The sequence below is a fragment of the Vicia villosa genome, linkage group LG7, assembly GCF_029867415.1.
Source record: "Vicia villosa cultivar HV-30 ecotype Madison, WI linkage group LG7, Vvil1.0, whole genome shotgun sequence".
Classification (NCBI taxonomy): Eukaryota; Viridiplantae; Streptophyta; class Magnoliopsida; order Fabales; family Fabaceae; genus Vicia; species Vicia villosa.
In genome coordinates, this window is record NC_081186.1 from 102,370,964 (window position 1) to 102,443,052 (window position 72,089).

The 72,089-nt window shown below is 35.8% G+C and overlaps 4 protein-coding genes and 1 pseudogene across 6 annotated transcripts; 3 read left to right on the plus strand and 2 right to left on the minus strand.

The window, feature by feature from the left end:
* Window positions 1-10,188: 10,188 nt before the first annotated feature.
* Window positions 10,189-16,655, minus strand: LOC131616250 (probable phospholipid-transporting ATPase 4). 2 transcript variants are annotated; one of them, XM_058887525.1, is made up of 11 exons: window positions 16,381-16,655; window positions 13,920-15,869; window positions 13,682-13,792; window positions 13,124-13,400; window positions 12,949-13,037; window positions 12,733-12,817; window positions 12,429-12,659; window positions 12,008-12,133; window positions 11,599-11,697; window positions 11,229-11,420; window positions 10,189-11,141 (listed from the first exon to the last, which is right to left on the minus strand). In XM_058887525.1, the coding sequence occupies exons 2-11, from the start codon at window positions 15,734-15,736 to the stop codon at window positions 10,473-10,475; spliced, it is 3,696 nt and encodes a 1,231-aa protein (XP_058743508.1). In that variant the 5' UTR covers window positions 15,737-15,869; window positions 16,381-16,655; the 3' UTR covers window positions 10,189-10,472. The 2 variants fall into 2 exon arrangements, with proteins under 2 accessions (XP_058743508.1, XP_058743509.1); XM_058887526.1 differs by having other exon boundaries at window positions 12,429-12,638; window positions 16,381-16,654.
* A 4,211-nt stretch (window positions 16,656-20,866) lies between these two features.
* Window positions 20,867-28,533, plus strand: LOC131616251 (TMV resistance protein N-like). 2 transcript variants are annotated; one of them, XM_058887527.1, is made up of 7 exons: window positions 20,867-22,010; window positions 22,337-23,420; window positions 23,500-23,802; window positions 24,006-25,596; window positions 25,763-25,980; window positions 27,195-27,281; window positions 27,396-28,533. In XM_058887527.1, the coding sequence occupies exons 1-7, from the start codon at window positions 21,535-21,537 to the stop codon at window positions 28,389-28,391; spliced, it is 4,755 nt and encodes a 1,584-aa protein (XP_058743510.1). In that variant the 5' UTR covers window positions 20,867-21,534; the 3' UTR covers window positions 28,392-28,533. The 2 variants fall into 2 exon arrangements, with proteins under 2 accessions (XP_058743510.1, XP_058743511.1); XM_058887528.1 differs by lacking the exon at window positions 27,195-27,281.
* A 4,956-nt stretch (window positions 28,534-33,489) lies between these two features.
* Window positions 33,490-46,900, plus strand: LOC131616252 (TMV resistance protein N-like; annotated as a pseudogene).
* Window positions 46,901-48,057: 1,157 nt separating this feature from the next.
* Window positions 48,058-54,620, plus strand: LOC131616253 (disease resistance protein RPV1-like). The gene is made up of 4 exons (XM_058887529.1): window positions 48,058-48,691; window positions 49,809-50,874; window positions 50,982-51,287; window positions 51,621-54,620. The coding sequence occupies exons 1-4, from the start codon at window positions 48,219-48,221 to the stop codon at window positions 53,073-53,075; spliced, it is 3,300 nt and encodes a 1,099-aa protein (XP_058743512.1). The 5' UTR covers window positions 48,058-48,218; the 3' UTR covers window positions 53,076-54,620.
* Window positions 54,344-56,906, minus strand: LOC131616254 (coatomer subunit zeta-2-like). The gene is made up of 6 exons (XM_058887530.1): window positions 56,781-56,906; window positions 56,096-56,255; window positions 55,121-55,268; window positions 54,966-55,043; window positions 54,798-54,882; window positions 54,344-54,651 (listed from the first exon to the last, which is right to left on the minus strand). The coding sequence occupies exons 1-6, from the start codon at window positions 56,790-56,792 to the stop codon at window positions 54,592-54,594; spliced, it is 543 nt and encodes a 180-aa protein (XP_058743513.1). The 5' UTR covers window positions 56,793-56,906; the 3' UTR covers window positions 54,344-54,591.
* Window positions 56,907-72,089: the final 15,183 nt, after the last annotated feature.

Genomic DNA, 72,089 nt, shown 5'->3' on the forward strand with positions numbered 1-72,089 from the left:
CTGCAGAGATTTTCTTCTTCCAACTCATCTGCAGGTATCTTCTCTTCAAGAACGCTTCTGTTCTTGATGAGACAGTGGTGGCTGCTCTCACCAACTTCCAACCGGAGACCACGAACACCGGGAGCTTCAGACATAATCCTTCTCTGAGTGTCTGTAGCCTTATCCAGAAAATCCTGACGAAAGGTATTCCAGAGGTTGTTTGTAGCATACTCATCCAGATGATTAAGGTGAGCAGCACCTAGAATCTCCAACCAGCCATTTACATCAGCATGTAAAAACTCCAGATATGTTTGAGTGGTAGGGGTTGGAGGGTTGACAGTGAACCTTGAGTCGGGAAGAACAACACTATAGGGATTAGGTGTTCTGGTGGGAAAAGGGTATGAGAGGGATGAAGAAATATCTGATGGAAGGGTTAAAGGAGAGGAGATATCAGATGGTGAAGAAGGTGGTTCTGAGAGGATGAATGAGGAGGAAGAGGTGGTGGAGGTCTTTGAAGAGAAGGTTGATTGAGGGGAACCGTCAAGGGGTTGATACACTTTGAGAGGGTCATAGGAGATCCTAACTCTTTTAGGTTTGGTTTCTGGTTCAGCAGATGCCTTTCTCTTTTGTTTCCTATCATTGTCTTGATTCCCAGAGCTTGACGATGGATTCATGATGAATTTTCAGATATTGGAGACTGCTAGGGTTTATGATATGAAAAGAGAGAGAGATGAAAAAGAAACCGAATGCAGAGAGAGAGAAATATGAGAGGGAAAAGAAACGTTTGAAGAGTATAAAAGAGAAAACTGAAGGAGAGTAAATGATGAAAAGCATTTAATGTTACGTGACATGAGGAGAGATAATAATGACAAAAGACGTGATTTGCACAGTTACCTAAGTAGACGTCCCCTCAACTGCACGCACGCTTGTCCAGGAATAGTGAACACGTGTTTACCATCTGGATAGCCAGTTACAGCTGTTTTGCTTTTATAGAGATTCTGAAACAACTTAGACACTGAAACGTTAGTAATAACTGAATCACAATTTCTAATTGATTTCTATCAGAACTTCTTAAAAAAAATTCCATATCACAGGATACTCATACGTAAGAATTTCTCATCTCCTCATTCTGAGCTTGTTTCTGAAGACTCAATTTGTGCCAATTATATTGAATCCATCTGGTCTAGGAACAAGATCCCAAACATCATTCCTTGTAAACTGATTCAGTTCTTCTTGCATAGCAATTATCCAGTCTGGATCTTCTAGAGCATGATCAACAGAAGTTGGCTCGATCAAAGATACAAGACCTAATTGACAGTCTGCATTGTTCTTAAGGAATGCTCTTGTTCTGATTGGATCATCCTTCTTTCCAAGAATGACATCTTCTGAATGACCAGAGATGAGTCTGGATGATCTTCTGACAGATGGTTCTTCAGATATGCTTAGATTGTCCAGAGAAGCTGATACTTGATCTTCAGATTCCTTGCTTCTGAGAAGCTCTGCTTCTGATGCGTTGCTTCTTGGCTCAACAACTTCTGATATGTCAATATCACAATCTGCAAAATTATCAAACTGCTTTGGTTTTTCAGAACCAAGCTTATCATCAAACCTGATATTGATTGATTCTTCTACAACCAATGTTTCAGTATTGTATACTCTGTAGCCTTTTGAGCGTTCAGAATATCCAAGAAGAAAACATTTTTGAGCTTTGGAATCAAACTTACCAAGATGATCTTTAGTGTTCAGAATAAAGCATACACATCCAAAAGGATGGAAATATGAAATGTTGGGCTTTCTATTCTTCCACAATTCATAGGGAGTCTTATTTAGAATAGGTCTGATAGAGATTCTATTCTGAATATAGCATGCAGTGTTTATTGCTTCTGCCCAGAAATGCTTAGCCATATTGGTTTCATTGATCATGGTTCTGGCCATTTCTTGCAGAGTCCTATTCTTTCGTTCTACAACCCCATTTTGCTGTGGAGTTCTAGGACAAGAGAAATCATGGGCAATACCATTTTCTTTGAAGAATTCTTCAAAGGATTTGTTCTCAAATTCACCACCATGATCACTTCTGACCTTTATGATTTTACACCCTTTTTCAGATTGAATCTGAATGCAGAAATCAAAGAACACTGAATGAGTCTCATCCTTGTGTTTCAAGAATTTTACCCATGTCCAGCGGCTATAATCATCTACGATGACTAATCCATATTTCTTTCCTCTGACAGATGCTGTTTTGACTGGTCCAAACAGATCAATGTGCAAGAGTTCTAATGGCCTTGAGGTAGAAACAACATTCTTGGACTTGAATGCAGGTTTGGAGAACTTGCCCTTCTGACATGCTTCACAAAGAGCATCTGATTTGAATTTCAGATTAGGGAGTCCTCTGACCAGATTCAGTTTGTTAATCTGAGAAATCTTTCTCAAACTAGCATGACCTAATCTTCTGTGCCAGACCCACTGCTCTTCAGAAACAGACATAAGACAAGTCACCTTCTGACTCATAAGATCTTGCAGATCTGTCTTATAAATGTTGTTCTTCCTCTTGCCTGTAAATAGGATTGAGCCATCCTTCTGATTTACAGCCTTGCAGGACTCTTGATTGAAGATTATATCATAACCATTGTCACTTAATTGACTGATAGATAAGAGGTTATGTGTTAATCCTTCTACAAGAAGAACATTAGAGATGGAAGGAGAGTTACCAGACTTTATAGTTCCAGAGCCAATTATCTTGCCCTTCTGATCTCCTCCGAACTTGACTTCTCCTCCAGACTTAAGCACCAGGTCTTGGAACATAGACCTTCTTCCTGTCATGTGTCGCGAGCATCCAGAGTCCAGGTACCATGACATGTTGTGCTTTGTCCTTCTTGCAGCCAAGGATATCTGCAATAGGAATAATCTTATCCTTAGGTACCCACATTTTCTTGGGTCCTTTCTTGTTAGATTTTCTCAAGTTCTGATTGAACTTGGGTTTTACATTATAAGCAATAGGAGGAACAGCATGATAATTTTTAATATGAGTTTCATGATATTTCCTAGGTTGTGTCACATGCTTCTTGGTGTGTGTTATGTGAAAACTTTGTGCATGTGAAGTGTGCCTAATATCATGAGAGTGGCCATACTTGAACTGATCATACAATGGCATGTATGTGAGTTTCATTTCATCAACAGGTTCAAGTTTGTATGGGGTTTCACCCTCATAACCAATGCCGACTCTTTTGTTTCCAGACACAGCATATATCATAGAAGCTAGCTGACTTCTGCCAATACTTCTAGATAGGAACTTCCTGAAACTTAAATCATATTCTTTCAGAATATGGTTTAGACTAGGAGTGGATTTTTCTGAATCAGAAGGAGATCCAACATTATTGGATAATTTTAAAAGTTTTTCTTTTAATTCAGAATTCTCCAACTCAAGCTTCTTTGTTTCAAATTCAAATTGCTTTTTCAGCTTTTTGTATTTGAGACTAATCTGAGACTTGAGTTCCAGAAGTTCAGTTAGACCGGAAACTAACTCATCTCTAGTAAGTTCAGAAAATACCTCTTCAGAATCTGATTCTGATGTAGATTCTGATCCGTCATCTTCTGTCGCCATCAACGCACAGTTGGCCTGCTCATCTTCTGAATCATCTTCTGACTCATCCCAGGTTGCCATAAGACCTTTCTTCTTATGAAACTTCTTCTTGGGACTTTCCTTCTGAAGATTTGGACATTCATTCTTGTAGTGTCCAGGCTCATTGCATTCATAGCACATGACCTTCTTCTTGTCAAATCTTCTTTCATCAGAAGATTCTCCACGTTCAAATTTCCTTGAACTTCTGAAGCCTCTGAACTTCCTTTGCTTGGTCTTCCAGAGTTGATTTAGCCTTCTGGAGATCATGGACAGTTCATCTTCTTCTTCAGATTCTGATTCTTCAGGATCTTCTTCTTTGGCCTGAAAAGCGTTAGTGCATTTCTTGATATTTGATTTTAATGCAATAGACTTACCTTTCTTTTGAGGTTCATTTGCGTCCAGCTCTATTTCATGACTTCTCAAGGCGCTGATAAGCTCTTCCACAGAAACTTCATTCAGATTCTTTGCAATCTTGAATGCAGTCACCATAGGACCCCATCTTCTGGGTAAGCTTCTGATGATCTTCTTTACATGATCAGCCTTGGTGTATCCTTTGTCAAGAACTCTCAATCCAGCAGTCAGAGTTTGAAATCTCGAAAACATCTTTTCAATGTCTTCATCATCCTCCATCTTGAAGGCTTCATACTTCTGGATTAAGGCTAGAGCTTTAGTCTCCTTGACTTGAGCATTTCCTTCATGAGTCATTTTCAAGGACTCATATATGTCATAGGCTGTTTCCCTGTTAGATATCTTCTCATACTCAGCATGAGAAATAGCATTCAGCAAAACAGTTCTGCACTTATGATGATTCCTGAAAAGCTTTTTCTGATCATCATCCATTTCTTGCCTTGTCAGCTTTACGCCTCTGGCATTTACAGGATGTTTGTAACCATCCATCAGAAGATCCCATAGATCACCATCTAGACCCAGAAAGTAACTTTCCAGTTTATCTTTCCAGTATTCAAAGTTTTCACCATCAAATACCGGCGGTCTAGTATAACCATTGTTACCGTTGTATTGCTCAGCAGAGCCAGATGTAGATGTAGTCTTTTCACTTTCATCAACCATCTTTTACTGAAGCGTTTTTCTCTTCCTGAATCTTTTCTAAACACGGTTAAGTGCTTGCACCTTAGAACCGGCGCTCTGATGCCAATTGAAGGATAGAAAAACACTTAGAAGGGGGGGGGATTGAATAAGTGTGACTTTAAATCTTGGACGATAAAAATAAATTGCACAATTATTTTTATCCTGGTTCGCTGTTAACGAAGCTACTCCAGTCCACCCCCGCAGAGATGATTTACCTCAACTGAGGATTTAATCCACTAATCGCACGGATTACAATGGTTTTCCACTTAGTCCACGACTAAGTCTTCCAGAGTCTACAGATCACAACTTGATCACTCCAGGAACACTGCTTAGATACCCTCTAAGACTTTTCTAGAGTCTACTGATCAACACGATCACTCTAGGCTTAGTTCACTCCTAAGACTTCCCTAGAGTATTCTGATCAACCTGATCACTCTAGTTACAAACTGCTCAGCCAACTGCCAAGACTTCCTAGAGTATACTGATCACACGATCACTCTAGTTCCTTACAACTTAATGTAATCTATTCAAGAGTTTACAAATGCTTCTTAAAAGCGATAATCACAACTGTGATATTTCTCTTAATCGTTTAAGCTTAATCTCACTAAAATATTACAACAGCAATGTAGTGAGTTGATGAAGATGAAGATTCTGAGATTTGATTTGAACAGCGTTTCAGCAAGTTTGATATAAGTTGTTTTGGTGCAGAATCGTTAACCTTGCTTCTCATCAGAACTTCATATTTATAGGCGTTGAGAAGATGACCGTTGAATGCATTTAATGCTTTGCGTGTTCCGTACAGCATCGCATTTAATGTTATACGCTTTTGTCAACTACCTCGAGCCTTGTTCACGCTGTGTCTACTGACGTAGCCTTTAGTAGCTTTTAACGTTCCTTTTGTCAGTCAGCGTAGTCTGCCACGTGTACTTCCTTCTGATCTGATGTTTGTGAATACGACGTTTGAATATCATCAGAGTCAAACAGCTTGGTGCATAGCATCTTCTGATCTTCTGACCTTGAAGTGCTTCTGAGCGTGATACCATCTTCTGATCTTCAGTGCTTCTGATCTCATGTTCTTCTGATGCTTCCATAGACCCATGTTCTGATTCTGCTTCGACCATCTTCTGATGTCTTGCCAAACCATGTTCTGATGTTGCATGCTGAACCATTTGAGACACAACTTCTGAGCGCTGAATTATGCGTACTCTTTATATATTTCCTGAAAGGGAAATTGCATTGGATTAGAGTACCATATTATCTTAAGCAAAATTCATATTATTGTTATCATCAAAACTAAGATAATTGATAAGAACAAATCTTGTTCTAACACTGGAGCCCCTAGATATTGCCTCGCAGTTCATTCATAATTCTAGGGATGCTTACAATGTGGCAAAGACATGGACGGGAAGACCGAGAGCGAGAGGTCGTGGAAAGTCGTGCTTCCGAAGCCTTACCAGAGAATATGTTCGTCATATCTAGGAGGCCGTTTTCCGATGTACGAGTTCACATTCCGGGAGGCGGGAATTCGACTGTCGTTTACCGACATGCTGATGGGGTCTTTAAAAGGTTGCAGTTAGCACCCTCTCAACTCCACCCCAACGCGCTTGCCTTTCTTCGGGCCTTCGAGCTTGTTTTCCAGCATCTCGATATCGGTGTTACCTTGCACTTATTTTATGGGTTTTTCATCTTCAACGACAAAGTGCTAATGAGAAACACAGTTGGATGTCCTTTAAACAGCCATGGTGATACAATGAAACTTTCATGAATTCGAACATCAGCGCTCTTAAATAGTTATTCCTTTAACGTAAAGGTGAGCCTTTTCCTTTTTACCTTAAGCTTTCACTATAATTGTTTCTTGCAACCGTTGTGAAATACTTTTCACTTAATAAAAACATAATAGACAATTTGTTTCATTTATAACACACAAGGGTGCCCTAGCAAACAAGACAACGGCGATAGCAAAATATTTATCCTCTTCGGCTTATGGTACATTATCATTATGTGTTTGTTATTTATTTCTTATTCTCTCTCGTTGTGATAATCGTACTGCTTTATGAAAGTTCTTCACTAGGGTTTCTTTTTTAATATAATAACATAATGACATTATGAAGTGTATTGGGTTGTTCTACGCTATGTTCATTTCTTATTCAAATTTTGTGACAATAACTTTATGCAGCTACAAACCCATTATTGGATTGTTTTAGGTTTTGGTGTTTTTAAAGGAAGTAAATGGCAATAGACACCAAGAGATAAGACATGTCAAGAGAACAAGGTATTGAGAATGTTTATGTTCTTTATGAATCTATATTGTGTATGTTTTAGATTTTATGTATGAAGCATTTCCTTTATTTTCATTTTGTTGCAATTGTGTTTTGATTTTATTTAAATTTAGTAGCATATGATGAAAGTTGATAGATTAGTGTGTATGAGAAAGGAGTTCTTGAATTCCATAAAATCATAGATTAATCATATAAGAAACCTTAATCATATAAGAAAGTCATAGGTTAGATGTAACCTTAAGCTGACAAATAAGAAACTATAGAATAAAACTTTCATTAAATAAACTTACAAAAATGTCATTTTTTATTAATCATATCTAAATCCTTTGGCTGAGAGAAAGTTAGGCCAAATATAATATGCTTCATCATCATCATCATAATCGATGGTGAGTGACTTTTTCACTCTTCTTCTTCTTGATCTCCTCTTCTTGAGAGCTCTCCTGGGTCTCAAAGGTTCGGTAGCATGGCCATTTTCAACGACTTGGACCTCTACAGCCACATCAGCTTTTGTTCTCTTAGCATTTTTGAAAGTTTCATCGGAGTACTCATTTTGATTCTTCATCTTCTCTGACTTCTTTGGATGAAGTTCTTTTTGTGTTTTGGCTCAAAGAGGTTTTTCGCTTAGTTCTTCTGATTCTTCCTCTTCTATGATCTTTGAAAGTCTAAAAACCAAAAGATTTCACACATGTCAAGTTTCTAAGGGTCGAAATAGGCTAGGCTTTAGAAGGCTTGAGTCTGACCCACGATAAACTTACAAGGCCTGAGTCTGGTGTATGGCCTACTATAGACTCTTTTTTTTAGCCTGACCTGATCTTTTTAAAAGTGTGGTCTGGCCTGAAAGCCTATTTAAAAGCCTTTTTCTCATTAAGATTTTCAATTAAATCATATTACTTAAGAAGCCTTATAGGTCGGCCTATCTATGAATATTTAGGCCGACCTATTTAGCATTTTTCTAATATATATGCATATATAGACCAATCTATTTAGCCTTTTTTCTAATATATATGCATATATATATATATATATATATATATATATATATATATATGCCAACCTATTTAGACTATTTTTAAAATATGTGCAAATATAGGTCAACCTATTGAATAGCCTAAGCCTGACCTATTTAATTAAATAGGCTTTTAAAAAAGCCTAAGCCTGACCTTTTTATCAAGTAGGTCTGTCCTGGCCTTAAATAGGTAGGCTATAGGCCTATGTGGACCGGGATGACCTATTCCCATCCCTAAAAGTTTCATTCTAATTATTGCTTATTTAATTCTCAATGTTTTCTTCTTTTGAAAGTTGGAATGATCTTCTCGATGACTAGCTACCTCGAGCTGTTGAATAATTACATCTCTTTGTTTTTTCAAATTTCTTTTTCCCTTCCTTGATATTCCTTCCACTCCTTCTTATGCATAATTTGGTGTAATGATGTGTGCATTGAAGATTGTTTGGTTCCTAATAGAATTGTGTCATTGATGTAATACAGGTTTTGATATTCTATTCACAAATGGGTGTAATACAAGTTGCTTTTAATTCTCTGATATGCTTAAAACATATACAAGTTAAAATATGGGGAAAATTTTAAAAGAAGAGAATATATTTTTTAAAAACAACAGATATTTTGACAATTGTTATAAAAACTAACCGTGGTTATATATTGAATGATGACCAGAATAATATAAATTAAAAAATGTCATTGCCGAGAATGGAAACTAGGACCTTTAGGATTTTCACAACTGTTGAGTTAACTAACCGTTGTGATATCGCGCACGCTCTCTAGTATACTACAACGGTCCCGGAACCGTGATTGTATGTAACACATTTACAACAACACTCTACATAACAACGTCAGGATCGGCGTGTTTATATATATGTTCCAACCGTTGTTAAATGCCTTTTTCATAGTAGTGAGTCATAGCATGAAGTTATGAGACAAAGTGATTGAACGAAGATTAAGAAAAGAGACTCTAGTCATTAATAATCAATTTAGTTTTATGTCTGGTAAGTCAATCATGGAATCGATCTTTCTACTACAACGAATGATGAAGTAAAGTAGTATCATAAAGACAAATAAGAACCAAACTTGGTTTTTATTAACTTGGAGAAGACATATAATAGAGTGCCTGGAGAGATTTTGTGGAAAACCCTAGAGAGAAAAAAGGATTAGGATTTCATATATTCAAGCTATCCAAGATAAGTATCAAGGGGTATTGAGTAGTGTGTAGACACAAGGTGGAGAGACAGACGATTTCCCCATTGCAATAGGTATGCATCAAGGTTCAACCTTAATACTTACCTTTTTACCTTAATATTGGATATACTCACGGAGCCCATCCAAGAGTTAGCACTGAGATGCATGTTTTTTTGTAGATGATATAGTCCTACTTGAAGATTCAAAGGAGGATTTAAATGAGAGGTTGGAGACTTGGAGACGGTATTTCGAAACACATGATTTTCGCCTAAGCAAACGTAAGACAAAGTATATGGAATGTAAGTTCAACAAAAGAAAAAACGTTTTTAACCTATAAGTGAAAGTTGGAGACCATATCATCCTTCAAATCACACAATTTAAATATCTTAAGCCTGTAAAACAAAAAGATGGAGAAATAGAAGGGGGAATAAACCATCGAATTCAAGTTGGGTGGCTGAAATGGAGAAGAGCTTCAGGTGTTATATGTGACGTAAAAGTACCACTCAAACTAAAGGAAAATTTTACCAAACTACGGTGAGACCAGAGATGTTTTATGAAACATAATGTTTGGGAGTTAATAATCAGCACGAGATTAAAGTAAGTGTGACAGAGATGAAAATATTAGAGTGTGTTGTATAATGCTTATAGTAGAGAAGATGTTGGAAAATAGACTTATATGGTTTGTCCATGTAGAGAAAAGACCTGTAAATTCGGTGGTAAGGAGACTAGATTAGATGAAAAGAAGTCAAACAACTAAAAGAAGAGGAAGACCTAGAAAGACTATAAAAGAAGTTTTGAAGAAAAATATCGAGATTAACTATTTAAATAAAACATTACGTCAAAATAGGAGTCATGTAACCAACCATACTTATAGGGATAAAACTTACTTAATGTGTATTATAGATTTTTTCACCTACTGCTACCAAATATTTCGTCTCTCAATATAGTCTCTTAGTGGGATAAAATTTACTTAATGTGTATTATAGATTTTTTCACCTACTGCTACCAAATATTTCGTCTCTCAATACAGTCTCTGAATCCCCTAAAAACAAGCCACATATATTATTTTTTCAATGTCATTTGAACCATACATAATTTTGGCATGAGAAACATTGACACTCTTCTCTGTAAATATGATACATACAACAGCTTACATGCTTTTCTGTAGTGAATGAGACTTTAATTCACCACTTTAATTTACCCCGTTTTTAATATAACAATATAAGCCGACAAAGAATTTGAAAAGGGGCAAAATTGTAAACAAAAAAATATCCCTTCAAAGCTTTAAAAAAAAAAAAACTCAAAACTGTGTTAATTGTTATGTACGTAATGGGGACATAGCAGTCAAGAAAGATTGTTTTTTCTGCAACTTTCCCTTCAATTGCCTGATCTTTGCTTCCACTCTTGCTGTGAACCCAATCTTGGTTTCTTGTCTGGCTTTGGAACTCTCCCTCGTCCACATGTGTTGATCCTCAATGTCTTTCTTGTAGTGTTTGATTTCTTGGATAATGTGGTGATCCATGGGGTTAAAACATCTTTGGTAAGATATGTGGACAAGATAAGGAAGAATACATGTAACTGTAACTAAAAGTGTTGTTGACCAATAAATTGGCGCAGGTCCAAGAGCTTCAGCCAGTAACTGGTGAGCACTCTTAGAATAGTCAGGAGAAAGTGTGCCGTATATTGCAAGGAAAATGTACCAAGTGGTTATGCTACCCCATACAAACAGATGTTGAATCCATGTAAAATGACTCATTGTGAGAGCAATTTGGCAGTTGACGGCCCAAACGATGCCAGTGAACATTGTGGTTCCAACAGCACCCATGTCGGCAGTCTGGCCATCAATACGGAATGCGCGATCGTAGAATATGCTGACAGTGAGGAAGAAGATGATGAGGGAGGAATATACACCGTTGGCCATCCATCCCAATATTCTATACCAATCAAAGAACAAATTTTTTGGTCCTTGTTGGTACAATGCTGGAAACTGCAAAGCACAACAGCTTAGTAAGTTAGTAGGTTGAAATTTTTTGTACGGGATGAAATATGTTGAAGACATTGCAAGAGATCAAACCTGTAAACAAACTTCTGATGAAACATCTTGTTCAAAAACACCAAGTGAAATGACAGGTAATGATGTCAGAACAACATTGAACAATATCATGTACCAGTCTTCATAAACGGATTGGCCAGAGAAGCCGGTAAATGCCTCAAAAAAGAATATGGTGAGGCCAAATGCTATATTCTTGTAGAAGAAATAACATATCTGCAAGGCATAACATATTGATTCAGAAGAGAAACCAAGGAATCGATTCATAATAGACAAATACAACATGCTAATAAAATTAAGTGCTTCTCTATCTGTGCAAAGGATACACAGCACACAAGGCATTGAAGGCAAGACATCCAACTTTTGAGAATGATAATCAAAATTAATTAATTACCATCTGTGCAATTCTCTTGTAACACCAGTGTCCATGGACAACTATAAGCCGCTCCAAAAATCGAAATTGTGCAATCGAGAAGTCACTAGCCATCACTGCCTGAAAGGAAATTGCATGCTTGAGACCCCAACTTAAAAAGACAATTGAGGAGTGTGTCACAATGATTGAACATCAAAAAATTCACAAATCATTTTCCACATACAATAAAATTTAGCAATTCAATCTAATCAGAATTCAGATACAACTATATAATATTCGGACTATAATGACAAAAAGAATTAAGCAAAAAGAATTCAGTTACATGTAAGCATTTCCAACTTGCAAAATTAAAGACTAGAATCAACAGGTCATATGCAGTGATAGTTGTGAGACGGTAATTCTTAAAGAGACAGTCATGTATGCCACTGACCTGCATACCTTCAACCCCACTGATTCCAACACCAATATCTGCTTCTTGTATCATGCCAACATCATTGGCACCATCTCCGATTGCGAGTGTGGTCTTCCCAGTTCCTTCTTTTACCAACCTTGTGACCTGGCATCAGAAGATTAAGAAATCAGGACATTCTATAATGCACATAACTTTATATCTCAGAGTTGACATAGTGACCGTTAGATAAAATGCAATCAACATAAGTGTGACAATGACTTCACACAGCTGAACTAACAGATCTATCGGAATTTAAACAGACCTAAGTTTTCCTATATAACATTGATCCATGTGAGCAATCATGCATACATATAACTCCAATAATCAACTAGTCATATGCAGTATCAAACACTAGAAGTTAGTCTGAGAATCACAACAGAAAACAGAAAAAAGATCCTACCATTGCCTTTTGCTTGGGAGACACCCGACAACAGATAACAGATGCACAATCAACTGCCAGTCCCAAAAACTGGTGCTTCACGTCATCTTCTAAAGCATATGTCAGTGTTTTTCCATCAATAATTAAAGCAAATGCTGCATGAGGATCCTTCTCCAGCTTTATCATTTGTGTAGCATTGGTGATTTGATTCAATATGTTGTCCTTGATGGCCTGCGGTGTTAAGCAAAAGAACTAGGCCCAACATCAGATAAAACACGAGCCCGTAAAGAAAACTCTGCTATGCTTTCTCAGTGAAAAAGGGTACCTGTTTGACATCATTGGGTGCTGAGTCTGGATTTGTAGTTATACAGATCTGCTTCATGCCCTGTCGAAGCAAACTGCAGGAAAATCTGTACCACAGAACAAACAACTTCATCATACTTTGTTATGGGAGGCACATTTCTGTAAATTAATTCAACCGTAGCTTCTTCAAATATAGATGAAATAGTGTACGAGGTTAGATAATTTGTGGTTGACAGACCCAATGTTAATTGCAGTTTCCATCTTATCTCCCGTCAATACCCAAAGCTTGAGACCAGCTTGAGCAAGTTTATCAATGCACTCAGGAACCTAAGGAGAATAAAAAGTTGAATTTGGTTGAAGATTTGAAGTAGGGAAAACAATATTTAATATATATGAAGAATGGCAAATCCTACCCCTTTCTGCAATTTGTCTTCTATGGCAGTAGCCCCAACAAGAATCAAGTCTTTTTCCATAACCTCTGATACCTGCTCAAGCATTGCCTCTCTATCAGCCCCAACAGCTGATTTAGCTTTCTGAAACTCATTGTTCCAATCCGAGTACTCTTTCTCTTCAAGCCTTCTATAGGCCAGAGCCAGTGTTCGCAAACCTGCTTCTCCATAATCATTTAAATGTTTGGTAGTAGCCTCCAAATACATTTTTCCATTCTTGGACAAACGATCAAATATGATACTGCATAACCAAGCAAGAAAGGAACGGAAGCCAAGGTTAAAGAGAGATGTTGAAGGGCTCTTTATGAGAGTAACACATGTATTTTCTGCAAGATTCTTCTATGGAAGCAGAAGGTTGTTGTTATTAAATTTTCTATTTGCTTTAGGTTGAGAAACATGAACGAAATTTCAATTTCAATTACTCTAATGTATTATGAGAAGATCCTATTGATAATCGACACTATACATTCAGCTACCAGAAGTGAATAATACAGGCAAGAATAATAGAATTTGTAAGCTAACCTGTCAGCCCCCTTGCATAGAAGAAAAAGTTGGCCCTCCTCATCACGGACAATCACTGACATACGCTTTCTTTTACTTGTGAAATCTAGTAGATTCAAGAGTTTGTACTCCCTGAAATGAAATTACATATGAATAGGCATGAATAAAGACAAAAACATTTTTTTTTGGAATCCTGGGGGTGGGAGTGCAAACAAAGCAGAAGAAATAGATAAACATAAGAGTTTTCATGAATTCTTACCTTTCAATCACTTCTCCTGAAGTAGATATTCTTTCATGTGTGAAAATACTTGACTGAGTCCTCCTAAAAAACTCAAAGCCAAATTCTCTTGCTGCTACGAGAAAAGCCCCTTCATCTGGAGACTCGGCTTCATATGTAAAACCACCTGTCTCCTCATTCAGCTCAGGAATGGCTGTATGGCAAACAGCAAGTATTCGGAAAAATAATAAAATGTCATCGGGATTGGGCTCTTGCAACCAATTACCATTCATGAGACGATCGTCTTCAAAACCAAATCCCTTTATGGTTTGCCTTTCATCCTCGTCACCTTTGGAAGTAACAACAGTCTCTAGTTCAATTTCGTCGGCTTTTCCAAGATTCTCCCATGAGACATGCCGTTTCTTATTAGGCATCGGGAAATTGGAGAGATCTGAATCCTCCTCAAGATCAGAAGCTATCTGCTTTGCTGCAGCAAGCTCAACTTCACTAGAACATGCACCATATGGAGCACCAGCAATAGAGCATTTCAAAAAGTCCATCTGATTGCACGTCAACGTTCCAGTTTTATCGGAGAGAATTGTATCCACCTGACCCAACTCTTCATTCAAATTTGAAGTCCGTGCGTCAGCTGGAGTTCCGGTTTCTTCATCATACATTTGAATGTCCTGGTTAATGAAGGTTGCCTGTAAAACCTTCACAACCTCAATTGAAACATAAAGTGAGATGGGTATCAAATATCCATAGAGAATCAGAGCAGTAATCAAATGACTCAACCCAGCCACCCCAACTTGCCGGGGATCATACTGAGATTCAATATTGTCAGGGCGTAAGTACCACCACTTTGTGATTTGGAATTCAGTCTTGACAATAAATCCTATGGTACTAATGACAGATATAAAGATAAGGACAGTGAAGAGAGTGTATATGATATAATCCATCTTCTTTTCTACTGTGCTCCTTTTTGAAGGGGATCTTGTGGAATTCTGCATGACTTTACTGTCATGACCAGTGAAAATGACCACTCCATAGATGTATTCTGTGTTCCTGAGCTTAGAATCTCGGAGGAGAATTTGACTAGGATCGAGAGGATAAACCTGGCGTTCATACTCTAAGTTTCCAACAAAAGTGTAAAGGTTGGGGTTTGGGTCTTCACATCTTATTGTTCCAGAGAAATCCTTAAAAGTCGCATCAGTATCCAGGGCCAAGGTAGACTCCAAAGATCTTTTTACCTTCAAGTTGGTCTCACCATCTAAATTCATTGTCTCCACATAGCATATCCCATCCTCATAACTTGATGACAAGAGAAGCATATCAGCTGGAAAAAACTTATCCTTTTCTACTTTTACTACATCCCCAACCATAATATTCTGCCATGACCTGTGTCCAAAAACACCATCGCCTTTATGGTGATTAACTTTCCGGCGGTTAACTTTAACATCCTGAACGAACCTCCGCGAATCTTCCAATGCTTCCTTTGCCATACTAAGCCCAACAACAAATGCCAAAGGGGCAATCATACTCAGTGCACTAAAAGGTGAAATAGAAGAGGTTGAGAGGCACGCAGCCAAAAGAAAGTAAATATTAGCAACTCTACGAAACTGTTCAAAAAGTGCCTTAGGAAAAAATGTAAGCACATTATATTTGGTCGTGGAAATATCATTCTTGCAGTAATAAAAAGGTCTCTTCTCATGGAGGTAAGGCTGGTTGCAGTGCACCGTTCGCGAGAACCCAGGACCTTGAAGTGGATGAGGACCCTCTTCAGTGGTAGGAGGCCGAAGACAACCAAATGTGTAAAAATGGCTCCGTCGAAGCCTCGCCCTTATCCTCCCTTTTGCCATTTAGCCGCAATTCAGCTCAAAGTAGAATTCTATTCAACACATAACCACCAAGAACAAAACCCAAAAATAATCTAGCTAACAACTAGAGGGAACCATCAAACTGCCCCTCGTCCCCGATTTGTTCTTCTAAAACCTAACAACACATACAAATTAAGAAAATCATTAGCTTCATCACATAACCACCACCATGATAATTTGATTCATACTACTAAATCAGCAAATAACTTAAACTCAAGAAATTCAATTCATCCATGAATGCTGAACAAAATCAAACTGTAATAAATAAAAAGGAGGAACCTCTCTATTCAAACTTACATTCAAATTTCAAATTCCTAAAACACCCTAACATCATAAAATTTCAAAAACAACCAGAAACATAAAATCAGAATCACAATCATAATCATAATCATAATCAGAATTGTAATCATATTCGAATCGAGAAGCTATAACAGCTCGTGCAAATGCACAATGCCTTTTAATTCTATTTTTGTTCATTCAAAATCCCTAAAAAAAAAACAGATTAACAATGATCCGTCTAAATGCGTACAAATTAACAATGCAAAGGAAAATTCATCGTAACCAAATCCACCAAATTGAAAAGCATTAAAGATGAAAAAACAGAGGGAAAGGAAACAAAATCGCACCAAACGGGAGGGACACCGTTGAGGTTGAGGAATGAACGTAACAATGCAGAACAAAAACAGGAAGAAGAAGAAGATGAAGATGAAGAATTGAAGATGAAGAAGAGAACGAACAGTGTAACGTTACGCGTGTTTGAGAGGTTGTAGATCAAAGAAAGAGACAAAATGCAAACACAGAAAGAGAAAGAGAGAGAAATAAAATTAGTTAATTAATTAATTAGATAACGAAATGAAAAAAGAAATTAAAAAAAAAATGTTAGTGTTAGCTTTGTGTTGTGAGCAAAATCGCAGTTATTTTCGCTTCTGTTTAATGTTAGCTTTTTTTGGTTTAAGTTTGTAGTAATTTATAATTTGTGGTAATGACATGGAAAAGGAAGAGTATGGAGCCCACGTTGTCCTACGTGGCGGTTTGGGAAGTGAGAGACAGGTAGGATGGGATAGTGTTGTTGGGGGAGGATTCAAATTGACAGGTAATTTTGTTTTATTTGATTTGTTTCTTCATTCATGGCGGGACCTATGATTGACATTTAGGTCAAAATTGAGAATGAATAATCTTGATTAAAATTCTCTTTATTTTTCTAAATTCTAATATTATATTAACCATCAAATAAATAAGAGAGAGAAAAATAGAATATTAAGTTCAATAAGTTAAAATACTATAATTAAGAAAAATAAAGAATTTTAATGGATAAAATATATTTCTGTAAAAAATTATTTTGAAATCCTGATAGAAATTTTGGTATAAATTCATGTGATTAAAATGTATAAAGTATTCATTGTTCATAAGACTCGAGACAAAAGGTTAAGTAACAAAGTAAAGGTAGCAGGCGTGAAAAACATATAGTCTTGTATCTTTCTTGAAGTAGGTAATCTCACCTTCAAAAACATTATCAATTGCTCAAATTAATCAACTAATTTAAGTTTAAATCGTTCTCATTATAAGAAAAACACGTCATTTTCATGTATTCAAATACATTCTAACTCTCACATCACTTCTCATTCTCTCATTAACTTAAACATTGAAGTGCTCAGTCATGAAGGGAGAATTGACAACTACACTCTCCCAAAGGTTCACTGTCTTCGAAGGAGGGAGAGGTATGACGAAGATGCTTCAACATGCATTCTATCTATTTGCATTTAAGGGATTTAGTATCTCTAATGATGACCATCTGCGTATTAATAGAAATAATGCACTCTTAAGAATAAGTCTTGTTGTCAAACATCACCAGGGAGGGCGACTTGAAGTTATCTAGGAATTGCGTGTCATAGATCACTAGTGACAAGGGTTAGGGACCTATTGGATCCTCCTGATCGTTTATTGTATGCTACATTTGTTGCTACTGTAGGTCCTGCATGTTACCCTGCAACGTCTCATTCAAATGACATAATCCATTCATAGTAGTCAACATTTTTGCTACGACGACTTGATCATTGTTGTGATGATGATTGTTGCTATTTGCGACAATCCTTATCATCATGAGACAAAGTCGACCTGTTGTTGGAATGGAAGTGTGTGACCAGAGTTAGTTTTATCGGACCCCAAAGTGAGCGCCTAATGTACACGCTGGGTACACTAATTGATAACCCTATTGATGCTAAGTTAGTAAGAGTCATACATAAACTTATTAGTGAAAGTTGTGGATGATATCTCTTCTTGGGTTCTTATCCTTTTATAGCGATCTTGACCCCTCTTTTTGGAAGGCCCAATTAATACCATTTAATGTGATTGACTAGGTCTTTAATGCTGATTAAGAACCAACTTTTATGGAAGGGATCCTCGTATACGATACCAATAATTAGTCATAATTATGTATCTTAGTTACTTCGGAGAAAGATTGGCCCATATAAGCACCAAGTTGGTACCTCTTATCTGACCCATTAATATGCCAATACCGTTTTGTGCAACCCGACGGGCTTGTGCCTCGTACTTCTCTCCTCTTATTCGGGAGGGCTTGTGTTACATCCACATCTACATAGTTTGACCCTATAATAAAAGGGTCGGATCTAACTCATAGTAAATGTTTAGGATATAGGAAACTCGAAATCTACATAATCCTCCAAGCATGAGTCTTTTAGGGGTGAGATGTAGGCAAAGGTCATGGTTTTATCTCTGTAAGACCCGAGATGTACACAGTCTTTTGAGATACACGTGTGAGTTGTAAGTCTCGTATTATTTAGAAAAGTGAAGGTTGGACACTTTATAAGTGAAATGACCCATATATCCAATGACTTAAGGTTTTGGGTGAATATGTGTTGTCTCTCTCCCTTGTTTGGGTGGGTCTTTGACCCAATGTGAATGTTTTCCCTCACGGTGACCCATCAGTGATATCGAAGTTGATGGTTCTAGTAAGGGACCAACCCATTGTATCAAAAGTCTTCATGATATTGTGGTGGTCAAGCGACGTGTCTCGTTGAAGTGCCTCTGATATGGTAATGATGTCAACGACAATACAAATTTCTATAGGTGAAATAAATTATGCTTGAAGAGGAGTACAATGGATGAACTCACACTTGATGGGAAGATTGTTGAGATACAAATGTGAGTTGTAAGTCCCACATTACTTGAACAATTGAAGGTTGAACAATTTATAAGTGAGAGCACCCATATACTCTATACCTTAAGGTTTTGGGTGAATATATGATGTCTCTCTTACTTGTTTAGGTGATTCATTAACCCAATATAAATGCTTTCACTCATGATGACCCATCATAATCCGTCAAGCATGAGGTTCGTAGGGTGAGATACTTTATGCAAAGCTCTATGACACATCTCTAGGAATCCCATGATGCATACCTTATTTGTAATAGATTTAGAAAACTTTTTGATCTTTTGTAGATAAAAATGTGCTTTGGATGAAGTGTTTAAGTTAGGATGAGAGGTTGATGGGGCAAGTTGAACATACTATTCATTTAGGAGGAGGAACATGTGTTGGAGTGCTATTCTCTTTTAGCTAATACTTTTTATAGGTTGATATTGCTAATGCGCGAGTATACGTTTAAAGGGACCTTCACTATTCTAAGAGCATCTCCAACCGTGAACCTATTTTTGGGTTCCTTGTGGGACCTATTAAGCCACGTCAGTTTGAAGCAACTCAACTAATTTTTATCTCTAATGGTGCAACTCTGAAGAACCCATATTGGGTCCCACAATTTTACTTTATTTATTAATATTTTATTCATTGCCATGCTCTAAAGCATAATTCAATTTTACTTTATTTACTTGAAGAACCGTTGCTTGTTTATACACTGATGGCCAGGTGGAGCTCCAAAGCAAAGAAAAAGTGGACCCCAAATCATTGCCATGCTGACAAACTCTCATGAGGAACCACCGCTGGAGGTGGTCTAACTACAGTGAATCATATAACTGTTTAAGGAATTAATTAATTAACTAAATTCACTCATCGTTTATGCTTTCACTTCAGTTCAGTCTTCAACAACAGTGCATCATTTCTATTTCTCAAATCGTTACTCCAATGCCGAAGTTCGCAAATTGTTCAAAGCATCCATTTCCGTTACCAGCAATGCTTTCTCCAAACGGAACCCTAAATCTCCCGCCACCGCCTTGTTCTTCCTTTCTTCCCTTTAAATTCGATCTTCGTTTTTTGGATTCTAAGGTACCAATTTTTTTTTCCGTTGTTAGGGATTCAATTACATTTTCCCAATCGGTACCGGTACTGATTTTGCTTCGATTTAACCATGCGGTGAAGCAGGAGTAGAATGATCGCTTCTAGTGTTACCGAGCTTCACAGTGACAACAAAGGATTGTTGAAATTTTCTTTACTTCAATCAATGGTACATTTTTCTATACTTTTTTCCCGCGTGAATTGTTGAAATTCTCTTTTACTTACATTGAAGTTTAATTTGATGCTTGATTGTTTTGACTAAATGTTGAAGTTTGTAAAAATTGTTCAAAATTCATTGCATGTTGATTTATAATACTAAACCCTAGTAATATAATATTATAATATAACTCTTAATGATATTCAACTCTTTAACAAAAGATTCATCTTCACCCCATGGCGATCGATAGGCTCTTGATACCATATTATGAAGAATAAGATAAAAAAAAATGAAGATCAATTTCGTATGAGAAGTAAGCTTGAGAACTTGATACAAAGGAAAATTCCTTAGAATTTATGCCGAATTAGAATGAAAAAGATACTAAACGATTACATGAGATGCTCTATATATATATATATATATATATATATATATATATATATATATATATATATATATATATATATATATATATATATATATATATATATATATATAGAGCATGTAAGACATTACTAATTAAATAACCAACTTATAGCAAACTCCAACTAATCGATCAATCTAACCAACTTGTAGCAAACTTTAGCTAACTAACTAATTACCAAATAACTAACTTTAATTATTAACTAATTTTTATATTCTATTGTTGTTCTTACTTCCGAGACAGAAGTGGCGTGCGAACGACGAATAGGGTGTCGTATGAAGCGGCGACACTGTTGCAAAGGGAAGAAGCTTGCGGCCAGTCCTACCGGAAAGCATATTAATGTGAAATATATTTTAAAAATAACTATTTATTTTTGGAATTTTCATTTACAGCCCGTTTGGTCAAAGTGAGATGTTTTGGTGAGGGGACAAACACAGATATTTTCCACTTGTCTTCCTTTTTTTTTAATCTTGGATATCTTCAATTTCTTTGACTAAACTCCTATTAGTTTTATATTTAATGTATTTAATGTAACTATTATTATTTAACCCACCCCAACAACCCCAACTTGTCACGTTTATTGGTAAAAGATGCATGCTAGTTGACTAAGGGGCAATATACAAATCAGTCTCTTTTGTGGACCTTTCGTAGCACTTTTCTAGAGACTAAAAAAACTTGTGGGACCCATCCTCATGTTTGTATTTCTCTGTCACTGTTTTATTTATGTCAAGTAAGTTTTTTTGTGACAGATCTAAGCACTCAGGTCAACACTAAGTGGCCCTGAATATGCTACCAGACTCCTTTTCTGTTTCTGTTTTTGTTTTTGTTCTTATTCTGTTATTATCTGTATAAACCCCTCCACTCTCTTATCTTCCCTTTCTTGGTTTATACCAAAGAGAAGCTAAAAGAAAGAAAAAGTGGTGATAACTAATTGCAAATGCTATATCTGAAATATGTCTACCTCTCACAAAAAGTATGATGTATTCATTAGCTTTAGGGGAGAGGACACAAGGACAAACTTCACTGCGCAGCTTCATCAAGCTCTTACCAATAGAAACATCGAAACATACATTGATTATAATCTCATAAAGGGACATGAGGTTGGACCTGCTCTTGCCAAAGCAATCCATGACTCACATCTGTCTATTGTAGTTTTCTCAGAAAACTATGCAACCTCAAAGTGGTGCTTGGATGAACTCCTCCACATACTTCAGTGCAGAGAACTTCATGGACAGGTAGTTATACCTGTGTTCTGTGACGTAGATCCATCACATGTACGTTATCAGAAAGAGAGTTATCAGATAGCATTCGCAAAATACCAGAGAGAATTCGTCAAGAACAGGAAATCCAATCTAAACAAAGTGTCTGAGTGGAAAGCTGCTCTCACTTTAGCCGCCAATATATCTGGATGGGACTCTCGTAAATATAGGTAAGTGTTCAATTTAATTCCTCTAAGTTCATATATTCATTCTTATGTTGTATAAACTTTTCAAACTGAGTGTAGTTATATTTTATGTTGAATTTGTGATGAACATATGATGATTCTGGATATAGATTTGTATATATAACAATCTTTCTAAATATGTGGGGCTAGTCTACTTGTCAAGGTCCAATCCAATCATGATCAGTTCACCAACAAAAGTGATCCCGTTGACGGGTTAATCATGTTCTTATAGCGTCTTAGAAACTTACCAAATTGAAATTTCCCTTTGAGTTTAATTTGTTTATTTCTTTTTTTGTTATTTTTTCTTCTAGGGATTATTCTCAAGTCATAGACAATGTTGTGGAGGATGTTTTGCAGAAGTTGTCCCTCATGTATCCTAATGAACTGAAAAACCTTGTTAATGTTGACGAAAACAATGAACATATTAAATTATTACTGAAAACAACACCAAGAATCGGAATTTGGGGCATGAGTGGAATAGGAAAGACAACCATAGCCATACAGATGTTTGCCAAGAACTTTGCCCATTATGATAATGTATGTTTCTTGGAAAAGGTTAGCGAAGAATCAGAAAAGTTTGGACAAACGTATGTTCGTAATAAGCTTCTTAGTAAGCTACTGAAGCGAGAGATTACTGCGTCTGATGTTCATGGACAGCATACATTCATCAAGAGGAGGCTCAGTGGTAATAAAAGTTTAATTGTACTTGATGATGTCGATAATGCTACACAACTAGATGATTTGTGTGGAATACTTGATGACCTTGGACCTAAGAGTAGACTCATTATCACAACGAGAGACAGACATATGCTTAGTGGAAGAGTTGACAAGATATATGAGGTCACACCATGGAAGCTTAAAGACTCTCTAAAGCTTTTTAGCTTAGGAGCCTTCAAGCAAAGCCATCCTAGAGAGGGTTACGAGGATATCTCGGAAAGGGCGGTTCGATATGCAGGAGGTGTTCCGTTAGCTTTAAAAGTTTTGGGTTTACATTTTGATTCCAAAAAACCAAAATTTTGGGAAGCTGAGTTGAATGATTATGAGATCAAAGGAGAAGCCTTCCCTGATATTCAAAAAGTGCTAAAGCTAAGCTACAATGGATTATCATGGCGAGAGAAGGAAATGTTTCTAGACATTGCATTCTTTTTCAAAGATGAAGACAAAGACTTCGTCACAAGGATACTAAATGCCTTTGGTTTCAATGCAACTAGTGGAGTTGAAATCCTAGAGGATAAAGCTCTTATATCCATTTCAAACAGCAATAGGATACAGATTCATGGCTTACTGCAAAAGATGGCCTTTGATATAGTTCGGCAAGAACATAATAAAGACCCAGGAAAGCGCAGCCGACTGAGGGATGCTAAAGATATTTGTGATGTACTTGGAAAAAACAAGGTATATATGGAGTGTTAAATTTTCTTTAAAAAAACTATAGTTGATTTGCTGTGATAATTAACTTCTTTCAATTTGTCAGGGGAGTGATGCAGTTGAAGGAATAATATTTGATTTGTCTCAAAAACTTGATTTAAATGTTCAAGCTGACACATTCAACTTGATGACTAAATTAAGATTTCTTAAATTCCACGTCCCCTCGGGTAAAAAGAAATTGGGCACGGTGCATCTTCCTAAAAATATTATGCCGTTTTTTGACAAATTGACATACCTTGAGTGGAGCGGGTATCCCTTGAAGTCTCTCCCACAACCTTTCCGTGCTGAGCAGTTGATTCACATTTGTTTGCCAAACAGCAACATTGAACATCTTTGGTCTGGGATGCAGGTGTGTGTGCTGTGCACTTACACTAATTCATTTAGATTGTGGGGGCTCTTTATTCGTTTTTTATGCAAATGAAAATGAGAGAAATGATTTAATAATTTTAGTCCTCCCATGCAGTTTTCTTTACTTTTGCAAGGTGTGAAAATGAATGGATGTTTGAAGGCCAATTTAAATAAAATTTGAAGTTTCCTTTTGAATTATTACAGGAACTTGTGAATTTAGAGGCAGTCGACCTAAGTGAATGCAAACAGTTGATCGACCTCCCTGATTTGTCGGGGGCATTAAAATTAAAACAGTTGCGCCTTTCCGGCTGTGAAAATTTATGTGAAGTTCAGGCTTCTTCTTTTTCTAAGGATACTCTTGATACTCTGCTACTGGATAGGTGCACAAAATTGCAAAGTCTTATGGGTGAGAAGCATTTAACATCTCTAGCAAATTTCAGTGTCAAAGGTTGCTCAAGTCTGAAGGAGTTTTCGCTGTCTTCAGATCAAATAAGAAGGTTGGATTTAAGCAATACAGGAATCGAAATATTGCACCCATCAATCGGTGGTATGAACAAGCTTTATTCGTTGAACCTAGAAGGTTTAAATCTAACAAATCTACCGATTGAATTGTCTCGCTTGAAATCACTTACTGAACTTCGGGTTTCTAAGTGTAGTGTAGTAACTAAATCAAAGTTAAAAGCCCTTTTTGATGGTCTGAGCTCATTAACATTATTACACTTGAAAGACTGTTGTAACTTGTTTGAACTACCTGCAAACATTAGTTCCTTGTCATCATTGCATGAATTGAGACTAGATGGAAGCAGTTTGGAGGGGTTGCCTGCTAGCATCATGTACCTCTCAGAGCTAGAAGTTCAGTCTTTAGACAATTGCAGTAAGCTTCGATGTCTGCCAGAACTTCCTTCAAGCATCAAAGAGTTTCAAGCCGACAACTGCACCTCGTTAATGACAGTATCCACTTTGAAGACTTTTTCAGTAAACATGATTGGACAGAAAAAATACATTTCGTTTCAGAATAGTATTAAGATGGAATTGGATGGACCCTCCCTTGTCCGCATTACAGAAGATGCCATGTTCACAATGAAAAGTGCTGCCTTTCACAATGTATTAGTGAGAAAGTACAGATACCAAACCCACAGCTACAATTATAACAGCGCCGGGGTTTGTCTGCCAGGGCACAGAGTTCCAAGTCAGTTCAAATGCCGATCAATCAAATATTCCTCCGTAACTATCAACATTTCCAACTCGGTGGGCTTCATTTTTGCAGTTGTTGTTACTCCATCTAAGATAACACAACAACATGGATACTTTGTCGGAATCCTATGTCAATGCTATTCGGAAGATGGAAGGAGGGAGGTGGGATTTAAGTCTAGCTGGAATCATAAACCGGTTTCAAATTTGAACATGGATCATGTTTTTGTATGGTATGATCCATACCATTCTGACAGCATACTCGGAAGGGATGAACAAAAGGTTACTTTTAAATTCCGCATTACAACTTGTACAAGTAGCGGCAGAGAGCTTGGTGGCCTTTTAAGTATCAAAGAGTGCGGTGTTTGTCCAATTTACTACTCAGAAAGTAGGAGGGTTTTAGGCACAGGGAATTTAGACAAGGGCTTAGAATTAGAGCTGTATCAGGAAATTGAATTTGAGAGATCAGTTGAATGCTATAATGAGGGAGAAGACGTTGACATTGAATCAAATGAAATATGTGACGACAAGGAAGGCACAGGCATACAGAACCAAGAGTTGGACTTGAATGAAAATTGTTACCATTCATATGACTGTTTAATTGGTATGAAACTTTTCAAATTCTTTCACAAATGTTATGTGTTATCTTTCTTTCATTGTTTTCTTTTACAATCCAATAATCCGTTATTTAGTCCTTTTGTTTTCCTTTTGTTAGATAGTCAACTTTTTCTCTGTCAAACTCACCATTTCTTTTTCTATTGTCTCTAAAGATGCTCAGGCACATTACAATCCTCAAGAGAAAGAAAATTTGGAAGATGATGATAATTCCAAAGAAATGATGAAATATGAGATTCCTCATAATAGTACTTCTTTGAAGTCTGGAGAGGAAACTGAAACTTCTTCCAACAAACAAAAACAATTCGAGAAGGAGGAAGATTCTAACGAAGGAAGTTCTGATATAGAATTGTCTATCATTAAAGTAATTAAGGTATTACTTACACCTTTGACCTCTTTATCCCTGCTAATTATATCACAATAATCCTCTTAATCTTTTTGAATAGTGTCACAGTAACGATTTTAAGCAAGGGAAAATGAAAGCTCATCATATATATAGTCCAGGAAATAGACAAGTTTTATGGTTCTAATTTTATATGTACTTTCTCACAAATATACTTTGTCCTCTCAAATTTAGAATTTTTTTAAACATTTTTTATGACTTTGATGATTATTTTTTATGTTCGGTTTTTAATATATATAGTATCCATATTTGAAGATTAGAATTAAGGATAAAATTTAGGTAGATGTTATGGGCACGGTTCATAAAAGTGTTTGGTACAATGTTATAGGCACCGTTTTTGAAGAGAATGGATTGAAAATAAAGAATTATTGATGAATTAGAATTGTATTTTGGGAGGTTTCAGATTCCTCAAAAATTTATTAAGTGTTTTCAGTAAAATCTATAAAAATCCATACTTTCACAGAAGCCATTTCCCTACTGTGATATTGTAGTTTCTTGATAAGTTCCTAGTTCATGTTCTATCAAAAGGTTGGTAATATATTACAACAAAACCCACTTTAGCCAACGATGGTAAACGTGGCCAAAAACAACAGAGCCGTAGCCTAACACCTCATGTTCTATAGAAATAGATATAGGTGCTCTAGAACCGGAGAGTTTCTCGGGTGTACATGGATAAATTGAGACCACCAAAACTAGTTCGACCTATTGAGTCAAAAAGAGGTGATTTGGATTGCATGACAATCACCATAGTCCATAATGAATCAGAGACGCAGGCTATAGAGATCTGCTCTGATACAAAGTTGAAAGAAACGATAGAATAATAATAGTTCTCAATTGTATATCTTTGTGCAAGAATTTCTCTTAAATAGAGATAGAGATAGAATCATAACTTAATTATTGAGATCCTACATTGATTATATGATTCAAGTTGAAAAGAGGTTATAAAAGCTTATTTATAGTATGTACCTGAAACAAGTATTGTATTGGAAAAATCAGTTACAAGGAGCTACACCAAAGATGTTAAGTGGCCTCGGAGTCAAACTCCAAGCTATTATGGTCTCTTTTTCCTGTCAGTTAGAGGGTTAAGACAAAAAAAATCGACAAAAATATTTTTTCATAGTAATAAAAGAAAAAACAGATATAACCTTTTAGCCTTGTTATTTATTTTCCTTTTCTTTCAACAGAGAGACAAATCTTCCACTGATGATGAATCTCACCCTTCTATATCTCCAACACGATTAAATTTAAGGAACAAGTTGAAGACAGATGAGGTTTTTTCAATTATTTTTTATTATTTCCTTAATGATATGAAACAACCTTCATTCTTATTGTTCATTCTTATTGCAAACAACTTTGTTCTTATACTTGTCTATTGTTTTTATCAGGAAAATAAGAATCTGCAACAATCACCACCTTCATTAGTGAAGAATCTATATATTCCAACTGATTCTTTTACTAATTTGTTACAACTACAAGATCCTCCCAACAAATTAAATCCAAACTCCTTGATGGCCGCTCAGAGTTCTTCATGTAAGGCTTCTTCTTCAAAGGGTCCAGTAAGAAGAATTGAAGAGGACTCTTCAAAATTAAAGAAATGCAGTACTTTGGAATGTTCTCCTGTCGATTATTCTGAATATAAGAGAGTCCTTGAAGAAGACCCTCTGGCAATCTTGGAGAAACTCTTATCGGATGAATTTGGTCGTTCTTCACAGGCTTCTCACTCTACAACACAAGCAGAAGTTACTGAAACTAGGAAAGAGTCAATTGAGACGCTGCTTGATGAATTAAGGCAATTGGCTTTTTCGAGGAACTTGTTGAAAAATTTGTCCAATGATGTGACCCTTGAAGAAGAGGTGAAAGCTTTATTAGTTAAACTCAATTTTAGAGCTAATGAGCTTTCTGAGAAACAAAGTTCTGGTATTACTGATTTCACCACAATCTTTAATGAGGCCAAAGTCAATATTGATGAAGGAAAACGGAGCAATGTTACACTTCAACAACTTAATGCGGACCATAAAGATTCAATATCGAAGCTTCAAGCATCTAAAATCAAGATAAGGAAGTTCGAAGAGTCCATCATTGCAGGTGAGGATAAGATTAAGGCCTTGGATGTTGAAATTGAAGATATTAGAGCACAGATTGTTTTGCTGGAGGAAAAAGCACTTAAGGTTCAACAAGAGAAGTTGCAGTTAGAGAATGCCTGGCTGAAATGTAAAGAGAAGAGAAGTGAAATTTTCGATGAAGCGAAAAATGTGGCCTCTAAAACCATACAAACCCGGGAGATGATTGATAATGTCAAAAAGAAGAAGCAGGAGTTGGATTCAGATTATGAGAAGCTTGAAGAACATTATGCCATAATGAGACTATTACCTCCTTTTTAGAATTCACATTATTATGCTTCTTATTTCCTATCTCTTTGAATAATTTATAAAGAATAAATTGCAAGAACAATTCCAAAAATATATGTTTGGTAAGGATATGTATCAATGATTCTGGCAATGGATAAATGACATGTTATTTCAATTTGCCTAGTGGTTGTGTTGTTTTATACAAACATTCCGATGCGGTTTCTACTCTAGGAATCTTAGATATTTTGTCCAAACTATTTCTTTTACTCTCTAGTGCATGCATGTAATTGAATAAGTTTTATTTTGTTAAACATTATTATACATTTAGTATCATGCACTCTAAACCGCTCCACCACTTTTTTAAATATTCTCCCGTCTCATAAAAAGTATGGCAGTTGTATTTTTTATTTGTCTCAAAATAATTGTCTTTTTATAATACCATACCCTTATTTATTAACTTTTACTTTATTTAACTATTCTATTAACTATAATTAATAAGGATATTTTAGTAAATGATATTAATTTTTATAATTAAAATCAACACATTTAATTATTTTCTTTAAGAACTACACATTATCTAAATAGTACATTTTTTATGAAACGGAGATAACTAGATTGAGATAAAAACAATTCACTCTTCCTGCGGCATCTTATGATATTCATACAATACAAACGATTATTTTAGCTTCACCTAGATCTTTCATCTCAAATTCACCAGTCAAGATCTATTTGAGCTTACCGATTTCTATCTTGCTAGAACTTGCTATAAAAATATTATCAACATACATAAGAGGGGTAGATAATGACCTTCTCATTCCTCTTCAATATGTATACAGAACTATCATAATTACTTGTTACGAAATCATGTTTAAGAAAAAATTCATCAAACCGACAAAGTTACTTTGAAATTTATTTCAATCCATACAAAAATTTCTTCAACAAAACTTTCAAGTTTTTTGATGTAGATTGTCTCTTCAAAGTCTCCATGTAAGAAAGTTGTTTTGACACCCATCTATTAAAATTCAAGATTATATTGATTTACAATTTTGTCATAAATATCCTTAGAAAAAATTGTTTGTAAATCTATGTGCTTAACAAGAATAATAAATTTTGATGATGACAAAGGGAATACAGAAAAATGATCATAAGCATCATCAAGTAAAGAAAATGATTGAAATAAATCCAAAAGTGAAAAGATTCTAATGTTTGGCACAAAAGAATCAAATGTTAAAACCAACATCAAATAAATTGAATAGCATGCAAGCTCACATGTAATCACGTGCTTTAGTTACTTTTATTTGTTTTGGATCATTAATTTGTAATATTAAGTGTGAGTAACACTCAAAGTATTAAATCGAGTATTAAAGTAATGCAAACACATTCATACCTTTTTCTAAGTTTCATTTATTTTCAAAATATTCTTAAAAAAGATTTTAGGTAAAGAGTATTCGATTATGAAGCTTAAATAATTAGTTAGTTAGCGGAAATTCGCTCTCTAATCGATTAAGACATCTGTCTAGTCGATGATGGAGCGAACTCACCCAATAATGAATTAAGATGTTTTCTAATCGATTAAGTTCTAGATCTGGAAAATTCTTTTCTAATTTGGTAGCTCATAGTTGATTAGAGTCGCAGTCTAATCAATTCCTCCGCCGCCTTCCGACCCACGAGAGTATACAATGACAACTTCTGAACACTCTTGCGCTTTTTGATAGTTATTAAAACTTTTCAAAAAAAATTTTGAATTTTTTTTACTTTTATTCCTTAAGTAGATTATCGCAAGCCATGCATACTTTTTCGTAGGCTAAAATACTATTATAACTACTCAATGATGCTCTTCTATGGATTCAAAGAGAATGGTTTGTTTCCAAGCTTGTAACTCAATATAAGCGTTTTGGAGATGGTCATTTTCGATTGTGAGATTGGTCATTGATTGTGAGAGTTGAGAGGGAGAGTGTGTTTAAGTTTAGGGCCGGTCCCGATTTTTTAAAGGTATGGAACAAATAAAATGGACCTTCAAAAAAAAGGTTGACTTTTTACTAACCTCCAAAATGAAGAAGAACCTCGGAAACAATATAAAAAAATAAAATCTTAGTTGTTTCTTAAAAAAAAGAATTTTAATACGGATAAAAGTTTTAACAAAAATTTAATAATAAATGAATTAATTGTATGATAAACTTTTAAATATTTGATGCAAAATGTAATCTTCACATGCTGAAACCAAAAAATTATTGTCCTTATTTTACTTGTTTAAAAATAAGGATTGCCAATCATTTTTATAAAATTTTAAAATTTTAGAAACCAATAAAGAAAATAAATTATAAATTAGTCTAATAAGGATTGCCACAACATTTTCGGTTAGTTCTAATTAACGTGTCAAATGTGTGAATGAAAAATATTTGAAGGACTATTTTTCAAGAAATAAAACAAAATTCACAATATTTAGCGAGACCGTAAACATATTTAATCATTTTTCTAATTTTAATTCTTTTATTTTTAAAAAATAATAAATATAATTTAATAAAATTATGCTACTCACTATTTATTCTTCTCATTTTTTTAATAAAAAGTTTCAAAAAAATCGAATTGAATTTGAAATGCAGCATTCAGTTGAGTCTTCAGCAACAGTGGATCATTTCTATTCCTCAAATCATCACTCCAATGGTGAAGTTCGCAAATTGCTCGAAGCATCCATTTCAGTTACCAGTAATGCTTTCTCCAAATGGAATCATAAATCTCCCGCCACCAACGCCTCGTTCTTCCTTTCTTCCCTTTAATCGCCGTTTTTGGATTCAAAGGTATCATTTTTTTTCCGTTGTTAGGGATTCAATTACATTTACATTTTCCCAATCGGTACTGATTTTTGCTTCGATTTAACAATGCGGTGAAGCTGGAGTAGAATGATTGCTTCTAATGTTACAGAGCTTCACAGTCACAACAAAGGATTGTTGAAATTTTCTTTACTTCAATCAATGGTTACAGTTTTCTATACTTTTCCCGCGTGGATTGTTGAAATTGACGCTGGATTGTTTTTATTCTAGTTGAAGTTTGTATAAATTGTTCAAGATTCATTGCGTTAGTTTACTCTATGCACTTCAGTTCAGACATTATCTGCTTGAATTATAGAATCCGATATTAATTTGTTATTAATTCGTCTAACTGATTCAGAAGAAACAGAAAATTATAGAATGAAGTGAAATGAATTTATTGAAGGTACTCATCTAACTAACTAACTGCAAGTGATCTAACTGCAAGTGATCGTTAAGGCATCATGAGTGTTTGGAATCTCTTCCAACCTCGAGTCCGAGACACTATTTTCTGAAGTATTGTTTGCTTGTTCACTCTCTCGTGAGTCGTCGATTTGTCATTAACAGTTGTCTATATTATTTGAGGGAAACAATTGTCTATAAAACTACATTTGGCCTCATTTTCAACTTCAAGTACTTAGAAACTTTTATTTATTTATAGGAATAGTACACTTTTTGAAGAATGCAAAACACTTGCAAGAAACCAATAATGCACAATGAGTTTGTGGCTTTGGCTCATGATATTATCCTTTTAATTCCTCTTGATTTGGAAGGTGTACCAAACTTATTCAGGTTTCTTTAATTGGAACATGGTGAAGAAGTTATGCAATTGTTGTGATGATGCATCTTTTGTTGGTTTCCCGGAGAATGAGGTAAGAGTTAGTTTATCTTTGCAAACTTGAAATTTTAGTACTATATTTATTGTTTGGTCTAGGTGGTTGTTTGTGTGCTGGCTGCATATCAGGATAAGAAATGCTTTCCTTTGGCTTTATTTTGATTTGAGATTTTATTTCCAGAACATATTACTATATATACTGCAGAAGGAAGTTGGTTGTTTTTTATATGCTAAGATCATATGGGAAGCTATTATGAATAAAATCTTATCAATTGGCATGTCTGAACTCTGAACTCTGAATTAAAATAGGTTATTCTTCCACTGTAATAATGCCGTTGATGTGGACATTGCAAACTTTCTACTTGCTGCAAAAAAGTTAGTTCGTTTGTCCTGGACTTGCAAGCTTGTTATCATTAAAATTTCCTACAAATCTTGCAAATTTTTTATGGGGATATAATATTTACCTGCAGAATTCAAAACTTGCAGGATAATTAATCTACAGGAAACTGTTCAAAATATAGTCAGCTGCAGTCTGCAGATGCATCTTTGCAGTGATTCTTTGGTCTTTAAGTACTGCCACACGGAACCGCATATAGATTGAATGTGAAAGAATCTATGCATAACATCCTAATTAATTCAGTACTGCCACACGGAACCGCATGCATCTACGGCGTGGTGGGATTAGAAACATGCTAATTAGCTTCATCAACACAGATACCTCCAACAGGTTTTGTTAAATTTTGCAAATGCATACTTTTCAAATGAGTTTGATATTACTAGGATAGATATCGACTTTATAGGGGGCTAGGGAGAGTTTAGCTCAGTCTGTTCATCTGGGTCCTTCCTTGAAGACTAGTGAAGGTGACAGAATGCCAATCTACTTATATGATCTTTAAGTGTTTATTCATTAACCATAATTTGGGTTCAAATGGAGTACATTTGAAAGTAAACAATGTGTTTAAAGTCGTGGTTAATTGTGTTCGGTTGATGGTTAATGAAGTATAATACTTTGTTATTTTATTAACCACCAAATGAACCACACAATCACACATTTAAACCACAATAACCATATTAAATTTGTGTCAAAAATAATTTCTCTTTATTGGTTATTGAAAAATAATAGGATAACACGATATTTGGTTATACTAAGAGCGAAAAAATTTAAGAGACTTTTGCTTATAAATAATATTCTTTTTTAATGATAAAAAAAGAAGTTAAAGAATAGAAAAATTAATCCTTAATATATTAAAACAAAATACAAGTTTCCCTCCCAATCCTTAATAAGTTTTCCTCCTAACTTCTTATTAAATCTATAGTTGCATTTAATTATTCAAATCTTTTTATTTTTTTATACAACTCTTTTCAAATTACCAATTCCAGAAATTTCAATTCCACAAATTAATTGTTATTTTTATATTCATAACATAAAAAATATTTTTTTAAAATTTTTATATTTATATAAATACAATATCTCTTTTCAATTTATCATGTGCATGGACAGGTAAAAGTACTAGTTAATAATTAAAAGCATAATATCGTGACTTATAATTTAAGTTTTGATTTTGAAAACAGAGAAGAAAGGAGATAGTATTAGTAAATTAAATTTGAAAAGTTGAAATTTGAAATATTCATAACAGTAACACTATTAGAGGAGTATTTTAGTAGTAGTTTAGTAATTTAAAATTTTATAAGTTGTCCACGGTTATTACTTCCATGACAGAAACATGGGAATCTATGTTAAAAGTAACACTACTTTTTGTGAAGTTTAGCGGGGAAGGTGGTGAGGGGACCTACACAGACATTTTCCAATTTTGTATTCCATTTTTTAATCTTTGATTTTTTCGAGTACCTTGTCTAAACTCCTATTAGTTTAAATATTTAGTTAAATTATTATTAGTTAACACCGACGAGCCTCAACTTGTCATGTTTATTGGTAAAAGATGCAGACTAGTAGGGATCCTCTCCATCTAGTTGGGTGGTGGTTAATACTCCAGATCGTCGTGACCCATTCTCTCATATCTACGACGCAGTCAACACCTCAGCAAAAGCGTTGACAAAAGAGTGAAAAAAGAGTAATCATGGAGAGAGAAAAAATAGCCTCTTTCGTGGACCTTTCTTCCCACCTTTTTATAGACTAAAAATTGAAGATTTCTTAGTTATCCCTTGCAAAAATATGGGTAGAGTAGAGCTACTTAACGATGGGTAAAGATTTTATCACCACTAAAAAATACTACTACTGTAAAAAATTGTGGGACCCACCCCTCAGGTTTGTATTCCTCCATAAAAGAAAGGGGCTACTGTTTTATTTATTTCAATTGAGTTTTTCTATAACAGATCTAAGCAACCAGACTCCTTTTCTGTTTCTGTTTCTGTTATCATCTGTATTAACCCCTCCACTCTCTTATCTTCCCTTTCTTAAGAAAAAGTGGTGATAACTAACTAACTGATTATCTGAAATATGCCTACTTCTCACAAAGAGTACGATGTATTCATTAGCTTTAGGGGAGAGGACACTCGTAAAAACTTCACTGCCCAGCTACATCAAGCTCTTACAGATAACAATATCAATACATACATTGATTATATTCTTAAAAAAGGAGATGAGGTTGGACCTTCTCTTGCCAAAGCAATCAAGGACTCACATATCTCTCTTGTAGTTTTCTCAGAAAACTATGCAACCTCAAAGTGGTGCTTGGATGAACTCCTCCATATACTGCAATGCAGAGAACTTCATGGACAGGTAGTTATACCCGTGTTCTGTGATGTAGATCCATCACATGTACGTTATCAGAAAGAGAGTTATCAGAAAGCATTTGCAAAATACATGCGAGAACTAGCCAGCAGTAAATCTCATCTAGACAAAGTGTTGGAGTGGAAGGATGCTCTCACCCCAATATATCTGGATGGGACTCTCGCAAATATAGGTAAGTATTACTTCTGTCCCTAATTATAAGACTTGAATTTTTTTTCTTGTTCCTTTTTTAAAAGACTCTCTTCTTTAATCATGGTTACTTCTAAAATGGTCAAGTACTGATATCGGGTAGGCACCCGTACTTAGTACACTTACCGTATTCGTGATGCTTAATTTTTTCATTATTCGATTTCAATTTCTTCGTTATTGTATTTTAATATTATTTTTGATATTTTAAAACTTTTATAATAATGTTTTGTTGTTATCTTAACAAATTAGTTCTTTATTCATGTATTTTATAAAAACTCTTATACCACTGCCCCGTATCCGTACCTATGCATCATAGCTCTCTTTACATGTGCATTAGTTATTTTTTTAAATATATCCCCCTAATTATATTACATATTTTTCTACAATCTGCATTAAATACTCTTACACAAACATTAAATAAATCTCAGTCTTCAGAATAAACTTGTAAAATTATACAAATAGTCAACAAAATCAATACTCCATTCAACTTTCTTAATTCTAGTGATTTACTCTAGAGAGTCTTATATTTAGAGACTGAGGTAGTACAATTTAATTTAATTCCTCTAAACTCATATTCATTCTTATGTTGTACTATATATTTGTAATTAACTTTTCAAATTAAAGGTAATTATATTAATGCTGAATTTGTGATGAAAATATGATATGATGATTCTGGGTGTCCGATTGATCATTCATCAGCACAAACGCTCCCATTCAGGGGCTGATCCTGTTTTTTAATAAAATTTCAGAAATTGGCCAAATTTAAGTTTTCCTTTAAGTTTAATTTGTTTTTTTTTTCTCTTTCAGGGATTATTCTCAAGTCATCCATGAAGTTGTGGCAGATGTTAAGCAGAAGTTGTCTCTCATGTTTCCTAATGAACTGAAAAACCTTGTTAAAGTTGATGAAAAGGATGAACATATTGAATTATTATTGAAAAAAATACCAAGAATCGGAATTTGGGGCATGAGCGGAATAGGAAAGACAACCATGGCTAAACAGATGTTTGCCAAGAACTTTGCCCATTATGATAATGTATGTTTCTTGGAAAATGTAAGCGAAGAATCAGAAAAGTTTGGACAAATGTATGTTCGTAATAAGCTTCTTAGTGAGCTACTGAAGCGTGAAATTACTGCATCTAACGTTCATGGACAACACACATTCATTAAGAGGAGGCTCAGTGGTAAAAAAAGTTTTATTGTACTTGATGATGTTGATAATGCTACACAATTAGATGATTTGTGTGGAGTACTTGACGGCCTTGGAGATAACAGTAGAGTCATTATCACAACGAGAAACAAAGGTATTCTTAGTGGAAGAGTTGATGAGATATACGAGGTCACACCATGGGAGCTTAAAGACTCTCTAAAGCTTTTTAGCTTAGGAGCCTTTCGGCAAAGCTATCCCAGAGAGGGTTACGAGCGTGTCTCGGAAAGGGCAGTTAAATATGCAGGTGGTGTTCCATTAGCTTTAAAAGTTTTGGGTTCACATTTTAAATCAAAAAAACCAAAGTCTTGGGTATCTGAGTTGAGTGATTATGAGAATAAAGGAGAAACCTTCCCCGGTATTCAAAAAGTGCTAGAGCTAAGTTATAATGGATTATCATGGCGAGAGAAGGAGATGTTTCTAGACATTGCATTCTTTTTCAAGGATGAAAACAAAGACTTGGTCACAAGGATACTAAATACATGTGATTTCAATGCAACTAATGGAGTAGAAGTCCTAGAAAATAAAGCTCTTATATCCATTTCAAACAGTGATACGATACAGATTCATGGCTTACTACAAAAGATGGCATTTGATATAGCTCGACAAGAAGATAATGATCGAGGAAAGCGTCGCCGATTGAAAGATGCTAAAGACATTTGTGATGTACTTAGAAATAACAAGGTATGGGGTGTTAATTGTTAAAATTTTCTAAATATAAAGTTATAGTTGATTTGCTTTGCTAATGTAGTGACTTCTTTGAATTTGTTAGGGCATTGATGTAGTTGAAGGAATAATATTAGATTTGTCTCAAAAGCTAGATTTAGAAGTTCAAGCTGACACATTCAACTTGATGAGTGAATTGAGATTTCTTAAATTCCACGTCCCCAAAGGTAAGAAGAAATTGGGCACGGTGCATCTTCCTGAAAATTTTAAGCTGTATTTTGAAAAATTGGCATACCTTGAATGGAATGGGTATCCCTTGAAGTCTCTCCCTGAACCTGTTCGCGCTGAGCAGCTGATTCAGATTTGTTTGCCGCACAGCAACATTGAACATCTCTGGTTCAAGAAACAGGTGTGTACTTGTATACTAATTCATTTTGGTTTATGGGTCTCTCTCTTGTTTTTATTCATTTGTGTTTGCTTCCTTTGTATGATGTGAAAACGAATGGATGCTTGAAAGACCAATGTAAATTAAATTGGAGAATATTAATAAGATTTGAAGTGTCGTTTTGAATTATTACAGGAACTTGTGAATTTAGAGGCAATTGACTTAAGTCGGTGCAAAAAGTTGAAGAACCTCCCTGATTTGTCTAGGGCGCAAAAACTCAAACAGTTGTGCCTTTCAGGCTGTGAAGAATTACTTGAAATTCAGGCTTCTGCTTTTTCTAAAGACACACTTGTTACTTTGCTACTGGATGGGTGCAAAAAATTGTCAAGTCTTATGGGTGAGAAGCATTTAAAATCTCTAGCGAACTTCAGTGTCAAAGGCTGCTACGGTCTGAAGGAATTTTCGTTGTCTTCGGATGCACTAAGAAGGTTGGATTTGAGCAATACAGGAATCAAAATATTGCACCCATCAATTGGTGATATGAGCAATCTTTATTCGTTGAATCTAGAAGGTTTAAATCTGACAAGTCTACCGATTGAATTATCTTACTTGGCACTTACTGAACTTCGGGTTTCTAAGTGCAGTGTAGTAACTAAATCAAACTTAAAAGCCCTATTTGATGGTCTGAGCTCATTAACATTACTACACTTGAAAGACTGTTGTAACTTGTTTGAACTCCCTGCAAACATTAGCTCCTTATCATCATTGCAAGAATTAAGACTAGATGGAAGCAATCTGAAGGATTTGCCCGCGAGCATCAAATACCTCTTAGAGCTAGAAGTTCAGTCTTTAAACAATTGCAGTAAGCTTCAAGGTCTGCCAGAACTGCCTTTAAGCATCAAAGAGCTTCAGGCTGACAACTGCTTGTCGTTAACGACAGTATCCACTTTGAAGACTTTTTCAGTAAACATGATTGGACAGAACAAATACATTTCTTTTCAGAATAGTATTAAGATGGAATTGGATGGACCCTCCCTTGCCTGCATGACAGAAGATGCCATGTTAACAATGAATAATAGAGTAGTAATAGAGTAGTGGTTAAATATTTCTCCATTGTGTGTGTCAATAGAATAGTGGGCAGAGTAGTGGAGGACATGTTCCACTACTACTGCTGAGCTGGCCCTAGCTGTTAGTACCTTTGTCAGTATTTGTTCCTTTTGCTTGCCTTTATATAGCAAGCTATCTGTATCACTCTAATTAAGAAATACTATGAATATTTCTCTCATCTTATCCATTTCAATTGTTTAACAAATTCTAACATGGTATCTTGAGCTTCTTTTCGATCCATGGAGTCCCTTTTTCTTTCCTCTCAAGTGAAACTTTCTCACCTTATATCTGTCAAACTTGATGACAAAAACTTCAAACAATGGAAACAACAAATAGATGGAGTTGTTCGTGGTCATCGTCTCCAAAGGTTCGTCACTGTTCCGGTGATTCCTTCTCCCTCTCCTTCAGATCCCGCATCTCATAGTGCCTTTCTGGAGTGGGAGCAACAGGATGCTCTCATATGCACCTGGCTTCTTTCCACCATCTCTGATTCTCTTCTTCCTAAACTTGTTGAGTGTAAACACGCGTGGCAAGTCTGGACAGAGGTGCACCGCTACTTCGACACCCTTCTTTCCACCAGAGCTCGTCAGCTGCGTTCTGAACTTCGTCGCCTCACCAAAGGTTCGCTCACGATTGAGGAGCTTCTGAAGCGTACTCGCGAGATTAGCGAGTCTCTTGTTTCGATTGGGGATCCTGTCCCTCTTCGTAACCTAATCGAAATAGTTCTTGATTCCCTTCCTGAGGAATACGACTCCATTGTCGCCGCCGTCAACAGTAAGGATGAGCTAAGTTCCTTGGATGAACTTGAGTCGTCTTTACTTGCTCATGAGTCGCGCCTTGAGAAACATCGCAAAGCTGCTGTTGCGGAGCCAGTGACTGTGAATCTCACTCAATCAGCGTCGTCTTCTTCACCTGTTACTACTGTTCAAACTTCTACTGAAGGTTTTCCTCAGGGAACGAGTCACGTCACTGCCAATGCTGATAATCACAACTATAGCTCTCGTGGAGGTCGTTTTGGTCGCAGCAGTGGGCGTTTTGGTCGTGGTGGAGGACGTTTTGCCAAACAATCTTGTCAAATTTGTCACAGATCTGGACATGATGCTTCAGTTTGTTATCATCGTTACTCAAGTGGTGCTGGTTATCCTCAGCAAAGAGCTCCATTCAATCCATTTCATGTGGCTCCCCGTGCTATGTTTCCTGCTCAATTTGCTCATGGTTCTCTCAGAGCTGCTTCTCCTAGATCCACAGCACCACAGGCTTTCTTTGCAGGTAATGAAGCAAGCAACAGCAATCAGTGGTGGTATCCTGACTCAGGGGCTTCTCACCATGTTACTCCTGAAGCCTCAAATGTGTCTGATTCTTCTTCTGTGCCTGGAACCGAGCAAGTCTTCATAGGAAATGGCCAAGGTTTGTCTATCAATTCTGTTGGTTCCATGTCTTTTCCTCTACCACACAAACCTCACTTATCTCTCACCCTTAGGAACCTCTTACATGTACCACAAATTACCAAAAATCTCATGAGTGTGAGCAAATTTGCTCAAGACAATAATGTATTTTTTGAGTTTCATTCTAAATTCTGTGTTGTTAAATCTCAGGCTACTTCTGAAGTTCTGCTCAGTGGTCATGTTGGAGATGATGGCCTCTATAAGTTTCCTAATCCTGCTGCATCTCCAGTGTCAAAGCCTTGTCCCAGTCTTAACTCTTGTAGTACTAGCAATAGGTTTATGTGCTCTCCTGCTATAAGCAGTTGTAATCCTTCAATTTATATGCCTAATGCTACACTTCTTTGTAACGATCCTTCTATTAATAAAACTACAAGTCTCTTTTCCAAATCTTCTCTTAATTCTGCAAATGCTAGCACTAATTTATCTTTATCTCATTCTAATAGTCCTACTGCTATAGCAACAAATCCTTATGTCCTGTGGCATACCAGATTAGGTCATCCTAATCATCATGCCCTTGTTGAAATCCTAAAACTTTGCAATCTTACTGTCCCTTCAAAACCTCCTACAGATATGTGTCATGCCTGCTGTGTTGGCAAATCTCACAGATTGCCTTCCTCTTTATCCACCACTGTCTATACCCATCCCTTTGAACTGGTTGTCTGTGATCTCTGGGGTCCAGCTCCTATGATATCCTCAAGTGGCTACACCTATTTTCTTACATGTGTAGATGCTTTCTCTAGGTTTGTTTGGGTCTTTCCCCTTAAACTGAAGTCTGACACTATGCTTCAGTTTATTCAATTTAAGAAAATGGTTGAGCTGCAGTTTAATTGTCCCATCAAGTGTGTTCAAACTGATGGAGGAGGGGAATTTAGACCCCTCACCAAATATCTAACCGATTTAGGAATTGGTCATAGATTCACATGTCCTCATACCCACCATCAAAATGGTCTTGTTGAACGCAAACATAGACACATTGTTGAGACTGGTCTCACTCTCTTAGCTCAGTCCACTCTTCCTTTAAAATATTGGGACCATGCTTTTGTTACTGCAGCCTACCTTATCAACAGAATTCCCAGCCCTACCCTTAACAATAACTCTCCCTACTTTAAACTACTCAACAAACCTCCTGACTATTCCACTCTCAAGGTTTTTGGTTGTGCTTGCTATCCTTTTCTGCGTCCCTACAATTCCCATAAGCTTGATTTTAGATCTCAACAATGTATTTTTCTAGGATATTCATCTTCTCACAAAGGTTACAAATGTTTAGCTTCCAATGGTCATATCTACATCTCTAAGGATGTTATTTTTCATGAATCTCTGTTTCCCTATTCCTCATTATTTTCAGTCTCTTCTACCTCTCCTGTTCCCTCATCCATTCCTCCTTGCCCTTCTTCTATTCCTCCCTTTCCTGCTACTGCTAGCCAGTTTTCTCCTCCTCTCTCTTCATCCAATGCTCCCTCTCCCTCTTCCTATAATCCTGATGCCTTTCACAGCTCTCCTTCTAGTTCTTCTTCTTCCCCTCATATGGCTGTTCCCTCCCCTGAACTTTCCACTTCTGCAAGTCAGCAGGTGCCACATCCTATCCCACAGCCTCTCACTGCTATTCCTACCTCCTCTCCCTCTATCTCTCCTGCTCTTATCCTCCATGATCCTGCTGAAACCAGTACCATTTCCCCTACTTCTTCCAATGATCCTTCTGAACAGTCTAGCTCACACTCAAATTCCAGCCCTCCTGGTTCACCTTTACCTTTCATTCACCCTGACAATATCCATCCTATGCAAACCAGAGCCAAAAGAGGTATCATTCAACCTAGATTAAATCCTACTCTCCTTTTAACCCACATGGAACCAACTTCTGTTAGTCAAGCTTTGTCATCTCCCCATTGGTTTCAGGCAATGCAAGAAGAATACAAGGCACTGATGAGAAATCAGACCTGGACATTGGTAAAAGCTCCTACTTCCAGGAAACCTATTGGCTGTAAGTGGGTTTTCAGAACCAAGGAAAACCCTGATAGATCTATCAATAAATACAAGGCCAGATTGGTGGCAAAGGGGTTTCATCAAAGAGCTGACAGTGATTTCCAGGAGACTTTCTCCCCTGTTATCAAACCTGTGACTGTTAGAATTGTTTTAACCATTGCTGTTAGCAACAAGTGGCCTATTCAGCAGATAGATATTAATAATGCTTTCCTCAATGGCACACTTGAGGAAGAGGTGTTTATGCAGCAGCCTCCTGGCTTTGAAGCTGCTGACAAGTCCCTAGTGTGTAAACTAAACAAGGCCATTTATGGATTAAAACAGGCCCCAAGGGCCTGGTTTGACAAACTGAAGAGTGCTCTTGTTCATTTTGGTTTTCATGCAAGCAAGTGCGACCCAAGTCTCTTTCTATTGCATCAAGGCAAGCTTCAAGTCATGATCTTGGTCTATGTTGATGACATCATCATCACAGGCAGCTCTGCTCCCTTCATTAACTCTCTCATCAACCATCTTAACAACAAATTCTCTTTAAAACAATTGGGACAGCTTGACTATTTCCTTGGTATTGAAGTCTCCCATCTTCAAAATGGTTCTTTACTTCTGTCCCAAACCAAGTACATTTCTGACCTCCTAACCAAACTGAACATGCTCAATGCCAATGGCATGCCCACTCCCATGATTTCCAGCAGCAAACTATCTAAAGTTGGCTCAGAAACTGTTGAAGATCCCACTCATTTTAGATCTGTTGTTGGTGCATTGCAATATGCAACCCTAACTAGACCTGAAATTTCTTTCTCTGTTAACAAGGTGTGTCAGTTTTTATCAAATCCCTTAGAAGATCACTGGAAGGCAGTCAAAAGGATTTTAAGGTATTTGAGTGGTACACTGTGTCATGGCTTACTTATTCAGCCTGCTCTTGTTCATCAGCCTATGCAGCTTTTAGGATTCTGTGATGCAGATTGGGCATCAGATCCTGATGACAGAAGGTCTACTTCAGGGGCATGCATCTATCTTGGTCCTAATGTTGTATCATGGTGGTCCAAGAAGCAGCAGCTTGTAGCCAGGTCTAGTGCTGAAGCTGAATACCGCAGTATGGCTCAATTGGCTGCTGAACTTATCTGGATACAGTCTCTACTTCAGGAACTTCACTGTCCTATCCAGGTGCCTAAGATTCTATGTGACAACTTGAGCACAGTCACACTTGCTCATAACCCCATTCTCCACAACAGAACCAAACATATGGAGCTAGATATATTCTTTCTAAGGGAGAAAGTTCTCAGTAAACATCTTTCTGTTGCTCATGTTCCAGCTCAAGACCAGTGGGCTGACATCCTTACCAAGCCCTTATCTGCTGCCAAGTTTGTACCTCTACGTTCCAAGTTATGTGTGTTAGACAAAATCACTTTAAAGCAACCCCCTACAGCTTCTAAGGGGGACTAATAGAGTAGTAATAGAGTAGTGGTTAAATATTTCTCTATTGTGTGTGTCAATAGAATAGTGGGCAGAGTAGTGGAGGACATGTTCCACTACTACTGCTGAGCTGGCCCTAGCTGTTAGTACCTTTGTCAGTATTTGTTCCTTTTGCTTGCCTTTATATAGCAAGCTATCTGTATCACTCTAATTAAGAAATACTATGAATATTTCTCTCATCTTATCCATTTCAATTGTTTAACAAATTCTAACAATGAAAAGTGCTGCCTTTCACAATGTATTAGTGAGAAAGTACAGATTCCAAACCCACAGCTACAATTATAACAGCGCCGAGGTATGTCTGCCAGTAGACAAAATTCCAAGTCAGTTTAAACAAAGATCCTCCACATATGCCTCCTTAACTGTCGACATTCGCAATTGGGTGGGCTTCATTTTAGCAGTCGTTGTTACTCCATCTAGCATAACAGATGAGCATGAATACTTTGTTGGAATCTTATGTCAATGCTATTCGGAAGATGGAAGGACGGAGGTGGGAAATAAGTCTAAGTGGAAGCCTAAACTGGTTACAGATTTGAAAATGGATCACATTTTTGTCTGGTATGATCCATTCCTTTGTGATACCATACTCAGAAGGCATGAAAGAAAGGTTTCTTTTAAATTCTGTATTACAACTTATACAACTAGTGGCAGAGAACTTGGTGACCTTTTAAAAATCAAAGAGTGTGGGGTTTGTCCAATTTACTACTCAGAAAGTCAGAAGGTTTTAGGCACAGGGAATTTAGACAAGGACTTGGAAAAAGAGTTGTATCAGGAAATTGAACTTGAGAGATCAGTTGAAGGCTATGATGAGGGAGACGGCATTGACATTGAACCAAATGACAAGGAAGGCACGAGCATACAGATCCAAGAGTTGGACTGTTTAATTGGTATGAAACTTTTTAAATTCTCTCACAAATGTTGTATGTTAAGTTTCGTTTGATGTTTTTATTTGACAAACTCAATTTCTTTTTCTTTGATTAGATAGTCAATTTTTCTCTGTCAAACTCACTGTTTCTTTTTCTAGTCTCTAAAGATACTCAGGTACATAACGATCCTCAAGAGAAAGAAAACTTGGAAGATGGTGATAATTCCAAAGAAATGATGAAATCTGAGATTCTTCATTATAGTACTTCTTTGAAGTCTGGAGAGGAAGATTCTACTGAAGGAAGTTCTAATGCAGAATTGTCAATCAATAAAGAAATTAAGGTAATACTTACACCTTAAGACGGAAAAATAATTAAAACAACAAATATCTTATCTTTTATTACCTTTCAACAGAGAGACGACTCTTCTGGTGTTGATGAATCACACTCTTCTACTTTTCCAACAAGATTGAGTTTAACAAACAAGTTGAAGATATATGAGGTTTTTATTAATTCCTTAATGAATTGAAATAAGCTTCATATTATTGCAAACTACTTTATTCCTTAATGACACTTATGTTTGATTGTATCTTAATCTACCAGGAAACTAAGAATCTTCAACAGTCAGTGAAGATTCCATCTGATTCTTATACTAATTTGTTACAACTAAAAGAACCTCCCAACAAACTAAACCCAAACTCCTCAATGGCTGTTGAAGGCTGTGATGAGGGAGAAGGCGTTGACATTGAACCAAATGACAAGGAAGGCGCGAGCATACAAATCCAAGAGTTGGACTGTTTAATCGGTATGAAACTTTTTAAATTCTCTCGCAAATGTTGTATGTTAAGTTTCTTTTGATGTTTTTATTTGATAATTTTCCGTTTCTTTTTCTTTGATTAGATAGTCAATTTTTCTCTGTCAAACTCACCGTTTCTTTTTCTAGTCTCTAAAGATACTCAGGAACATGACGATCCTCAAGAGAAAGAAAATTTGGAAGATGATGATAGTTCCAAAGAAATGATGAAATCTGAGATTCTTCATTATAGTACTTCTTTGAAGTCTGGAGAGGAAGATTCTACTGATGCAAGTTCTGATGCAGAATTGTCAATCAATAAAGAAATTAAGGTAATACTTACACGTTAAGACGGAGAAACAATTAATTCAACAAATACCTTATAATTTATTTTTGTTACCTTTCAACAGAGAGACGACTCTTCTGGCGTGGATGAATCACACTCTTCTACTTTTCCAGCAAGATTGAGTTTAACAAACAAGTTGAAGATATATGAGGTTTTTATTAAATCCTTAATGAATTGAAATATGCTTCATTCTTATTGCAAACTACTTTATTCCTTATTGACACTTAAGTTTGATTGCATCTTAATCTACCAGGAAACTAAGAATCTTCAACAGTCAGGGAAGATTCCATCTGATTCTTATACTAATTTGTTACAACTAAAAGAAGCTCCCAACAAACTAAACCCAAACTCCTCAATGGCTGTTGAAGGCTATGATGAGGGAGAAGGCATTGACAATGAACCAAATGACAAGGAAGGCACGAGCATACAAATCCAAGAGTTGGACTGTTTAATCGGTATGAAACTTTTTAAATTCTCTCACAAATGTTGTATGTTAAGTTTCGTTTGATGTTTTTATTTGACAAACTCAATTTCTTTTTCTTTGATTAGATACTCAATTTTTCTCTGTCAAACTCACCGTTTCTTTTTCTATAGTCTCTAAAGATATTCTGGTAAATGACGATCCTCAAGAGAAAGAAAATTTGGAAGATGATGATAATTCCAAAGAAATGATGAAATCTGAGATTCTTGATTATAGTACTTCTTTGAAGTCTGGAGAGGAAACCAAAACTTCTTCCAACAAACGAGAACAATCTGAGAAGGAGGAAGATTCTACCGGAGGAAGTTCTGATGTAGGATTATCTATCAATAAAGAAATTAAGGTAATACTTACACCCTTGATCTCTTTATCCGGGCTAATTATATCACAATCATCCTCTTATTATCTTTCAAATTAGTGTTCATTTCTGTTAAGGCAGTATATCGAGTTAAATTACCATTCCTTTTTGTTAATTGAAACTTGATGATTTCTTAAATTCGCGTATCCTTTATTGTGGTCAGAGATCAAGCCCTCATGTCAATGTTGACGGCATTCAAATTTTCGACACTCCAAATGTTATTGCTCATCTTGTCAACTATGATAGCAACGAGAATGGAAGCTCATGTGGCGATGATGTGCAGTATCAAGGTGGACAAGAGTCAGTCTCATCAAAGAATGACATTCTCGGGAATTCTGATCTGCAAAAGCCTTCTGAAGATGTTCCTGAGAGTAGAAAAGATCCACAAATTGTTCATGCAGAGAAGCCACTTCAAAAGACAGACCGCAAATTTGTCTGTGGACTTTCTTTCCTGATTCTTGCAATTGCAATGCCTCTACTCTGGATCAACAGTCAAGAAGAAGCACATTTCCTTGTCCCTACATAATACGCTCGTTTATTCTAGTGAACTAAATGTTGGGAACTTCTGTGCAGTACAATTTATCACTTTCAATATGGTTTAATTTTCTTTGTATGAGTTTTCACTGAGTTTTACCTTATGTTGAAGTTTAAACAATAGACACAGATGCTGTATTTGGAGTTAGATGAATCATTTCATTACATTCTGTAAAATAGATAAGTAGCAATGTTTCTAAAAACCGATCCGGATATTCAATTAGCAACACTACCTGGTCATTGGTTTAACCGCTTTTAACCAATCCATTCCAACTTTTGTTTAATATACACTAAACTTTATGAGAGTGAGTTAAACTGCACACAAATAATAACTCTGGACATGCTTTTCAACTTTTGTTTAACAGAAGATTTCCATGTTTTTCTGAATCTTGTGTCGTCGCTCGAATACGGAGAACTCAAAAGTAAATTCCAATTCAAAAGGCGGTCGTATATTGATCTCTCAAATCCTATTTATAAGATATTGAGATTAACGTGTGAGAATAACACTAAGTAGACTATATAATATATAGTCTCCTTTGTAGCGTTCTTCTCACCAGGTTGATCTCAATATTTTACATGGTACTAGTTGAGGTTAAGATCCAAACACCTTTAGCACCGTCGATGTCGTTGCAGATCCTCCTCCAGCACTGCCATTCGTAACTCCTCCTCCAGTTCTGCCCCGCCACTCACTACTGCGTTCAGCAACCGTAGCCCTCCCACCTTATCGCATTGCGTCTCCCTTTGTCAATCACCATGCCTTCCTCTTCCATGTTCATGTTCTTTCTCGGCACCAGATTGTTGATATCTTCACCAAAGACCTCTCTAAACTTCTCTTTGATAATTTTAGGATATGTCTAAGCAACCGTCAACCTCCCGCTTCTATTACAGGGTGTGTGTGTGTTGTAGAATAGATATACTACCGGTTCTGTACCAGTATTATGTTTCTGGTTTTTAAAGAGGAAATATTGATTTTTTCTGCCACCTTATCATTTCATATATAACTGAAAGTATGTTTCCATTATTATGGAAAATTCATAATGCTTAAAATAGTAACCAGCATAGTCAACTATGATCAAACCATTTCTTCTTCTTTTCTTAGAACTTGTCAAAAATTCTTCCATTTTTCCATTCTAAATCTTCATTTTTGTGGTTCATCATATCAAAATGAGCTCAAGTGGAATTTAAGGTAAAGATGAGAAGCTTGTGTTCATCAACCGTGAGCTGAAGAACGATGTTGATATACGTGCTATGTGAAATATTTTTACTAATTTTGAGGAGAAAGTTCCGATCGAGTTAGATGCGACTACTTCAAGATCGGTTGATGATATTATCATGATGTTGCAACGTCCACGTGGACGTTGATTTGTAATGTTTAATTTATGCTAAAATCCTTAATGTATTTCCTAAGTTTATGTTATGAATTGTATTTTGAGTTTGTGATATTAGAAAATAGAAATTTAACTAGAATAGTTAAACTTTGGGAAAATGTCAAAACATTATGTAATTTGACAAAATATCTAGTTAGCTATGGTATCTATCCAAGCATGATTAAGGCTGCGTTGACCCTTATCTGAATATCTGTATAGTACAATGCAACTATACTGTGTGTAAATAATCCCAATCCATTACAGCAAGAAAAAGGTATCCGAAAATGTCAAGCTCTCACAAAAAGAACGATGTGTTCATTAGCTTTAGAGGTGAAGATACCCGTGAAACCTTCACAAGCCATCTCTATGATGCACTCAAGAAAGAAAAAATCGAAACATACATTGACTACAAACTTCAAAAAGGAGATCAAGTTTGGTGTGAACTCGTCAAAGCAATTCAACATTCAACTGTGTCTATCGTTGTGTTTTCAGAAAACTATGCTTCCTCGAAGTGGTGTTTGGATGAACTTGTTCAAATACTTGAATGTAGAAAAAATAACGGTCAAGTAGTTATACCAGTGTTTTATAGAGTAGATCCATCACATATTCGTCATCAGAAAGAGAGTTATGAGAGAGCATTTGCAAAATATGAGAGAGAGATTAGGAATGATGAATCTCATGAAGAGAAAGTGTTGGGTTGGAAAGCTGCACTCAGAGAAGCTGCTAATATTTCTGGATGGGATTCATCTACTTTCAAGTAACTAAGATTTCATTTTACAAGTTTTTTTGAACTTCTTTTTATATGATTTCTATGTTTATTTTAGTTTTCAAAGATATTAAAAATCCAGTTAGGTTGTAGAATCATTGAATTTGTTATTTAGGGTTTGTTGTAAATGAAATTGGAAATTAAAGAAAACTAAGTAAAAAGCCAAATCACTGTGAAAAAACACATCTAAAATCATATCTTTTATGTTAAATTAAAAATCAATTATTCAATTCTTGATGGGTTGTAAAATCATAATTCCTTTATTTCCCTTAACAACTATCATCAGTTACTTTTACCGTGATTCATTAATAGAACTGCATTATCCAGATCTACAACTCCCTATATTGCATGTTGATGATGAAATTTTGGTTAGCACATTTTATTTCAATTTACCCAACACATCATCCTCCTATCAGCAAACCTTCCCATGAAAATGACTTTGTATCCAAACAATCTCGGGAATCACCTTCTTGGTGCCTTATCAAAAGAAAGTAAGTAAAGAGATACACCCGCCCTTACATAAAGATTACCTCTTTCTCAGGGCCGTCTTTGAGGGCGTGTAAGGCGGACTACCGCATATGCCTCAAAATTTTCACAATTACACTGAACTCAAATAAGGCCTCATAAATCTTTGTTATTGTTAAAATTTGGTTAAATAGAGCCTCTAATTATTTTTTTATGATTAAATCATGACTAACCTACATAGGTCCTCAAAGAACTTGAGACTGCCTTGCTCTTTCTAATTGAACATGAAAGAAATTAGATGTTGGTAGCAAAAAACTGTCCACTTTCAACAAGAAACAACCAATACGTCTCCTTCTCACCAAATCCAAAACTTCATTAATAGAAACGTGTTAAAAGTTCCACATTGGACAATATATGGTCCGAACATATGTTTATAAGTGATCCTCATTTTATAAGCCGGTTTTGTAGGGTTAAGTTAGGTCCAACCACAATTCTTAGAAAACCCATTAAAAACATTCATCTTTAAGTATAACCAAGATCAAACTTACAAAAATAAAATGTTCCTCCAACATGATTTGTTTATTTTAGTTTTTTATTTCACATTGTTATAACTTACATACTATTTATCTCTATTTTTGGTTAGGGATGATTCTCATATCATCGAGAATATTGTGAGAGATGTTTGCCAGAAGTTGACCCTGATGTATCCTAAGGTCTTGAAAGGCATTCAAATTGATGAAAACAGTAAACATGTTGATTTATTAGTGAAAAAAGTTTCAAGAATTGGAATATGGGGTATGGGTGGCATAGGAAAGACAACCATAGCAAGACTCATGTTTGTGAAAAACATTGCAAAATATGACAGTGTATGCTTCATGGAAAAGGTAAAAGAAGAATCAGAAAAGCTCGGACTAACACAAGTACGTAATAATATTTTCAGTGAGCTACTAAAGAGACAGATTACTGCATCTGATGTTATTGGATACACATTCATTAAGAGGAGGCTCAGTGGTAGAAAAGTTTTCATTGTACTTGATAATGTGGGTAATGCTGCACAATTAGATTATTTGTGTGGAGAACTTGATGAACTTGGACTAAACAGTAGACTCATTATCACAACAAGAGATAGGCACACACTCAGGGGAAGAGTTGATGCTATACACGAGGTTAAAAAATGGAACTTCGAAGAATCTTTAAATCTTTTTATATTTGAAGCCTTCAAGCAAAGCTGTGCCCAAAAGGGTTACGAGGGTCTTTTGGAAAGGGCTGTTGAATATGCAGGAGGTGTTCCATTAGCTTTGAAAGTTTTAGGTTCTCATTTTCATTCTAGAAGTCCTAAATTTTGGAAATCTGAATTGGATTATTTGAAGGACAAAAGAGAATGCATGGATGAAATTCAAAAAGTGCTACAAGTGAGCTATAGTGGATTAACAAAGCGTGAGAAGGAAATTTTTCTAGACATTGCATTCTTTTATGAAGGTGAAAGTAAAAATTTCGCCACAAAGATACTAGATGCATGTGGTTTCAGCGCTACTAGTGGGATAGAAATACTTGAAGATAAAGCTCTTATAACTTTTTCAATTAGTAATACAATACAAGTTCATGACTTACTACAACAAATGGCTTTTGATATAGTTCGTAATGACCAAGGAAAGCGTAGCCGATTGAGGGATATTGAAGAAGTTCGCGATGTACTTAAATATAAAAAGGTAAAAGGTGCTAATATTTTTAACGCGTGTTCATAGTTTTATTATAACTGGTTTTCTATCGATTACTAGCTTCTTTTGTTTAAGATGTTGATCTTTTTTTTACTCAGGGGGCTGATGTTGTGGAAGGCATAATATTCGATTTGTCTCAAAAATCAAATTTATATGTCAAAGCCGACGTATTTGACATGATGGTTGATTTACGATTTCTTAGACTATATGTACCCTTGGGTAAGAAGAGATTGGCTACCTTGAATCATTCTGATCAAGGCATTAAGCAATTTTCTGATAAACTTAGATACCTTGAGTGGAATGGATACCCTTTCAAGTGTCTTCCAGATCATTTTTGTGCTGAGTTTCTTGTTGAGATTCGCTTGCCGCATAGCAATGTAGAGTATCTCTGGCACGGGATACAGGTGCGTATTCTATGCACACTTAAAAAGCTTTTAATTTATAAGACTTGCTGTTTTGTGTGGATAAAAAAATGTAAATGCATGACGAAACATGGGGGATGTGGGCGGTAACTGCATTTTGCATCTTAAAAATAATTTTAAAAAAACAAAGTAGATCAAAATCATGCATGGTTCAATGGTTAGAAAACAGTCGTTAAGTTTCGTTAAAAGCGTATTCATACTATTTAGCTTCCTTAGCTTATAGGAAATGAGTATTTAAATGATATGAATGAGTATTTGAATTTATATGAAAAGAAATTATATTGTGACATACTTCTGTTTTTTGAATTGTTACAGGAACTTATGAATTTAGAGGCAATCGACCTAAGTGAGTGCAAACATTTGACCAACCTCCCTGATTTGTCTGAGGCGTCAAAACTCAGATCGTTGTACCTTTCAGGCTGTGAAAGTTTGTGTGAAATTCAACCTTCTATTTTTTCTAAGGACACGCTTGTTACTCTATTGCTTGATAGGTGCACAAATCTGCAAAGTCTCGTGAGTGAGAAACATTTAAAATCTCTACAAAAGATCAATGTCTACGGATGTTCAAGCCTGAAGGAACTTTTATTGTCCTCTGATTCAATTGAAAGTTTGGATTTAAGCAATACAGGAGTTGAAATATTGCAATCTACAATTAGTGGTATGAGCAATCTTCTGTGGCTCAACTTAGAAGGTTTAAAACTCACAAATCTACCGAAGGAGTTGTCTTGTCTCAGATTACTTACTGAACTTCGACTTTCTAACTGTGATATAGCAACTAAATCGAACTTAGAAGGCATATTTGATGACATGGAATCATTGAAAATACTATATTTAAAAGATTGTGGTAACTTGGTTGAACTCCCTACAAACATCAGTTCTTTATCCTCATTGTATGAGTTAAGACTAGATGGAAGTAGTTTGGAGACGCTACCTTCAAGCATCAAGTTTCTTTCCGAGTTAGAGATTTTATGCTTAGACAATTGCAGAAAGCTTCATTCTCTCCCAGAGCTTCCTCTAGAAATCAAAGAGTTTCGTGCCGAAAACTGCACTTCACTGGTCACTGTATCCAGTTTGAAAACATTTGCAGAAAAGATGAAAGGAAAGGCGAAATACATTTCATTCAAGAATGACATGATGATGAATTTGAATGGACCTTCATTCGACCGGATTGTGGAAGATGTCATATTGACTATGCAGAGCGTTGCATTTCACAACATATTAGTAAGGCAATACAGTTTGGATGCCCACAGCTACAATTATAACAGTGCAGTGGTTTGCTTACCAGGAAGCGAAGTTCCATGCCAGTTCAAATACCGAACATCAGACTCCAAAATAACTATTGGATTTCCTGACATATATTACTCCTTGGGATTCATTTTCTGGGTGGTTATTTCTCCATCCAATAGAATGAAGAATGAGGATGGTAGTGGTGCTAAAATTCAATGTAAATGTTACAGAGAAGATGGCAATAGGGTGGGAATTGTGAATAAGTGGTATAGTGAACCTATTACAAATTTAAACATGGATCATGTTTTTGTGTGGTATGATCTGTACTATTCTCACAGCATACTCGGCTATGGTAAAAGGAATGTTTCATTTGAATTTTTCCTTACAAATGATATGAAGGAACATGATGGCTTCTTCAATATAAAAGAATGTGGTATTTCCCCAATCTTATCAACAGAGTTGCCAAGGCTTTTAAACAAAATAAATTTGAGTGCGGACATGAAATCAGATTTGTATAATGCAGTGAAACTCCAGTCAAAGTGAATTGGAACATATAATGAGAAGAGTGTGGTCTCTTTACTATTGTTTGCTAATTCTTTTTTATTCTATTGAGTCAGACACGTTCGTATGATATCCATCAATACGTCAGAAGATAGATTGTTTCAACTCAACCAATATGAAGTAGAAAAGTTGAGATCTTTCTCTAGTTAATTAGAGAAACCAACAAACACTTTTTCTTTGACATATTCTGATATGTTTCTATTTTCACTTCTTCTTGGTAAGTCTCAGTTTTCTTTTAGATTTTATGCCTTCAATAAACCCTATAACCAATATCGATGATTGCACTAGGATTACTTAGGTCTACTTGTTAAAACAAAACTGTGAAGTATGTAGGGTTGGTGTCCTAATCTTTTGATTTTCACATTGTCTTCAAATCTATTGAGATCGGCAGGTTTAAAATTTTAAGATTGTCTCATATGTGTTTGCGCCAACTTAATATTTGTATTAGTCATCGTAATTAATTAATTAATTTATTTGATGTTGGAATATTTGGTTCGAAAGAGACTTATTACTTATTGTGCGTTATCACATGGAGTTGTTTGTTTGTGAATCAATTTATGTTGGCGGTTGGTTCATTTTTCGTTATGAGAAGTGAAGACTCTCACTACTTTTTTTAACTAATTGGTTTTGCGCTCGTAAGCGGGTTTGATGGGAAGTCTTTATGGTATGTGTGTTTAATTTAGTTTTTTAAGTAAGCTGGTGAATCTTGGATCGATGGATATCAAGAGAGAAGAAAGCATGAAACTTGACAAGGCTGATCTTCAGGTGTGAAGCACAACTAAAATGATCTAAAATATTAACAATAAACCTGAATTGAGACTTTTTGAGACAAGCTAGAGGAGATATAGATAAGTTTTTAAGAGCCACTAAGAACAACTTCTATTATGAAAATAGTGGTGAGTGGTGGAAAAAACGGTTTGTTGGTGGTTGGTGCTATAAAAAACTTGGATTTCCTATTGAATGTTTGTGTTATTCAATGTCAATATGCCATTAGGGAGATTAATTATGTGAATTGTGTTCTTGTTTCTTCTAACGTAGGTTCGAATATGGTGATCATTGGACTTTTGAAACCAATAAATTTCATCTTGAAAGAGGATATGGATGTACTGTCTCTGCAGCTAATATTCAAGTTGAACATGTTAAAGAGAATGGACTCTCTCCAATTAGCTTTGAGCTATGGAAGAATAATATCTTGATATTGCATTCAATAGCCATCATTAGTATATGATATATGATGTGGAACCAAATCATCAGAGTAACTTAAAGTCTTCCATACATTGGAAAAATAATATCAGGTGTACAGAAGAAGGATCAAGGAAGATCCTTCAAAGAAAAATGGTACAGTAACTCAATGACTAGAATTCATGAAAGCAAATCCAGATCTTAGTAAAAGCAACCGATAAAAATGGTGAGGGATAAAATAAAACAACTCTCATTAACAGAAAAACTTAACTACTAAAATATAAGCAGCGCATTTAAGTACATCATCATGAGAGTATTATGTTAGAAGAGTTCTTGTGAAAGTGTCTCTGGCTGTAGCCCATGCCTGAGTTAGTGTCTGCAATATCAGAAAGTCGCTATCAGATTGACGATGAAGTAGTATGACATTATGCCTTTTTGTAGCAAAAATCAATAAAATACACACTTTACTGATCAAAACTAAGCTGATCAAAACGATCTTGATTTGAAAGGGAGTTGCGTTACCTGCTCTGATAAGGGGGCATCAGCATCCATGTTATGGGAGGTCACTTTTTCGGCTATAAGAGGTCCATTTGTTTCAAGAATAATCCTTCAAGCAAAGAAAATAGTTGTTAAAAGAATTAGTAATCTTTCATGGGAACGACAATTTGTGGTTAATAAGTATATACATACCCTCCATCAACGATTTCGTCAAGACATAGAAGAATGAGATCCAAGTTCTCAAGTGCCTCACCTTTGTCAACATTGCTCCTGTAAAAGGAACACAAAGATGAGTAGAGAGACCCATCTGGTTTTAAATTCGGATGACAAAATACAAACATAAATACCTCAGCAAAAGGGTGACTGCATCGAAGAAACCTTGAAGAACTGATGCCAAAATGAGCTCATTTTCATCATCACCGCCAGTGACAAAGAAATGCAGGTCTTGCACAAATTTGTAAACAATGATGTTGTTCTCAAGCAGTGTTATCTCAGCTGCAGATGATAAGTTTATATCAATATATCAATTTTAAAAGAAACACGGTAATATAACACCACTAAATACCGTCATTAAGTGTTTTTTACAGGAGTGCACACAAAAGTTTTTCTACAATATAACACCACTAGATACCGTCATAAGTCATTAAGTGTTTTTTACAGCACTTTGATTGCCCAAAAGGGAATCAAAAGAACGAGTAATTATGCCCAAGTGTTGTCGATGGCGGATGGCGGAGCCAAAGTCCTGCCATACCGGCTGCTTTGCGGCGTCGTTAAAGCAGATTATGGAGGAAAAACCCGCAATATCGACCAATATTTACCAATGCGGCGAGTCCAAAAACCGCCATGTATATCCGCCATAGCGGCCATGGCGCCACTATGGCTTATGAACTTTTCAACCTTACCGTTTATCAGTATATATAAAAGACACAACAAAATACTACATGTATGGTAGTATGGAATAGTGCCGACTTGAATGGAATTTTCCATTACATCAAACAAAGTTACAAAGGTTTTTTGTAAGCATCAATATTGAAGATGGTGTCAAAAAGGAATGCAGAATTTTTTAACTAGTTATGCAGCAGATAGTGATGCTGGCTCATGAGAATGTTTCAAAATATAACCGAATTTTTACATATTGATGCAAGACATCAACAGATGTAAACTGAGATAGACACCAGATCTACTTTCATCCATAATATAAAAAAGACACATAAATTCTTCATTTTATTATATATCTAAAGGCACTACACTACTACTAGAGCATGATACAAAAGTAATTGACTTCATGGCATGATGAGTATTTCTCAAACTTTTTAGTTTACCTTCTGTCCTCGCATTTGTCTTAACAGTCTTAGTGAACACAAACTTTTCAAAAGCTAATTTTGAACTGTTTGTTGGCCAATCATCTGAGTAATACTTGACCGCCACACGCTTCCCTTCCGAATCTAAAAGAAGAATGTTTTTAATCGAAGGACACAAGCCCTACAATTGTTACAACATGGAAACATGTCCAAAAAAAAAAATGAAAACATCAATACAAAAACAAAATGAATCCCTTTCTCATATCATCAATCAATTATCTCAATAGTTGAAACCTTGTGTACAGAATCAGATGAAAACCAGTAACAAAAATTCACATATAGATAAGTTTATTAGCCAAAGCATAACATTAACAAATAAACACTGGGAGAACAAGGGCTTAACACGGATCTGAAATGAGGAAAACCAAATATCTGAAATATAAATACCAATTCCAAAGTCCAAATCAAGGATGAGATGATCCACCAAACAAATAAACACAAAATCAAAACTTTCTGGAAACCCAATTCCTAAATCTATAGGAATAAGCTGAAATAGGATCCATATATCTTTGGATCCATCAGAGCAGAAAAGAATCTCAAAAAATTTGCCGTAAATTTATATGCTTAGATATTGCATTGGGATTGAAGTACATAGATTGAAATGATATAGAAGATGAAAAGCTTAGAGGAAGAGAAAGGGACTTACGTTGGATGCCATGTCCAGGGAGAAGAGAAGAGAAGAAAGATGCAGTGTGTGTTTGTCGTTTGAAGTTTGGAGATCTGCGATATGAAATAAAGGAACAATTGATTTGGGGAGTAGGAACAATTTTAATATATACGAGGGCTTATTTTTATTTTTATTTATAATAAAGTTTTCATTTTCAAAACTTAATTAAAAAAAATTTATATACTTTTTTTTAAACAAAAACAAACTCAATGCATTTTATTATTTAATTGTTGTTTAATATAAGAGATAATCATATTGATAGTACTGCGTCTGAATTGACCGTCTTCGTAAGAGAATGGGCAACCGAATTTGCTTGGCGATTAATAAACTTCATCTTCAAGTTAGAAAAAAGTAAATAATAATCTTCTAATGGACATAATAATTAAATTACATTCTGAATCATCTTATGATTGGAATGGATAGCTTGAACTACCTGTTGAGAGTCACTTTTGAAAATGACATTATTCAAGTGCAAAGCTATAGCTCCGCGAATAGCCTCCTTGAAGGCTAAAACTTCAGCTTCTAAGATGGAAAGAGTACAAAGATCCCAAGCTACACCTGCAATACACCTGCAATAATGAAATTCATAATGTTATCTCGCACACATCATCCCTTTTTCGTAGTTCCATAGTGATAATTAAATCTCGCATCTACGTTACACTTTAACCACCCTTTCCATGGCGGATTTCAACTAGTAATTGAGGTTGGTAAATAAAATCGAGGTAAGAAGTGAAGTATTTTTGGATTAAAAACATAAATTGAAGTTGTTGGACTGGATTATATACCAGTGTTTTGTGTTGGGGGAGTTTTTCAATAGGGAGCATTGCTATATAGTGTAGGACTAGACACCTTTGTGAGAAACACACCACTAATCCACCTAAAATCATAAGGTGATAGGTGAGTGGATTCTCCCACTCATAAATGTTCAAGTCATCAAATTTCTATCCAATGCGAGACTATTTTCTTACTTACTCACACTTACATTATTATTCTAACATTTTGTTACGTGATGTGAAAACATTGTCATAAAATGTAATATCTGTAGTAGAAGATGCATCTCCATAATTTTTGTTAATGTAATTTAAAGCTACACTTTCATCCCTGAATCTGAAACGTTGTATTTTGACTGTATAAGAAGATGTATCTTTGAAATTTTAGGATATTTTTTATTTTTCCACCAGAAGTGGTAGCAATCCATACAATTCCCTATTTATAAATGATTTTTTTAGAGAAACTATAACCCCACCCCTTGGATCTCTTATCCACCATGTGTGCTTCCAAAATGCCCCACTACTTCCGTAGATGTACATTCGGAAACATCTTTTTTTACATTTGCGTAAATACGTTCTGTAGATGCACGTACGAAATATTCTGTAGGTACATCTACGGAATAAACCCATAATCAGTAAACCAGAAAAACAACATTTGTAACGAGAAAAGCAACATTTGTTATTAAAATCGGTCGACATTACATCGATAATTCCAACAGAAAATTAAATATTACATATCAATAGCCCGATGGACGCTTGCACATCTCTAAGATTTGCTCAATCGTTCTTTAGACTGTTGCTATCAACATTAGAAACCCCAAATTTATAGAAGACCTAGGTGAACATGAACCACACATTCTCTGTAACACAATGTTCCGTAGGTATATCTATGAAAGATGTTAGATATCTTGCTTTCGTAGTTGTACCTACGGGAAAAAACCATAAATTTCCAATTAAGAGACTTCCGTAGATACATCTACGAAAATTTCCCTGTTAGTTTTTTAACAGAACAGAGTTAAATAGCAGTAGCAATAGGGAAATAAAATACAAAATAAAAGAGTGCAATGTTATAATTGACAAAAAAATGATTATATTGCAATGTTAAAAGCGTGCATATATTACACTTTGAAACTAGAAAATACATCAAACGAACTGTCGTCGGCTAAATCTATTGGTGGTTCCAATTTTGACTTTTCCTTATTCGATTCTTTTTCGATGTTGTTTAATTTTTCGAGTTAGTGCATCCTATCAACAAAAACATCCGGCCACGTCTCGGCATCTATGGTATGATGAAGCGTCCATTCCGGTGATGTAGATGGTATGAGGCATCCCGGTTTCAAGTAAACTTGCACTAAGTGACTCGCTTTTAAAATTCATCCAATACACATGATGCGATCATTTGAATTTGTAGGCGGTGCGGAATGGGAAAAAGGTTTTCGAAAAACCATAACGCATCAAGTCAATGCACACCATATCATAGGCGCATGCAATAAGATGTCCCATTTATGGGAATTTCATCCATTTTGACACCGGTACGAAAGCGCCCATCCAAGACACAAGAGCTTCGCTAACCGTTTCAAATTTAGCTTCCTCTCCATATAATCGCGTGTACGAGTCTTTATGCGTCTTTAACTCTTGGATAAGTTGATGACGTACAAGCATATGGCTACCCTCTCCATTACCAAGCAACACCGAGACGGCTCGGTAACCGGGATTACCGTCCCCCGTAACATATAGGATCCGATCGATGTAAGGGTGCATAAAAATCGACATCTCTTCGATGAAAGGAATTTTCGGGAATTTTCGGTGGAATAGACATCTCTTTGATGATTGGATTTTTTAGTGGAATAGGTGCCGGAGTCGGTTTGCTTATGCGAGCTCCTTTGTTTGAACTTTTTTGAGATTTAGGAGTTGGGAAAAAGTTTATCGACATGCTCACAATACGAATGAGCACGTGTAGTCAAGTTGTCATCTAGTGTAGACTTCAATTTCTTCGGAGCACCCTTTGTTTTAACCGGTTTAGAAGCGGTTTCATGTCGGTTGTTTCGTGATATCCAATCTTTCTCAATTGTTATTTGATGTGGAGTTTCATGTTATCACCGACCTTCGAAAACCTCTCTTGTATCATTTCCAATTCAGACGTAATAGAGATATTCAATTTTTCTCCTTCGATGCAACCATCATCATCAAAACTAAGTCTTTTCCAATAAGGGATAACTTCGTCCATTCTTGTTGGCTCACCTAGTCTCACTTTTTTAGCAATAACACAAGCACACGGGAGACCATACGTTCTAGTAATAGTGTAACCACACTTTACACAATCAGAACCGACAGTTTCACCTCATTTGGCCTTGTGAAAAATAAAGTTTAACCCGACCCGAGACACATTGTTGGTCAATTGAGAATTAAGAATGTTGTCCCTAAATCGACGTTCTAGCACCGTAATGCTCCGTCCAAATGTGGTTTTTATCTCATTATGTTGGTTTTTGATCATGAGATTTACGGTGTCCCAATCTCGACACAAGTCACCCTTACTAATAGCCAACCAATTTTTCAAACTAGCATGTGTCGATTCAACTCTATTGGTGGTTGTATTCCTAAGGTGTCAGACATTATCAGTCCACTCACACATAAATTTCTCCTTCACCTTATCAAGAATGGTGCTTTTAACATATTTCAATAAATTCGGATACTTTTCATACACTTTTTGAAATTGAATGAAGGAATCAGCGTATAATTCCTTTGTCGAAGAATTTGCAATGCGAGTCTATGCATCCATCATTTGTTCAATAATCACACTGGGCTTCACTGTCGACAACGTAATGCATTAGAAGAAGGAAATACCTTTCCCACCGCATTCATCAAAGTGGTATCACGGTCCGTAACAATTGCCTTAGGCATCTCGACTTGTTTCTACAAAAGTGACTGACACACCTCTAATGTTCACCTAAAACTATCCTCTTTTTTACACTCCAAAAAAGCAAAACAACCGCATATGTCTTCTCGGTGGATGTTACACCGACCATCTCAAATAACGGAAGTCTTTACTTCTTGGTCTTATATGTAGAATCAAGAATGAGCACTGTCGAAAACGAACTTTATCGAATCCGGATGAGTCCAAAAAATATCTCAGACCGTAACCCCATCGTCGCAAGTTCTGTATCGGGACACGTATTTGTTATCATCCAACATCTTCAACAGTTGTTGCATCTCACTTCTATCTCCCATAATCGTCTTATTATTGCGCTATCAGATGTTATACATTTGCCTTATATTTGATACGTTGTCGGGTTCCTTCCGTTTCAAAGTGGCAAGTATATTTTTCGTTTGGACAAGATTCAATGACATGTCATTAATACATGTTTTCTCTTCCGGATTGAGCCGACATACACTAGGATGACCTTGTAATTTTCCGCACATGTCATGGTTATGCAAACCACAAATAACACTAAATCTCCCCTTTTTGATAGCCATCATGTAACAACAGATTTTAAACGGACACTCGCATTTTCTAGTACCCGTGTCATCTCTTTTAAACTTCCTTAGAGGAGGATGGTATTTCCCTCTTCTTTCGCACAATATTGTTACGAAAGTGTTTCTTCTTGTCGTACCATTATCCAATCTTCCTATTACTGAACTGAAACCAATGTTAGTTGCATTCCTACGAATTCATGTGAGCATGCTTTCCTGATCATCAAACTCTTACTTGTTATTAAAGTCATCGCTGACATCTATCGCCTTTACGACTACCCTTTCAACATTCGGAGAAATATCCACTAAAGGAACTAATTCTCTTGAGATATTATTGGGTCCACCATACCTATTCGTAACCAATAACACAAATAATGCAAAATTACAAGACTGCTGGAAAAAATAACACAAACACGTTCTAGAGATGCACCTTTGAAACGTGTTCATCTTCAACACGTTCCGTAGATGTACCTACAGAATCAACGCAATTTTTTTTTGCAGAAAATTAATGCATGGTGTGAGCAATGCAATGGATAAAGATGGTTGTTTACCTGAAATTCAGTCTTCTCTTGCTCCCTTTGATTTGTTGCACCAAAAAGTTGGAGCTTTGGGGTGGAAAATAATATTGATGAAGTAGGGCTTTTTAGGGTGGTGAGAGTGAGTGTTGAAGAAGAAATGTAACAATGGGGGAGCAATCATGTTGGTTCAAACTATATCAGATATTTTCGTAGATACATCTATGGAATATTCTGGCGCTAAGTGCATGTTTGGATTGGCTTCTACAAGCCCCAAAAGCACTTCTAGTCCACCTCAACTTGAAAATTGTTTTTTTTTTCTTGTTTGGATAGTTTTTCAAAATCAATTCTCCTCCTCCAAAAGCAATTCTAGTAGAAACTACAATTCCTAGCTTTTGAGTTTGGTAGAATCAATTCTACATTTATTATATATTATTTATTACAACTCTTTTAAATTTTCCTACTTTACCCTCTTAAATTTTCATCAATTACTTCTTTTCTTCTTGATTTGTGCTAGAATTTATTATCATTTTGGTAATTATACAATTCAAAATCAATTTTGTTAAAACTATCCAAACAACATTAATCGATAACAATCACTTTTATATCATTGTATCCAAACATAAATCAATTCTTCTAAACTCAATTCTTTTAAAATCAATTCTACCAAACTTCAGGGAGTGAATTTATGTGTATTTTTTTCAACATACACTAGTTTAAAATGCTTTGGTAGATACACTTACGGAAGAAACCAATTTTTTTTTTTTAAAAACTACTTCCGAATATGTATTTACGATTGCACGAAGTATAATTGAAATTTAGGCATGTGGCTAAGAGATTAGGGGGGTAAATTGAGATTTTTTTTTTTTTACATAGTAGGTGTTACAATAAATTTCTGCTGGATGTGCATCACGCTTCACAACAACCTTGATAAGTATCAGTTTCATTTCTTAGCTGATGCACACAGGTTTAGGTAGGAGACAAAGCCTTTGAACTATTGGCTATAAACTTTGAGATATTAGCATATTTAATATTAATATTAGTACCATCTTTTGTATCCTTATAGCAGATTCAATCAAGGTGCTAAGCTTTCATAGCCTTTGCCTCTACCCCGAATGGTGTGTAAGAGAACAAAAATAGAACAATATTTAACGAATGTAAGAAAGTGGATATTGACCTATGCCTATTATTTCCCAAAATGGTGAATTTAAAGATGACTGTGCCATTGGTAATGTATGGTTTTGACCTATGCATAAATCTCTATTTTAGTTTATCCGAGCTTAAATATTTTCTAATTATGGAAATTCTTGACTAGGTTAAATTCTCATATAACTTGAAGTAGATATGTACTCTCAACCTTTTGCCAAGAGAATGCGAATTTGAATTTGAGTTATATATTCTGATTGAAAGCTTGATAAAATATAATGGGAAGATACCAATCGTTAGTTGGTTCAGTGGTGATTGGCGCTGGACTTGGTAGGGAGAACTACGGTTCGATCCCCCGCAACTACAATCGGGAGATATATATATAATGGGAAGATTCTTTTGCATCTACTCAAATAAACTAAAATCTACTCAAATAAACTAAAAATTGATACAATCACTTTATCTTAATTGATTTAGTCACAAGTTGATGTTTTTTAAAAAAAAATTATTGAGTTTGTACAGTATTTGTTTTAATTTATTTATTTCAATTTTAGAATATCTATATTTTGATTGGGATGGTTTTTGGTTTTCTATTTTGAAAATTTCAAAAACAATGTTTAAGTTTTGAGCTTTTAAGCTTTAGTTATAAGTTTCACCTCTAAATTAAGTTTTATTTATGTTGGGCTTAAATATGTTTAAAGTCTCTCTAAAGGTATTTTTATTTTTCGTCTAATAAAAAAAATTGTTAAAGAATCGTTTATTTAAAATTAGAAATTTTAACTTTTGGTCTTGTTGTGAAAAACGATGTCAAAAACAAAATATAATAGGAATTAGGGAAGATAAGAAGAACACAAGAATTAGTTATAACTGCTATTCTTTTACTTTCTCTTAAAACAAGATTACAAATTTACAAGAATAACAAATAACCTCTCTCACCCTAAATTAGGATTTGCAACTTAGCAATGATGAGAGACTAGTATGCTATTTATAATAAAACCTAACATACTAACTAATGAGCTTTTTCCACAAGGCCCATTACACAAGCCAACTTAATAAACAAGCTAACTTAACAAATTAGGGTTTAAACACTAAAACCTAATTTAACATGCTAACAATCCTAACATCTTCGACACAAGCATGTGAACAACCTTCGACTTCATGCTTAATCTTGTCGAACCAAGAAGCTACCCTTCGACCATACTAGAGTTCGACCCAATATCTCACAAATCTCCACCTTGGATCTAACTCTACAACATCAAGGGAACAAACTAGCTTTCTTCATGCAGCTTTATCAACTGCATACAGTGGAAAAACTTGAAACTTGGCAATGTCTTTGTGATCATATCAGCAGTATTGTCTTCAGTCAAAACCTTCAGCACTTGGACTTCTCCACGCTCGATTACTTCTCTGACAAAATGCAGCCTCACATCAATGTGCTTAGTTCGCTCATGATAGGCTAAATTCTTCGACAGGTGTATTGCACTTTGACTATCACATTTAACAGTGATACCTCGACCTTGAAGTTTCAGCTCCTTCGCAAAACCTTCAAGCCACAATGCTTCTTTCACAGCTTCGGTTAGGGCAATATACCCCGCTTCAGTGGTTGATAGAGCAACAACCTTCTGAAGTGTTGCTTTCCAACTAATTGCAGTGCCAAACATAGTGAAAACATATCCAGAAATAGATTTTCTGGAATCCAGACAACCTGCACAATCAGAGTCGACATATCCTTCAATTAGTGCTTTACTATCTTCACCCAAGGCTCCACCATAAATTAGGACACTATTTAGAGACCCATTTATGTACCTTAAAATCTACTTCCATGCTTGCCAGTGAGCCTTTCCAGAATTCGCCATGTACCTGCTTTCAAGACTTACTGCATATGCTATGTCGGGTCTAGTACAGACCATAGCATACATCAAAGAACCAACTATATTAGCATATGGGATGCTATTCATATAGGCTCTTTCGACATCAGTATTGGGACACTGATCAATACTCAGCTTGAATTGAGGGTTTGTCGGAGTCACAACTGGCTTCGAATTCGACATACCAAATTTTTCGAGAATCTTTCGTAGATATGCCTCTTGAGATAAGCATAACTTCGACTTCTTTCTATCTCTTCGAATGTCAATTCTAAGAATCCTGGAAGCAGCTCCCAAATCCTTCATATCGAACTCCTTATTGAGTTCATCCTTCACCCTCATCACATCTTCGACATTGTTGCTTGCTATGAGAATATCATCCACATAAAGTAACAAAATAACAAATGAATTATCAGGTCAAAATCGAAAGTAAACACAATGGTCGAATTGACTTCTAATGAAACTTATGCGTGCCATGAACTTGTCAAATCTCCTATTCCACTGTCGAGGAGATTGTTTCATCCCATATAAAGATCTCTTCAGTTTGCACACATATTCTTCCTTCCCCTTTTTGACATACCCTTCAGGTTGCCTCATCAGGATTGTTTCATCTAGATCACCATACAAGAACGCAGTCTTCACATCCATCTGTTCCAGTTCAAGGTCGAACTGTGCCACCATGGCAAGCAACATTCGAATGGACCTATGCTTCACAACAGGAGAAAACACATCATTGAAGTCGACACCTTCTTTATGAGTGAAACCCCTTGCAACTAACCTTGCCTTGTATCTTTTCGACGTCACTCCTTCGATTCCTTCCTTAACTTTGAAAATCCATTTACAGCTGACTAACCTTGCCCCAGCAGGTTTCTTGATTAGTTCCCAGGTATGATTATCATGAAGATATTTCATCTCATCATCCATGGCCTTCAGCCATTCAGTCTTATTTCGACTCCTCATAACTTCCTTGTAGTCTCTAGGTTCTTCGTCTAGAACCTCACTTGCAGAGATTAAGGCATAAGCTATAAGATCTGCATATCCAAGTCTCTGAGGTGGCTTGATGGCTCTTCTCGACCTATCTCTTGACAATAGGTAGTCATCGACAGTTTCCTCAATTTCCTCAGCATCTTCTACTTCTTCTTCGACTTCATCAGGGATATGCAATTCAGCATCAACTTGCTCCACCTCAACAGGAATCTCTACCTGTTCCAGCTCTTCTGCACTTCGACCATCATCATCAGTTTTCTTGAAAGCCATTTCAGCTTCATTGAAAACTACATCTCGACTGGTGATACACCTCCTGTGACCTGGCTCTAGGCACCATAGCCTATAAGCTTTGACTCCTTCAGGGTATCCCATGAACATGCATTTCAGAGCTCTAGGTTCGACCTTGTCTTGCCTAATGTGAGCATAGGCTACGCAGCCAAATACTCTCAGTTTGTCGAGATCTGGTGGATGTCCTGACCAAACTTCTTCAGGTGTCTTCATATCTAACGCTGTCGAAGGACATCTGTTTATCAGATATGTTACTGTCGAAATAGCCTCAGCCCAGAACACCTTCTTTAACCCCGCACTAGTCAACATGCATCTGACTCTCTCAAAAATAGTTCGATTGAACCTTTCAGCCAAACCATTTTGCTGTGGAGTACCTTCAGTAGTTCTGTGCCTTGCAATACCAGAGTCAGCACAAAAACCGTCGAACGCTTCATTGCAAAATTCTAGGCCATTATCGGTTCTTAACCTCTTGACCTTCCTGCCAGTCTGATTTTCGACCAGAGTCTTCCAACTTTTGAAATTCTCAAAAGTTTCATCCTTAGTCTTTTGGATGAATACCCATAATTTTTTGGAATAATCATCTATTATGGATAGGAAATACCTCGCCCTAGAATGTGATGCACACCTTACAGGTCCCCAAAGATCAGCATGGATGTAGTCAAGGGATTCATGTGTTCTTTGTTTGCCTTTGTTGAACTTGACTCTGCAAGATTTTCCAAGTACACAGGGTTCACAAAACTTCAGCTTTTCGACTTTGTCTCCACCAAGCAGATTTTTTTTCCCTAATTCAACCAGACCCTTTTCACTGACATGGCCCAATATCATGTGCCATATTTCTGTCTTCGACAATGGTTTCGTGGATGCAACATTTGTCGAACCACTTACAACTTCAGCCTCAAGGGTATATAAGCCTTGTTTCTTCACGCCTCTCAAGACTTACTTCGACCCCTTCATGAATTTTAAGATACTTTTCTCTCCTTAGAAAACATATCCTTTCTTGTCGAATTCACCAAGAGAAAGCAGATTTCTCTTTAAATCAAGAAAATACCTGACTTCAGTCAACAACCTTATTGACTCATCATGGAGCTTGAGCCTCACAGATCCAACACCTGCAATCTTGCAAGCCTTGTTGTATTCCAGCAATACTGATCCACCATCTTGATCACATAGTTCCTCGAACAAGTCTTTGTTTGGAGTCATATGCCAAGTGCAACCTGAATCCATAATCCACTCCTTCCTAGAGTCACTGCTTGAAACCACAAAAACATCGGATGATTCGAAATCATCTCGAACAATGGCAGCGTTGCCATTATCCTTACTTCCATGATCTTTCAGGCGTTCAGGGCACACCTTTCTTGTGTGACCTTCCTTCTTACAATGATAGCATCGAATGCCAGATGCTTCGCCACTGTAGGACTTCGACTGGATTTTGCCCTTCTTCTTGTCAAACTTACCATCCTTTTGTAAGAGTTTTCCTTTAACGGCCAAGCCTTCACCAACAATCGAAGGTTTATGCTCCTTTTGCTCGTTCAGGTCCTTTGAATATAAGGATGATTGAACTTCTTCAAAGGTCAGGGATTCCCTTCCGTACAAGAGAGTTTCTTTGAAGTGAGCATGTGATCGAGGCAAAGAGCACAATAGTAACAGCGCTTGATCTTCATCATCGATCTTCACATCAATATTTTCAAGATCAAGAATCAGTTTGTTGAACATATCCAACTGCTCAGCCAACACTTTATATTCAATCATCTTGAATGAATACAAAGCTTGCTTCAGGTAGAGTCGATTTACCAGCGATTTGGTCATATACAAACTTTCAAGTTTCACCCATAACCCTGATGCCGTCGTCTCCTTTGATACCTGTTTAAGAACCTTATCACCAAGGCTCAACAAAATTGGGTTGTGTGCTTTCTCGATCATATTCGTCTTCTCCGGTGCCGTCAATTCTGCATTCATGGCTGTCTCTCCCTTCAACGCTTCCAAGCAACCCTGCTGAACGAGTAGGGCTTTCATCTTCAAGCGCCACAGACCGAAATCATTCACTCCAGTGAACTTTTCAATCTCATACTATGTTGAAGGCATCTTCTCCACGCTCATCGCACCAATTTGTTGTGAAAAACGATGTCAAGAACAAAATATAATAGGAATTAGGGAAGATAAGAAGAACACAAGAATTGGTTATAACTGCTATTCTTTTACTTTCTCTTAAAACAAGATTACAAGTTTACAAGAATAACAAATAACCTCTCTCACCCTAAATTAGGATTTGCAGCTTAGCAATGATGAGAGACTAGTATGCTATTTATAATAAAACCTAACATACTAACTAATGGGCTTTTTCCACAAGGCCCATTACACAAGCCAACTTAATAAACAAGCTAACTTAACAAATTAGGGTTTAGACACTAAAACCTAATTTAACATGCCAACAACCCTAACATCTTCGACACAAGCATGTGAACAACCTTTGACTTCATGCTTAATCCTGTCGAACCAAGAAGCTACACTTCGACCATAGTTCGACCCAATATCTCACAGGTCTCTCCTATAACTTAACGACTGAATTAATGGTTTGTTACTTAGCAACTAAATTAATAATGATTTTAATAGGATGACCAAAAGTTAAAATTTTTAACTTTAGAGAGATGATTCTTCAGCGAAATTTTTTAGAAGATTAAAAAAAAAATAACGAATTTACATAAACTTTAAATATTTTTATAACTAAAAGACTTTATTTATCTTATCTCACTATGAATTCATCCAATATAAAATAATTAAAAATAACAACTTTTTTTTTATAAAAGCCATCAATGTTAGCACCACATTCGAGCCATGAAACAATTATTTTGAGAACTATCTTAATAATATTAATGGTTTCCCTAAATTAATATTTAAAGATATAAGTTTTTTTAAAAATTTTCAAAAATAACATGAGTAAAATATCATAAATTATAACTTATTTATTTAGTAATAATTTTAATGATATTGGTTGGAAGTGATGGCTGACGGTGGTCAGATTGATGATCAAAGTAGTGATTGACGATGATTAGAGTTAGGGGTGGCAAACGGGCATGCCCGCCCTGCAAAAGCCCACAAAAATATAGGGCGGGACGAGACGGTCGTAGTTGAGTGTGCGAGCCTAAAATCTTCGTTCACCCTGCAAAAAAATGAGTGCGGGGCAGATTAAGCCCGCGAGCATTGCACTTGTTAAGTCTAAAAATGAAAATTTTATGTTAATGAACGTGCCCGCAAAAACCCCTTTAAAAAATGGGGCGGGCACACTAGAGGGTGAGGACCTAAATCTTTGGCCCGTCCCGCACAAAAGTGCAGGAAAAACGGACATGCACAACGGGGCATACCTGTTTTGCCACCCCTAATTAGAGTGGTGATGGTCAAATTCGTAGTTGGTGGTGGTTGAATTAGTAATCAAAGTAGTGGTCGGCAGTGCTCAAAGTGATGGTTGTCAAAATTGTAGTGGATGGTGTTGTTCGTAACAAAAAACAAATAGAAACGTAAATGCTGACAACAAACACAATATTTGTTTAAGCAGTTAGACTATGTGTCTATGTTTATGACTATAGAGTAATTGTAGTTATTTATTATTGCTTGAATGAATTAGGGTTTTAGTGTTACAAGAGATATGTATACTACCATAATTTGTATTCAACAATTTCAATCTTTTCAAATATCAAAATTCTATGAAGATTCTCTGCATGATACCTGTGTAACAAGTTTAAGTATTGCTTAAACTTGTTACTGGTGACTGAATTGGCCAACATATGAGCTACATTTTCTCACGTACGACATTTTTGAATTGATTTTTGTACATATGCAAATAACTCTCTAATATTGTGAAATCTCACATTAATATGTTTGGTCCTTGCGTGATATACCTAATTATTTCCCAAATAATGACACTATGACTATCAGAATGCAACTCAATTCCTCCTTGCTTAACACATAATTCCTAAACCAATATTGTAATCCATAAGACCTTTTTGACAACCTCAGAACCTATGTACACTATATCAATTGTAGATAGGGCCACTATGGACTGTATTGTCGATTTCTAGCGAATAAGTCCACCTACATGAGTAAATATATATCATGTTGGAGACCTCATAAGATTTATATCACCCGCATTACATGAATTAATATATCCTACAAATTAAGGATCAAATTGTCCATTAATAAACATAATACCATGGAATATTGTACATTTCAATTACATGAAAATCCATTTGAGTGCTTCTCAATGAAATTTACATGATTTAGACATAAATATGCAAATTCGACTTACACCGTGTGCTAAATCTGATCTAGTGCAAACAATTACATAATTTAAAGAATCAACAACACTAACATAAGAAACCTTTTTACATATACTCAAATTTTGCATATATCTTTGGACATTGGTCCAATAAGAGTTTAAAGTGATTCGCCAATGAAATACTCATAGCCTTCGAATTACTCGTGTCAAATATGTCTAAAACCTTTTTAACATAGATTTTATGAGAGAGCCATAAATTTCTAGAACTCTTATTCATGTGAGTTTCCATCGCAAGAATCTTCTTAGATGCACATAAGTCTTTCATATCAAACTCTTTTCCCAATAATATTTCTAGTTCATTTATATCATATACAGGTGAACATATCCTCCACGTATAGTAACAGGAGAATAAAAAACCATCATCAAGGCTTTTAACATAAACATAAAAGTTACACTCACACCTAATGTAGTTAATCTGAAGCATGTATGAATCAGAGTGTTGGTGTCAGTGTCTCGAAGATTGCTTTAAACTATACAAAGACTTCTACAACTTACAAATTAGTCTGCCTTGCCCAATATCACTGAAACCCTCTAGATGATCTATATAAATTTGTTTATCTAGATTACTATGAAGAACTATTATCTTCACATTCATCTACTCTAAATGCATCTCTTTAAAGACTACTAAAACTAACACTACACAAATAGAAGTATGTATTATTCATAGTCAATCATCTTTATTGTGAGTACGCCTATGCTACAAGATGATCATTTAAATTTTCTTTTTCTTTTTTGTTATTGTTTGTTTTCTGTTGTATAACCACATGTAACCAATAGCCTTTTCTCTTTAGGAATCTAAACAAACTCGTATGTCTATTTTTTCTTCAACAACTCCATATTTTCCACCATAACAACAATCATTTATCATTCTCATATCTAGATATTACTTTTTGAAAGGTGGATGGATCTCTATAATTAATACAAAATACATAAGTTATTGAATTTTCATATTCATATCTTTTTGGTGGCTTGGTCTAACACCGAATTCTGTAAAAAACAAGAGAATAATCATGTGCTTCATTTGAATCTCAATACCCACGATGAATTTCAGCATCATATTTTGGTTCGACTTATGGTTCACGTACTATCCACATATTTCTCACTAGTATTGGATCAATATCCATCAGAAATTTGGTTTTTCCTTCAGATGTTGACGTATCTGGTGCAAATGAATGTTTCAACATGAATCGCTCATGATCAAAAACATCTTTGTTGATAACCATCTCTTTGAAACTGGATCCCGTAATTTGAACATCGTCACACCTTTTGTTTTATCGATGAAGGAAGACTTTTTCGACTTTGGATTAAGTTTGGACTGATCTTCATTGAATATATGCAGATATGTTAGACACCAAAAATTCCTTAAATTGTCAATATCAATAGAGTTACATGTCCATACCATTTCTGCGACTATCATATCCAAAGAATCACATGGTGATCCATTGATAAAATAACACGCCATGTTAATAGCCTTTGCCAAAAAAAACTCTTTAAGAGTCCATCATTCAACTATAGACATCTCACCCTTTCAGTTAGAGACATGTTCATTCTTTCTACCGCATTATTTTGTTGTGTTGTCTTCCAAACTGAAAATATTTATGTGTTTTGCAACAAAAAAAATAAATAAACTTTTGAATAAGTGTACTTTGTCTCATTATCCGAATAAAAATATTTGATATTTTTTGCTTGTTTGGTTCTCTACCTCTTCTTGTCATAACTTGAACTCAATAAAGACTTCATATTTTTATTTCAAAATATATATTCAAACTTTGAAAGAAAAATCATCAATAAAGGTCACCAAATACATGAACTTTTTGCTAGGTCCATATACATCCAAATGCACATAATTCATACTTCCAACTTTTGTATGAAGTCATTATCCTCTAAGTCAAGAATGAACATAATTTTTGGATAAA

Bases quoted from the DNA above. Each gene is read 5' to 3' on its own strand.
- LOC131616250 (XM_058887525.1), bottom strand. From the start codon at position 15,736: ATGGCAAAAGGGAGGATAAGGGCGAGGCTTCGACGGAGCCATTTTTAC. The intron at 13,793-13,919 runs GTAAGAATTCAT...ATTTCATTTCAG, and splicing joins TCAGGAGAAGTGATTGAAAG to GGAGTACAAACTCTTGAATC. The intron at 11,142-11,228 runs GTTTGATCTCTT...TGTGCTTTGCAG, and splicing joins CATCAGAAGTTTGTTTACAG to TTTCCAGCATTGTACCAACA.
- LOC131616251 (XM_058887527.1), top strand. From the start codon at position 21,535: ATGTCTACCTCTCACAAAAAGTATGATGTATTCATTAGCTTTAGGGGA. The intron at 23,421-23,499 runs GTATATATGGAG...TCAATTTGTCAG, and splicing joins ATGTACTTGGAAAAAACAAG to GGGAGTGATGCAGTTGAAGG. The intron at 25,981-27,194 runs GTATTACTTACA...TTCTTTCAACAG, and splicing joins CTATCATTAAAGTAATTAAG to AGAGACAAATCTTCCACTGA.
- LOC131616254 (XM_058887530.1), bottom strand. The intron at 55,269-56,095 runs GTAAACTAAAAA...TATCATCTGCAG, and splicing joins GACAAATGCGAGGACAGAAG to CTGAGATAACACTGCTTGAG. The intron at 54,883-54,965 runs GTATGTATATAC...CTTTGCTTGAAG, and splicing joins GACGAAATCGTTGATGGAGG to GATTATTCTTGAAACAAATG.
- LOC131616253 (XM_058887529.1), top strand. From the start codon at position 48,219: ATGTCAAGCTCTCACAAAAAGAACGATGTGTTCATTAGCTTTAGAGGT. The intron at 48,692-49,808 runs GTAACTAAGATT...ATTTTTGGTTAG, and splicing joins TGGGATTCATCTACTTTCAA to GGATGATTCTCATATCATCG. The intron at 50,875-50,981 runs GTAAAAGGTGCT...TTTTTTACTCAG, and splicing joins ATGTACTTAAATATAAAAAG to GGGGCTGATGTTGTGGAAGG.